Below are 72,089 nucleotides of genomic sequence, written 5' to 3' on the forward strand. Positions count from 1 at the left end.
AGAAACTACCGAGAAGATCATCCAAATTCAACAACGGTTGAAAACCGCCCAAAGTCGACAAAAGAGCTACGCTGACATTAAAAGAAAAGATATAGAATTTGAAATTGGAGAGATGGTCATGCTTAAAGTTTCACCTTGGAAAGGTGTTGTTCGATTTGGTAAACGAGGGAAATTAAATCCAAGGTATATTGGGCCATTCAAGATTATTGATCGTGTCGGACCAGTAGCTTACCGACTTGAGTTACCTCAACAACTCGCGACTGTACATAACACTTTCCACGTATCGAATTTGAAGAAATGTTTTGCTAAAGAAGATCTCACTATTCCGTTAGATGAAATCCAAATCAACGAAAAACTCCAATTCATCGAAGAACCCGTCGAAATAATGGATCGTGAGGTTAAAAGACTTAAGCAAAACAAGATACCAATTGTTAAGGTTCGATGGAATGCTCGTAGAGGACCCGAGTTCACCTGGGAGCGTGAAGATCAGATGAAGAAGAAATACCCGCATCTATTTCCAGAAGATTCGTCAACACCTTCAACAGCTTAAAATTTCGGGACGAAATTTATTTAACGGGTAGGTACTGTAGTGACCCGAACTTTTCCATGTTTATATATATTAATTGAGATTGATATTTACATGATTAAATGTTTCCAACATGTTAAGCAATCAAACTTGTTAAGACTTGATTAATTGAAATAGGTTTCATATAGACAATTGACCACCCAAGTTGACCGGTGATTCACGAACGTTAAAACTTGTAAAAAAAACTATATGATGACATATATATGGTTATATATATAGTTAACATGGTATTATGATAAGTAAACATATCATTAATTATATTAACAATGAACTACATATGTAAAAACAAGACTACTAACTTAATGATTTTGAAACGAGACATATATGTAACGTTTATCGTTGTAACGACATTTAATGTATATATATCATATTAAGAGATATTCGTACATCATAATATCATGATAATATAATAATTTAAAATCTATTTTGATATTATAAACATTGGGTTAACAACATTTAACAAGATCGTTAACCTAAAGGTTTCAAAACAACACTTACATGTAACGACTAACGATGACTTAACGACTCAGTTAAAATGTATATACATGTAGTGTTTTAATATGTATTTATACACTTTTGAAAGACTTCAATACACTTATCAAAATACTTCTAATTAACAAAAATGCTTACAATTACATTCTCGTTCAGTTTCATCAACAATTCTACTCGTATGCACCCGTATTCGTACTCGTACAATACACAGCTTTTAGATGTATGTACTATTGGTATATACACTCCAATGATCAGCTCTTAGCAGCCCATGTGAGTCACCTAACACATGTGGGAACCATCATTTGGCAACTAGCATGAAATATCTCATAAGATTACAAAAATATGAGTAATCATTCATGACTTATTTACATGAAAACAAAATTACATATCCTTTATATCTAATCCATACACCAACGACCAAAAACACCTACAAACACTTTCATTCTTCAATTTTCTTCATCTAATTGAACTCTCTCAAGTTCTATCTTCAAGTTCTAAGTGTTCTTCATAAATTCCAAAAGTTATAGTTTCATAAAATCAAGAATACTTTCAAGTTTGCTAGCTCACTTCCAATCTTGTAAAGTGATCATCCAACCTCAAGAAATCTTTGTTTCTTACAGTAGGTTATCATTCTAATACAAGGTAATAATCATATTCAAACTTTGGTTCAATTTCTATAACTATAACAATCTTATTTCAAGTGATGATCTTACTTGAACTTGTTTTCGTGTCATGATTTTGCTTCAAGAACTTTGAGCCATCCAAGGATCCATTGAAGCTAGATCCATTTTTCTCTTTTCCAGTAGGTTCATCCAAGGAACTTAAGGTAGTAATGATGTTCATAACATCATTCGATTCATACATATAAAGCTATCTTATTCGAAGGTTTAAACTTGTAATCACTAGAACATAGTTTAGTTAATTCTAAACTTGTTCGCAAACAAAAGTTAATCCTTCTAACTTGACTTTTAAAATCAACTAAACACATGTTCTATATCTATATGATATGCTAACTTAATGATTTAAAACCTGGAAACACGAAAAACACCGTAAAACCGGATTTACGCCGTCGTAGTAACACCGCGGGCTGTTTTGGGTTAGTTAATTAAAAACTATGATAAACTTTGATTTAAAAGTTGTTATTCTGAGAAAATGATTTTTATTATGAACATGAAACTATATCCAAAAATTATGGTTAAACTCAAAGTGGAAGTATGTTTTCTAAAATGGTCATCTAGACGTCGTTCTTTCGACTGAAATGACTACCTTTACAAAAACGACTTGTAACTTATTTTTCCGACTAGAAACCTATACTTTTTTGGTTTAGATTCATAAAATAGAGTTCAATATGAAACCATAGCAATTTGATTCACTCAAAACGGATTTAAAATGAAGAAGTTATGGGTAAAACAAGATTGGATAATTTTTCTCATTTTAGCTACGTGAAAATTGGTAACAAATCTATTCCAACCATAACTTAATCAACTTGTATTATATATTATGTAATCTTGAGATACCATAGACACGTATACAATGTTTCGACCTATCATGTCGACACATCTATATATATTTCGGAACAACCATAGACACTCTATATGTGAATGTTGGAGTTAGCTATACAGGGTTGAGGTTGATTCCAAAATATATATAGTTTGAGTTGTGATCAATACTGAGATACGTATACACTGGGTCGTGGATTGATTCAAGATAATATTTATCGATTTATTTCTGTACATCTAACTGTGGACAACTAGTTGTAGGTTACTAACGAGGACAGCTGACTTAATAAACTTAAAACATCAAAATATATTAAAAGTGTTGTAAATATATTTTGAACATACTTTGATATATATGTATATATTGTTATAGGTTCGTGAATCAACCAGTGGCCAAGTCTTACTTCCCGACGAAGTAAAAATCTGTGAAAGTGAGTTATAGTCCCACTTTTAAAATCTAATATTTTTGGGATGAGAATACATGCAGGTTTTATAAATGATTTACAAAATAGACACAAGTACGTGAAACTACATTCTATGGTTGAATTATCGAAATCGAATATGCCCCTTTTTATTAAGTCTGGTAATCTAAGAATTAGGGAACAGACACCCTAATTGACGCGAATCCTAAAGATAGATCTATTGGGCCTAACAAACCCCATCCAAAGTACCGGATGCTTTAGTACTTCGAAATTTATATCATATCCGAAGGGTGTCCCGGAATGATGGGGATATTCTTATATATGCATCTTGTTATTGTCGGTTACCAGGTGTTCACCATATGAATGATTTTTATCTCTATGTATGGGATGTGTATTGAAATATGAAATCTTGTGGTCTATTGTTACGATTTGATATATATAGGTTAAACCTATAACTCACCAACATTTTTGTTGACGTTTTAAGCATGTTTATTCTCAGGTGATTATTAAGAGCTTCCGCTGTCGCATACTTAAATAAGGACAAGATTTGGAGTCCATGCTTGTATGATATTGTGTAAAAACTGCATTCAAGAAACTTATTTTGTTGTAACATATTTGTATTGTAAACCATTATGTAATGGTCGTGTGTAAACAGGATATTTTAGATTATCATTATTTGATAATCTACGTAAAGCTTTTTAAACCTTTATTGATGAAATAAAGGTTATGGTTTGTTTAAAAATGAATGCAGTCTTTGAAAAACGTCTCATATAGAGGTCAAAACCTCGCAACGAAATCAATTAATATGGAACGTTTTTAATCAATAAGAACGGGACATTTCAAGGTCCCCCTAATCTGGCCTCTGAAGCTAGATGAACCGATAGATGAATCATGATGTCAAAAAATGATGGTGGAAAAATCCTTTTTAAATCACAAAGTCTTTTTCCAATATCTTTTTCCATCTTAAATAAATTAGTAGGTTTAAGAACTTTTGAGAATAATTGTCTGTAGTACCGACATAACTTCATGATAACAGAACGCACATGCTTAGGTAAAATATTTCTTATGGCCACGAGAAGCAACCGCTGCATCAAAATATGATTATCGTGACTTTTTAGGCCTGTAATTTTTAGAGGTTTTCCCTGAATGCACCTAGAAATATTAGCTGCATAACCATCTGGCATTTTCACACCTTTAAGCACATCACAAAATGTTTATTTCTGTTTTTTATCCAATAAGAAACATACAGGTGGCAAATACACTTTGCCATTTGATAAAGGTTGTGGATGAAGTTCATGTCTAATACCCATTTCTTCCAAATCACGACGTCCTTTTAAATGATCCTTGGTCTTTCCATCTATATTCATTAACATTCCAATGAGACTGTCACATACATTCTTTTCAGTATGCATTACGTCTATATTATGACGTATTAAGTTATTTTTCCAGTATGGTAACTAAAAAAAAAAAAAATACTTCTCTTCTTCCAGTTATATGGTAAGGATGGGTTATCCTTCACAAGTTTTCTAAATTTTATTTCAAAACCTTTTAGCTCCGCAAGCACTTGTTCCCCTGTTAAGCAACGCGGTGGCCCTTCATGTTCTTCCGTGCCATCAAAAGAATCTTTATCCATACGGAAAGAATGCAACAATTCCAACCAGCGACGATGTGCCATGAAGACATCTTTGTGGGAGTTTGAACCGTATTGATCTGGTTACCTAATGGCATGAAGGACAAGCTAATTTACCTTTAGTGCTCCAACCCGATAAATTCGCATAAGCAGGAAAGTCACTTATCGTCCATATCAAACCAGCACGCAGTGTGAAATTACTCTTAGTTGATGCGTCATAAGTATTAACTCCAGTATCCCACAACTCTTTCAACTCTCAACTAGAGGTTGCATATAGATGTCTATATTATTATTACCTGGAGCAGATGGACCAGGTATAAGTAAAGTTAGAAATAAAAAAGGTTTTTTCATGCACAACCATGGAGGTAGATTATATGGTATCAAAACAACAGGCCATGTACTATGTGAAACACTAATGTTTCCAAAAGGGTTAAACCCATCACTCGCCAAACCAAGCCTCACATTACGAGGTTCTTTAGTAAATTCACTATTCTGATAATCGAATGCTTTCTAGGCTAGTGAATCTGCGGGATATATTAATATACCATCTTTCGTACGTCTCTCTTCATGCCATCTCATCGACTCGGCCGTTTTAGGCGACATAAAAAATCTTTGCAAGTGTGGTATGAGTGGAAAATAACGCAACACTTTTTCTCCAACCTTCTTACCTTCATAATCACCATCATTATCAGCTTCTGTGGTTGACTCGTTTTCAGAATCATTATTAATTTGTTTATATCTTGAGGTCTGACATGCATCACACTTAATTTTGTCCTTGTTTTCTTTCCAGTACAACATACAATCATTTGGACAAGCATCAATTTTCGCATAACCAAGATCCAAATCTCTTATTACCTTCCTTAATTATTACAATGAATTCGGTATGGAAGCATGAGAGAAGGCTTCCCTAATTGTGTCAAGAATCATACTGAATCCTTTTTTATTACATTTTCCAACACACTTTGAATGGAAGAGTCTAACAATGAATGAAAGAACAGAGAACCTACAGCCGGGATGTAATTCTTTCTTTGCATCTTCCAATACTTTATAAAACTTTTCGGCATTTAAGTTTGGTACAGTCTGATTTTCAGTTTGTCCAATATCATCATCTTCATCTTCATCTTCAAACATATGGAAGACGGATTGGGCCAATCCTTGCATATCATCTTCAGCATCCCATATTGGCGTATCATCTGGTTCAAAAAACACAGTTGGAATTTTATAACCTTCGAAAAACCCGTCACATAGCAAATGTGTTTTAGCCTGGACCCGATCAACCCGTTTGTGATTACCGCAATGTATGCACGGACAATATATATGACCATCTTTTCCCTTTTTAGAGAAAATACGTTCTATAAATTTGTCAAGTACTTTTTCGTATGCAGGGGAAGATCTACATAAGGACATCTAAGTCGAGTCCATCATAGACCTGTATTCTACAAACACAATTAATTGGACATAAATTAATGTGGTTCAAAATCAAAGATTGTAAGAATTAAGGGGTATGGACAAAGCGTATGAAACAAAAGAAATTAACCTGGTTCAAAATCAAAGATTCAAAATTAAGGGGTATGTACAAAGCGTATGAAACAAGCTGAACCAATTTTTTGATGATTGCAACTTATATCTTCAATTACGTATTAACTGATTAATAATCGATGATTAAAATTAACTTATATCTGCAAACACATCTTCAATAACTGATGATGATTACAATTAGATACGTACGATGTTATTATAAATTGTTAATAGTAATAATAATAATAATACTGAAATATGATGATTTTGATACATCTAATAAGATCTAATACGAGTATAAGTTTAAGATAAGAATTCAAATAATTAATAAAATATAAAATAATATAAATAATTTAGGTTAAGGTTGTCCAAATAGATCGATATTATGAATTAAATGTGTAATATTATACGATCGAGCAACTTGGACAAGCTTTCGTTGACCACCTAAATATATAACGGAAGATCTTAAGAGTGTCGTCGTATAATCGATCATCATAAGATCGACTTGGACGGATAAGCTTAAGCTAGACGACTAATGATTCAGGGTTTAGGGTAATTATATATGGTTTATGCATGGTTAGGATTTAAGGTACATGGTTTAGGCTTTAGGGTTTAGGGTTTAGGGTTTAGTGTTTAATGTTTAGGGTTCATGCATATGGTATAATGTTCAGGGTATATGGTTTATGGTTTAGGGTTTTGGGTATAGGAGAGGGTTACGTTTATGGTATAGGGTAGGGTTTTCGGGTTGGTATAGGGTTTATGGTTTAGGGTTTATGGTTTAATGTATAGGGTTTGGTTTTTGGTGGTGTGCCTAAAAGTTGGTGGTGTACGGATCATCACCCTTATAGTTTAGGGTATAGGGTTAGGGTATGGGGTTTAGGGTACATAGTTTAGTGTTTATGGTATAGGATTTTGGGTATAGGGTTTAGATTTTTTAGTTTAGGGTTAGGGTTTAGGGTTTATGATTTAATGTTTGGGGTTCAGGGTTTAGGGTTTTGGGTTTAGGGTTTAGGGTTTAGGGTTTACCGTTTAGGGTTTAGGGTTCAGGGTTAAGTGTTTATGATTTAATGTTTATGGTTAAGGGTGCAGGGTTTAGGGTTTTGGGTTTAGGGTATAGGGTTTAGTGTTTAGGGTTTAGGGTTTATCGTTTAGGGTTTAGGGTTTAGTATTAAGTGTTTATGATTTAATATTTAGGGTTCAGGGTTTAGGTTTTAGGGTTTATGGTTTAGGGTTAAGTGTTTATGATTTAATGTTTAGGGTTTATCATTTAGGGTAAAGTGTTAAGGGTTTAGGATTTAGGGTTTAGGGTTTAATGTTTAGGGTCCATACATATGGTATAATGTTCAGGGTATATGGTATACGGTTTAGGGTTTTGGGTATAGGAGAGGGTTACGTTTATGGTATAGGGTAGGGTATAGGGTATAGGGTTAGGGTTTAGGGTACATGGTTTAGTGTTTATGGTATATGATTCAGGGTATAAGGTTTAGAGTTTTTGGTTTATGGTTAGGGTTTAGGGTTTATGATTTAATGTTTGGGGTTCAGGGTTTGGGGTTTGGGGTTTTAGGGTATAGGGTTTAGGGTTAGGGTTTACCGTTTAGGGTTTTGGGTTCAGGGTTAAGTGTTTATGATTTAATGTTTTGAGTTTAGGGTGTAGCGTTTAGGGTTTTGGGTTTAGGATATAAGGTTTAGTGTTTAAGGTTTATCGTTTAGGGTTTAGTGTAATATATGATTGGTGAATTATTTATATAGTATAGGTTTTGAATATACATCATTAATAGTTACCTCGGTTTTACTCATTGTAGGTGAGTTTGGGAAGAGAAACAACTAGGGTGGATATGTTTAAGGAATGCTATTCAAATGGAAGTGGTGAAGGTGAAGCTGCTCGTGCCTTTGTAAGTAATTTAACAAAAGTAGATCAAATATATCCTACACATGATATCAGTAGTTGTATATTTATATGTTAATCACCATAAACCACTTGTGAGGTTTTTATTTCATTTGAAGTATACTTTTAGGTCAGAGATAAAATAAAATATCTATTAACCATATCTTTAATTTAATTAGTTGCAGTTGACACTTATGGTAAACATTGCATATAATGTGATTGGGCTATAGCATTTCATATATCGAATATCAGAGTAGAATTATAAGTCAACACAATCCTAACTAACCAAATCATCTATTTATTGGATATATTTGATTGTATAACTGTGTATTATTATGTGATAGTTATCCTTTGTATAGCTCACAAATTAGTTGGCAATTTTCCATGTATATCGATGCCATCTCCTGTATATATACAAATCATATTATTGAATAAAATATCAACGATTTACAATCTCTTTTATGCAGGAAAAATGAAAAAACTTACGGAGAAACTCGGTGATGGTGCAACTGATGCACCTGGACCAGATGATGTTTTTGCCACAATAATGGGTACAGCTAAAAATGGTACTGCAGAAATGTATGGACTTGGTGTTCGCACCAATCATTTGTGGGGTGCAGGACCTAGTCGATTAGCTGTTAACAAAGAAAATGCTCAGTTGATGTCTAAAAGTGCAAAACTTCAAGATGAAAATGCAAGGTTAAAAGCCCTAGTGGAGAAGAATAATGGTCCGGGTGTTCAGAATGATGGTTCGCGTGTTCATGATAATGGTTCTGGTGTTCAACGTTTAAGGGTATGTTTCTATTTAATAGCTTACTGTTTTTTCTACCCTTTTAGCGTTCATAAATGTTTTTTTGACAACTTAATTTTAGCTCAGAAAGGAAATTTATATAAAAAGCCTTAACTTCGAGAACGTAGCAAGAGGATGGTTGAAGAGCATGGATCCAAGTGCAGTTGTTTTGGGGACAGAAATTGGACATGCACTACAAGAAAACTGCGTTCTTAGGACCCCTCGTCTGGGACCCCTACGAAAAAGCGTCCTAAGCGACTAAAAATTGGGACGGGGTAATTCTTGGAGTCCTATAATATCGTAAGCTAATAAAGTGGGGTCCTAAGAATAGGACATATAATTTTTGGGTCATATTATTGATACGCTTATAAATCTTTGTCCTAAAAAGATATTTGATATGACACACAATTTTGGGTCCTATTATTTTTTAGGACACCTAATTTTTAGGTCATATTATTGATACGCTTATAAATCTTTGTCCTAAAAAGATGTTTGATATGACACACAATTTTGGGGTCCTATTATTTTTTAGGACACCTAATTTTTGGGTCAAATTGTTGATACGCTTATAAATCTTTGTCCTAAAAAGATGTTTGATATGACACACAATTTTGGGGTCCTATTATTTTTTAGGACACCTAATTTTTGGGTCATATTGTTGATACGCTTATAAATCTTTGTCCTAAAAAGGTGTTTAATATGACACACAATTTTGGAGTCCTATTATTTTTTAGGATGCTTTTATAATAAGGTCACAACAATAGGACGCTTGGGTATTTGAAGTCCTAACTCTTAAGACCCTTAAATTCGTAGTTGTATAAAAATGTACTTAATTGGACACTATCTTGTTGGTGTCTCATAATGATCAACCAACAAGATAATACAGTCACAACAATAGGACGCTTGGGTATCTGAGGTCCTAACTCTTAGGACCCTTAAATTTGTAGTTGCATAAAAATGTACTTAATAGGACACTATGTTGTTGATGTCTCATAATAAGGTCAGAAAAATAGGACGCTTGGGTATTTAAGGTCCTAACTATCATATGACTATATTAGGACCCTTACTAAAGTCGTATTATTGCACTTTTGTTACAAAAATGACTAAAGTATTATATAAGTTAACTTCCATTAAACATTCAAAAGTATTGATGGCGTAGTGGCTTGTGTGTTATTATTTCAAGTGATTGACCTGGGTTCAAATCCATTTTATGTCTCTTTTGTTTTAAAAATTAAAAAAATATTGTTCGGGCCAGATTTAAGCTGGGAATTGTAGTTGGGCCAGATTTAATGGATTCATTTTTTATTTTTGAAATTTCAGCTGGGAATTGTAGTTGGGCCAGATTTAATGGATTCATTTTTTATTTTCTAACGGCACATTTGTGGGGCCCACATTTTTTTTTTCTTTCCTTTTTCCCAACGGCTACTGATCAGCCTTTTTTTTACCCTACCCATTTCAAATATACATACACCATTTCACTCTCAAATTTTTACACTTTCAAACCCATTTCACTCTCAATTTTTATTTTTCAAACCCATTTCACTCTCAATCTTTTATACTCAAAAATGGCTTTCAGAAACATTGTTACGTCCGAGATTCATGGCGACGGTTTGTTTTCCGATGACATGGACCGCTACGATGGTGGGGGGTCGATTATGCAGATGTGCTGGTCAATGAGCTTCGAGTTGATGAAATGTTTGATTATTTAAGGCGAAATGCGCACTGCGATGAGTTTTCCCAGTTTGCATATTGGAATCCAGAGAACAAGGTGTTCGAGTGGCTTCAGGATAACGATAAATGGGCGTGGCTACTCGGAACCGCAATAATCAAATCTACAAATGTCGTGTTGTATACCAAACACATTTGGGACGATCTTCCGCACGAAACCGATGGTAGTGCGGATGGTTATTATACCGATTAATCGGTATCTAGTTTATGTACTAGTCTCTTTTTTTTTATGTAATTGTGAGTTTTTTTTGTACTCGTTTTTTTTATATGTAATCGTGTGTTTTACAATCCATTGAGCCTACACATTTTACAACTTATAATTCACATTTCTCAACAACATTTCTATCCATTACTCCTTTCATATCGATGCCGATTTTCCATCGGTACACCCTTAACAATTCATTGAATAAACATGGTTGTCGATCAATAGTTAAAACATAGCCCAAAAAACATGATTGTTTCTTTTGCAGGATAAACAAACGTGTAAAGTTTTTATGTTTCTTAATGAGCTCCCAAACCAACATTAATGCAGAAATAGGTTATGTTTCTCAATGCGTATTCAGTGTATATATATTCAGTTTACATGATTGCAAAGTAACTCACCCAAACAATATATAGTTAATGATGTAATTAATGATGTTAGTTAATGATCTAATTAATGATGCGAATTGAACACGAACCCTAGCCTTTTCACATTTACTTGGGATAGAATTATTAGCATTGAATTCTGCAGTTAAGAAAATAAAAGAATATGAGTAGTTGAATTCAATTCTGGACTCAATTGAATTATGCAGTAGAGATAAAACATAAAAGAAACAAAACAAATGGAATCCTTCCTTTTTAAGGTATATTAGTTGAACTTTTGATCAGAAAGGGACTAATGGTCGGTGACAGTTTTAAGCAACAAGTCAACAGCAAATTGCATTATACAAGTAAAAGGGCAGAGCTAGTCAACAACAAACATTAAAAAGGAATCACCTTTTTGGGTGTTCTTTGTTTCTATTAGCATAAAGAACATAAATTCGTGCAGCCCCATTGATTGGTTCATGTTAAAATGTATTAATTAAAAACTATGTTGTGATGATAAACCCTAAGCAAAATGGAAGCAATCCAGATAATACGAAGGAAAAATGGAAGCAAATAAACTGATCAGCATATAATTAATAGAAATTACTATTAATATTTACATTAAATTAAAGGAGTATAATTTGTACAAAATCTAAAAGATACAAACATAAATCTAGATATATGCAAATCGGTTTACAAAAACACCCAACTCATTGGCCCAAAAACACGACATGCATTCCGGTATCGTGAGTTCAAACCCATGAATGTGTGGAAAATAACCACGGTGGTCAGAGATAGGGCACGGCGTTGCCACGTCAGCAAAATGACGGCGGTTAAATAATCATAAACATCGCAGCAAATCAAAAACCCTTGTTCTCACCGCAACCACCATCTTCGGCTCTGGTGGGAATATTTCATTCAAAATTTGTAAACCGACATGCTTTTCCTCAATTTTGCAAGAGGCAAACATAATTAAACCATAAACATAAACAGCCTCTTTAAGTTGGCTGTTCGAAGCTTGCTTGAGACATTCAAGCCCATAATCGATATGTCTACCGTCAAAATAACCTATCAAACCCAGTGAAATATAGCATTAGGGTTTCCAAAAATCGTACAACGAAATAAAAAAACAAAGAATCTAGGGTTTCCCCAAGGTAATAGAGGCCACCGGTCTAGGGAAAGCCTTTTTAATACTAAAGGATCTTTGGAAAGCTTCGAAAAGCTTTTGCAAACCGGCTTACACATGAACAACTGGTCGGATGAGTAACTTCCAACTCGAGATAAAATTTTCACAAGCATATCTTGTGGAAGATTTCCGATCGTCTTCGGTTGAGTAACTTCCATTTTTTTTAAATAAAAATACGAAAAAAATGATGAACTTGATGTACTTGAGAGAAATGTGTACAGGAAGATGATGGAAAGTATAACAGAGAAAAGACTTGAGAAGAAAATATACAACTTGCTTTCTAGCATTAAAAGTTGATTTTTGGTGAAAGTGAATCGACAAGATACCACGTGTGCACTTAATGATGATTTTATTTAAGTATAAAATATACTTCTAATTTTATTTCAATTAGTATCTATAACAAAGTCAATATATATTACTAGAAAATAATATTAAGTAAAGGATACATGGCAAATAATAACCATTAGATTATTATGAGGACCATTACATCAAACTCAATGATATATTTTCCAATTTATGATATAATTCTAACTTAGTACAAAAATATGAAAGACAATCTATATCTATATCTATAATTGTTAAAAGCACATAGTACAATACCTTAAAGCACCTCATTACATCACCCTCAACTCCCTTTTTAAAGATAAGAATATAGAAGCTAATTTTTTGAATTTAAATTTCATGATATAATATCTAATAATCTTTAAGTAATTTGGATTGACTTCAATATCTTCCAATCTTTAACTAAATATCAATAAATAAATTGACTAATTAATTAGAGTTTTTAACTTCATATACCCTTCTTAACTTTTAAAATAACATATACATACCCACTTACATAAATTAATAGTATCATATATGCCCATTACTAACATTTGAAAAAGCATATTTACCCATATAAACAAATAATATCATATGCAATTTGAGAGGTTTCTTTTACAAGAAGATTTTTGGTGATACAAGTTTTCTATTTTACCCTTAAATTGCTATTAGGTCAATATACCATTTATGGGTAAGATAGATAATTTACAAAAAATAATCAAAACTAAATAAAAAGGTGGGACCGATTAATTACCCACATAATAATTACCTACATAATCGGGATGCATTTACCTTACCCATAAAGTTTGTTACAAGTTACAACCATTTTTTTCTTGTTCCCTTATATTTTCACGAATTGTGAAAATATTTTTAATATTAATCAAGTTTTTTGCCAAAAAAAAAAAGTTACAACCATTTTGTACTATGGTATTTTTTTTTTATCTGTTGAATATAGAAATTACAACACAAATAAAAACTAAAATCCGTCATAATCTATAAAAACTTGATCTCTTTGTGTTTTCATCTTCACTTGGACTGCCTTGACCACAAATAGTTCTACAAAACACAATTAAAATAATAATAATAAATAATAAATGGATCTTAATTAATAAATGGAATGATGATTCTTAATAAAAATCACTCAAAATGGCACTCACTCTCGTCCCAATTTATGTTTACTACAATGGTGAGTATTCGGATGATTGGAAATGGTATACACTTGGCGAAAGAAAAACGTTCGAAAAAGTGGAGTACAAACAAACGGACTTGGTATGATTTAATTTCGACTGAGGTGGTCGCCTAGATCTCTTTGTGTTTTCACCTTCACTTGGACTGCCTCAGTCGAAAACACAAAGAGATTAGGTGACCATTTTGAGTGATTTTTATTGTAGTGATGATTGTTTGATTTTGGAGTAATTTGATAATTTATATGGTGTTGAGGTATGGAAGAATGGACATGGTTTAGGCTATTGTAACATGTGCCTCACACAATTGTAAAATGCTATTGATGATGTAATAATTAAAACTATTTAAATTTAAATTAAATATGTATATTCTATAACTAAATGATCAAAATATTGATTTCTCAACTTTATACGCAACTCAATTTCCAATGTACATCCACCAGAGTATTCCCTTTCTCAACTTTAAATAGTAGTTTACCCTTTTCAAAATCAACATACATTTTATTCCAATTTACACTACAACTTTTAAGTGTCCATTATTTATCCACCATTTTCAACACCCAAATACAAAAGATACCAAATCTAGGATCATGAAAACTTGTCTTCCGGATCATTGACCCTCATGGTGTTTGCAATGCATTGAGTCACGGTTCCATAATCAGATCAGAGAGATCATAGTTATTCGATCTGATTGTGGAACGTGCCTCAATCCGTTGCTAACACTAAACATTATGAAAAAAGATCATGAAAACCCGTCTTCCGGATCATTGACTCTCATGGTGTTAGCAATGCATTGAGTCACAATTAGTAGTGAGGCATACCCAATTTAGATGAAAATTGTAGTGACCAATTTAGATGTAAATTGGGTCATGCATCAATACCATATGGGAACCAATGAAGCTCCATCTTTGTGTTTTGTTTAAAAAATAAAATAGACGAAAATTTTCTAGTTTTGTGTTTTAAAGAAGGTGTATGTGTACTTGAGAGGTTTATTTTACTAGAAGATATATGATATATATGATGGGAAAAATACAACCGAAGAGAGAGAAATAGGTTGCTTTTACAAGAAGATTTTTGGTGATACTAGCTTCCTATTTTACCCTTAAATTACTATTAGGTCAATATACCATTTAAGGGTAAGATAGACAATTTATCCTATAATAACTAACTATACAAAAAATACAAAAAATAAATCAAAACTAAATAAAAAGGTGGGACCTACAAGTCCATCACATCACACAGTCCATTAATTACCTTACTACTGTTACCGATAAAGTAAATTACAAGTTACAAGTTACAACCATTGTGTACTATGGTATTTTTTTATCTGTTTTTTTTTTTGAAAAGCAATAATATTATATACGAAATATATACATGTACAATCGAGCTTCACAAAGCCTATCGCGATCTATACAAGTGTAATTTGGGTTGTCTACTCACAGTTTCTAAACTACAATCACGTTTGAGAGTCTAGTTCAACTTGCTTGCCCAAATTTGTTTTTTATCTGTTGGATATAGAAATTACAACACAATTAAATTAAGTACAAGTTACACTCGTACAACACTAACCATTCTCTATATTTGAAATTTGAGATTATATATGTATCATAAGAAACATAAATTCCGTCATCATCTATAAAAACTATAGTTTTGGGATATTTTTGATAAATACAAAAGAACTAAATGACACACACTCATTTGCTTAAATACTAGCATTAGTCATAACAATATTTTTCATAAGTACTACGAGTATATATTGTCAGATTATAGGCCCCTTTGAATTATGAGCCTTGTTCTAGCACACATGTTGAACACTCACAAATCTGCCCCTGGTCATGATCAATTTGATTTTTATCTGTAGCAGCAACTAAAGTATCATCGTTAACAATGTCCCAATCCAAATCGCCTCTAACCATATCAATAGTCTCATTTTCTACAAGTTGAGGACCCATCAGTGTGTCACTCTGCAAATGTGTTTCTACATCATCGATACAAATTTGTTCATCCATGTCAAAATTATCTCTAGGTGTTGTCTTGATCACAACTTTCCAATCTTTATGAACAGGATCTGCAACATAGAATACTTGTTGTGAAAGGACCCTTCCTAATCCATCTGGACGAATACATTACATTTGGTTACATCGCGAGGTTCTGACCTCTATATGATACATTTTACAAACATTGTATTCGTTTTTAAAAGACAAACTTTCATCACATCGAAAGTTGACAGGCATGCATTCCATTTCAGAATATATCCACCTATAATTGACTTAATAATAATCTTGATGAACTCAATGACTCGAATGCAACGTCTTTTGAAATGTGTCATGAATGACTCCAAGTAGTATCTCTAAAATGAGCAAATGCACATTGGAAGATTCCTTTAATACCTGAGAATAAACATGCTTTCAAGTGTCAACCAAAAGGTTGGTGAGTTCATTAGTTTATCATAAATATTCATTTCCATCATTTTTAATAGACCACAAGATTTTTATTTTCATTTCTCATAAATATACGTCCCATGCATAGAGATAAAAATCATTCATATGGTGAACACCTGGTAACCGACATTAACAAGATGCATATAAGAATATCCCCTATCATTCCGGGAAATCCTTCGGACATGATAAAAATGAATTCGAAGTACTAAAGCATCCGGTACTTTGAATGGGGTTCGTTATTCCCAATAGATCTATCTTTAGGATTCGCATCAATTAGTAGATCGGTTTACTAATTCTTAGGCTACCAAGCAAAAGGGGCATATTCGGCTTCGATCATTTACCTATATAATGTAGTTTCAATTACTTGTGTCTATTTCGTAAAACAGTTATAAAAGCGCATGTATTCTCAGTCCCAAAAATATATATTGCAAAAGCATTTAAAAAGTGAATAAATGAAATTCACAATACTGTATTTTGTAGTAAAAATACATATGACGACATTGAACAACTGAACAATGCAGGGTTGGCCTCAGATTCACGAACCTATATCATTTATATATTTATTAAAACATGTAATCGTAATCGAGCAAATTTATATATATTATTATTAATAATATACTTGTTATATTATATGTTATATAGATTTAGATAGTTTAATATATTTAATTTATATACCTTATATAATTATTATTTATCATTCTTTTATATGTTAATAATAAAAATCTATATTAGGGTTTATATATGATAACAATATATATTGATACATTTTATACATGCATATATATATATATATATATATATATATATATATATATATATATATATATATATATATATATATATATATATATCATTTTAATAATAAAAATATAGTGATATGTAATATTAATATTATTGCAGTGTATCTTTATATAAAAATATTTACTTGTAATAATACTAAAAATGGTAAGAGTGATAGTCATAATATTGATAGTAATATTACTGATAATAATATTAATTTTAATGATGTTTATCTTAATAAAGATATTAACTTTAATAATAACGTTAATTTTAGTAAGAATAATAGTTTTTATAAAAGTGATAAATTCCCTTAAGAATATAATGATAATAATAATAATAATAACAGTGTTAATAATAATAATAATCAGATTTATCCTAAACTTCATGTTTAGTTTCTAAACCTATCTCTATAGTTCCTATAACTTAATGTTATAACCTCATTCATAATTTTTTCCCTGTCAACTTTTATTATAAATTTTATAATATAAATGTTATTAATATGTTCATAATCCTGTTAATAATAATAACAATAATAATACTAGTAATGATAATGTTAGTAATGATAATACTAATAGTTTTTAAATGATAATAATAGTACCAATGATAATACTAATAATAATGATAATAATCTTATTAATCACATTACTACGAATTATACTATATTAATATTAATAATAATAATAATAATAATAATAATAATAATAATAATAATAATAATAATAATAATAATAATAATAATAATAATAATAATAATAATAATAATAATATTTATAATACTTATAACTGTGATACTAATAATAATTATTGTAACACTAATAATAACAATAATAACAATAACAATAATAATCATAATAATAACAATAGTAATAATAATAAACGTAATAATAACTAATAATATTAATGATAGGAATAAAAATTAAGTGTATACCCTTAAAAGCTTTGGGTAAAAAGAAATGCTCCAGACAAGACTCGAACCTGAGACCTCTCGCTAACCTGAAAACCTATCTAACCATTCGTCCAGTCTGTTTCATTCAGAAATAACCCACACAGAAAAATATATAGCACGTATTATGTCCTGACTTCTTCTTCTCCCCATACTCATTCGACCAGAGGGCAATCAGGAATCACAAAATTGAGTTCATTAATTAATTTAAAACTTGATATCTAATAAATACACACTCACTTGTGATTAATAGCTTTAAAAAAAACAAAAAAAAACGCATTTGTTGCTGCTCGTCGCTGCTATACTTTTTAAAAAAAATTGATTTTGATTTTCGATAACGTTTTAGATCAAACTCATAACATAAAATAGATTGTAATCCACTCCATGAAATTACTGATATCGTTAATCTCAGTCAATTCGCAACAACAAACTCGAATTTCTTTAAGAACGATTTGGTTGACTTTTATTTCAAAAACCTTTGACTTCGAAATTCGACTTCAATTTAAGGAATTAGAACAAGAGATTTTTCAGATAATTTAAACTATAGATTCTGATGTCAAAGCTAAGGTATACGAAATAGTTTATATTTTACTAGGAAAAACTATTAAATACGATACAATTTTATACAAGATATTTATTTATTTATAGAATGGATATACTTAAACCTTGCTACAACACTTATAGGCAGTGTACCTAATCGTACAGTAGTGTAGTTTTTAGTAAGTCCGGTTCGTTTCACAGGGAATCTTTTTTTTAAACAAAGCTCAACGCTATATTAGTTTACTTTTATAAAAATACATATATATATATATAAGTAATATTATTATTATAAAGGGGGGTTTTTACCGTTTAATGACCGGTTTGTCGATTTTAAAACTTTAGTCGCAGTTAAAACCAAATGTAAAATATTAAAAATAAATACAAGACTTAAATTAAAGCATGAAGTAAATAACGATAAATGAAATTACGAATAATAAAAGTGCAATAAAATAAACTTGCGATAATTAAAAAGTACGATAATTAAAAGTGCAATTAAATATAATAACAATAAAAATGCGATAATTAGAATTGCAATTAAATATAAAATAAAGGAAATTAAATATGAAATAAAAGAATTATGCTTATTTAAACTTCCGTAAACATGATGTTTGACGTGTTGATTTTAGTTTTATGCCTATGGGTTAATTGTCCTTTGTCCTGGATTATTTAATATGTCCGTCTGGTTTTTGTCCATAACAGTCCATCAGTCATAAATATAAAGTGCGAGTGTCCTCGTCAAATTATCCTTATACCCGAAGTTAAATATTCCAACTAATTGGGGATTCGAATTGTAACAAGGTTTTAATACTTTGTTTAATGAATACACCAGGTTATCAACTGCGTGTAAACCAAGGTTTTACTACTTTGTTAGCAATTACACCAATTACCCTTGAATGTAATTTCACCCCTGTTTTAATTATTCTAGTGGCTATTAATCCATTCCCGTGTCCGGTTAAATGAACGATTATTCGTACATATAAATACCCCGCCCATCGTGTCCGATCGAGTGTATATGGTAATTTATAGGGACGCCCAATTGTAAATCTTTATATTAACATTAACAAACTTTCATTTAGTTAAACAAATATAAAGCCAATTAATAGCCCATAGTCTAATTTCCACAAGTGTCGTTCTTTTGTCCAAACCCCAATTATGGTACAAAGCCCAATTACCCAATTTTAGTAATTAGCCCAACATCATGATTACTTCGTTTTAAATAAGCATAATAATAACTTAGCTACGAGACATTAATATAAAAAGGTTGAACATAACTTACAATGATTAAAAATAGCGTAGCGTTACACGGATAGAATTTCGACTTACACCCTTACAATATTCGCTAACATACCCTTATTATTAGAATTATAATTAAAATTAAAATATAAATTATAAATATATATATATAATTTACGTATGATAAGAAGAAGAAAAAGATGGATATTTTGGTTCACCAAACTGCGAATTTATAGGAGATGTGGCCTGACTTTTCATGCCATGCGATCGCATGGACTTTCTTCTTCCAGGCCATGCGATCGCATGGCCAGCTGGGAGAGCTCACATGTTGCTTGTTTCCTTGTGCCGACGTTTTATAAATAATATAATATATTAAATAATTATAAGAATTATTTAAATATTATATTATATTTATGTGCATAGTTGACTTGTAATTTTTAGTCCATTGCGTCGAGCATTGAGAGTTGACTCCGGTCCCGGTTCCGGATTTTCGAACGTCCTTGCGTACAATTTTATATTTTGTACTTTGCGTTTTGAATCTTGTACTCTTGTAATTTCGAGACGTTTCTTATCAATAATTGGAACCTCTTTGATTGTCTTTTGTACTTTTGAGCTTTTTGGTCGTTTGCGTCTTCAATTCGTCGAATCTGTCTTTTGTCTTCACCTTTTATTATTTAAACGAATATCACTTGTAAATAGAACAGTTGCAATTAAAAGCTTGTCTTTCTTGAGGAATAATGCTATGAAATATATGTTCGTTTATAGCATTATCAAATATTCCTACACTTGAGCGTTGCTTGTCCTCAAGCAATATCGTCTTGAAATACTAGAATCACTTCTTTATTCTTCACACTTTGTACATCAGTGATTTCTATACGGTGATATAAACAATGGTAGTAACGATATGGTTTACAGTCCCACATGACTATAAAAATTTAGATCCATTAAGGAAATTGGATCTTTATGAAAACATTTGATCTTTTGAAAATTAAATCTAGTTTTTACCCTAGATAAGTTTTCCGGAATAACCCTTTACCGGTGTTTGCAAAATATTTTTGTGGGTTTGGTGGGTTTCAGATTTGAAAATTTTAGCTCAAAACTTGCGGTTTTGTGTCACCCACTTGCTAACCTTGTATTTGGAAAGCAACACGTCCAGTTTACTTGTCCAGTATATTACCTTTCGGTAAACTACCGTCCGGTTGTAAAGGAAAGCGTTGAACAAGCAACTGTTAAGGCAATGTCCCCTGACATGCTTTTAATTATGGTCTATAACGTGTCGGACGCAATTACTATCCTTGGTAGGAGCAATAGTAAAGCTCACCCTTATGATTTTTCGGTATGGCACAAGGTCCTGTCTTTGACCACTATGCAACCACCGTTCTTACGGTTGACACCCGATTTGGTTCAGGTGACCTAATGAATTCCAGGTGAATTCCTAGGATTTCACGTTCAATGGTAATGAACGCATTAAAAATAGGATTTTCAGAAAACAAATCGGTTTGTAATTTTGATCAAAATATTTTCTCGTTCAAGCTCGAGTTTAGATATCATTGAATTCCATGAGTTTGTAATTCTCAATCTTTAAGGTCAATCTCTAGGATTGAGTAATATCAGTCTTAAAAGCTGATTTTTAATCTTTAAGGAGATTATCCTTTCTGGGGATCTGATTCATTAGTCTTATCCAGCTAATTTGCATGGTGCCCCCCCATTTTACAAGATAAATCCTTCTCATGGTTAGGATAAATCTGACCACATGGCGACCCTGTTTGATGCTGAGGTCCGTGGATTTCCTGCTGATTTTAGAGATGACTTTTCTAGATTTTTCGTCAACCTACAGTTGGTCTGAACGACAACTTCATGACCTAAATCAAGAAGCGCGTTTCTTTTTCGGAAGACTTTACTTCCTTTTAATGATGAAATTGATTCATCGTGTAGATCCATCTTTTCTTTTCTTTCATTGGGTAAAACAGTTTAGTTTAGTCCAAAGCAAAAGTATTTTCAGTTATTTGTTACAGATATATGTGACATATGTTTAAGATAACTTGGTAAATTTTCCCACACTTGGCTTTTATTTTCCTTTTTTATCGTCCTCTATTCCATTTTAAATGAATTTCAACATTTTGGTTTGTTTCTCAATTTATGTCCTTTCCGAGGTAACAATAATTTCGTGTTAACACCTAGTTCTATCGTTCATAAATATGTATAAACATGATTTTGAGTTCATTTAATTGAAAATTTTTACTAGAATTGGGTAGTCAGTATATAAGACTAGGGCTGTTCTTTATTATCAGAGAGCACTAGATTCTAATACAACTACTACGTTACTAGTATTTTTAATGGTTACCAAGTGTATAAAGTAAAAATTTTTAAAATCCGAAAGAATTTAACCCCTTCCCACACTTAAGATCTTGCAATGCCCTCATTTGCAAGAAATCAGTAACAATTTAAATTATTGAGGGTGATTTGTGTGAAAATGATTAAATTTTACCAAAGTTTCCAAATATATTGGCGTTTGTTTGCTGAATGATAAATGGTGCACATCATTTGTTCATTCCGTCTGTTGTGACATCACATTTATTTGTCATCTTGTCTTCAAAATTAGTAGCTTTTGCTGAACTTAATGCCAGTCTTTGAAAATGCGCTGTTTTACCCTGTTTTGAACAATCGACAATATACATACATACAAGTATAATCATGCATGGCAATTTGAAATGGGACTTAATATCCCACTTTCAAATTCTAAATATGAAATATTAGTACACAATAATAATAAAATAATAAAAATTACACAAATTTATCCAATAACATAAGTTTAAACATGAAAAAGTCAAAAGATAAAAACATAAAAATCATAAAAATAACCAATTGGAACTAAATCAGTCTGGATAGGGGTTCCAGTTCATCTCATCGGGTGGGTTCCATTGTTGGTTATAGGTGTTCTGATAGGCTTGGTCATAGTCATACCGGTTAAAGGGTGGTCGGATATCGGGGCTATGTGGCGGAAAATGAGCAGGTCGAGTAGGTACATAGTTATTTGGTACCTGATATGATAGCTGGCTCATGATTTGGTGCTGATGAACTAACCAGCTATCGTGTTGGCGTCGCCTATAATCCTCGTATACTCGCTCGGAGTTCCACTGCTCATACATACTATGTCTTGCCGCGTTCGTCATTGCTTCCTCATCTATACGAACGTGGACGTCAAGAATAGCATCTCGAAAGACATCCCTAATGTCTTCCGCCTCCTCCATTTCCTTGTCTGAGCCTCTCTCTACCTGAGGATGAGATCCCTCATAGGGTACTGCCTGGTTACGTCTACTTTTCAATACCTTAGCACCCACATAAACTTTCAATCCTAAGGGCTCAACCTGTTCGCTACAAATCTGTAATTGACCCCCTTGGTTCCTATCAACACCTAAATACTCTCCAATGAGAGTAACAAAAATACCTCCTCCTATTATACTCCCGTCCTGCATTCCCTCTACCATTTTAGATAAATAAAAAGCAACACAGTAAGGGATATTGACAAAGCTTCTAGGATCCCGAATACACTTTAGGTAGAATAAATCATATAAGGTAATTTTTTCTTTATTATGACCTCTTTGTGTAATCGAGTTGGCCAAAAATATATGAATAATACGAAGCTCGGCTCTGTCAATATGTGTATAGGAGTGTCCTCCTGCTCGTGTAAAAACATCAAAATGTGACATACGCCTCCAAATGGCGTCAGCGTCAAAGTTACTATCTACCCGTTCACCATAATGAATCAAGTTTGTACAATCGGGTAATAGCAACTCACCAGGAGTATATATCTGTAAGGCCCTGGCCATGTCCAGCATGGACATTCTGTACATCCTACCGCCAAGGATAAACCTAAGAAATCTTCTATCATCTATTCTAACTATATTTGTATCAAGTGATACAGTACTCATCAACTCAACACACCATTCCTTATATACAGGTCTACGAATGGTGAAAAGACGTTCCCAATCTGTAAAAGAAGAACTGCCATACCTTTGAACTAAAAGCTGTCTAACACGGTCAGCTAGATGGACCGTTTCCAAAGGGGCCCAATCAATTACCCTTGGCACCTCTACATTTTTTGTTACCAATTTGAATTTGTTCCTTTGATATGTCTCGTAATCTCTCCATCTTCTATCAAATCTCAGATTAGGATGTAGAGTGTGCTCAGGAATCGTTGGGAATTCTACTGGCGGCCTCATTGGGAATACTATGAATTCATCAACAAATTGTACCGGATCATAATAAGGTATGTGCTGATCAGGCTGTTGTTGTTCCTGTTGTGGTTCTTGTTCGTGTTGCATTTCTGGCTGTGGTTCTTGTGCTGGTCGTCTAGATGATGATGCTCCTGAACCTCCAGTATCGGCTCTCTGTAAAACACATTAAACACAAAAAATGTGCATCCAAATATGCATTAGTGTTAGCAAAATAACAACTTAAAACAATCACTATAACATGTTAAATCAAAATTAAACTTATACACATTTTCACAATTTTTCACAATTCTACACTTTTCAAATAAGCACATATGAAAATGTATACAAAATTCATAAGCATTTAAGTCAAATAACATGTCAAAATATTCATTATTAATAATTAAACAAGTCTCAAATGGCAAATATATCAAATTAATCAAGTTCATGAATTTTGGACTTAAAAAGTCCACTTTAATCTCCAAAAATCATGTTTAGGATCATTGTTTGGATCATTTAACTATCTAAACATGTTACACTACTCAATTTAGCAATAATTCATGACAAAAATCGGCCATAACCTGTTTATATCAAAAAGCCCCAAATTGCTCAAGAACACAAACCCTAGATTTCTAAAAATTTTGAAGTTTTTGGCTTCAAATCATGTTAAATAGCATCAATCTAGGTTATACATGCATAAAATACTAACAATTTATCACTAATTACACTAGAAATTAATAAAATTGCATTAGGTAAAAAATTGGTAATTATCACAAAAACTAGGAATTTATAGAGTTTAGGGGTGTAATTTTTACCAATTTGCTGAGAAATGAGAATCTAGGCATGATTAGAGCAAGAAAAATGACGAATTACGGTGGAAAAATGGCGAAAATTGGTGAATTTTTGGGTGAGTTTCGTGAATGTGTGTGTGTTGTGGTGAGGAAGGCAGAACAGGCTGCTGTATGTATCAGGTCTGGACTTCAGCTCCATGCGATCGCATGGAGTTGAAGTGTAAAACCCATGCGATCGCATGGGGGTCCGGGTACAGTGTTTTCAGGTTTTTTTTTTTTTTTTTTTTTTTTTTTAAAAACTTATACTTTATAAAACTTATAATTATTTAAATTTTAAAAATTTGGTTTCCTTTAGGAGCGAGGGCGTTTCGGATCGTTGTCCTAGTCTGTCCCTCGACAAAATTTTAAAATTTGTCAAATCAAAGCGCTGTTTTTAAAAGTAAAGATTTTTGGGTTTTTTTTAATGTTTTTGGCATACTTTAATTCAATAAGATTAAAAATAATGATAATAAAAGTTCTCGTCCCTCCCTCGGGTAAAGCAATTTCGGTTTAAAGACCCAGTCTTCAACTTACGACGAATTTTAAAAATCATATTTTTAACTTAATGAGATAAAGTAAATTTTTGTTTTTAAATTCACACAACTTAAATATAAAATTCAAAATTAATATTAAAAATTCACACCAAACTTAAAATTTGAAATGCATAAAATTAAAAATTCATATTTTAAAAGTTAAAAATTCACACCAAACTTAATTTAAAAATTCAAATATTTACAATTTTAAAAATATTGTTTTTACAAAGTTTACAATATTAATTTAAGATTTAAATATTAATTTTAAAAACATGGTAAAAATAAAATTAAAAATCTTTTTGGCTTTTTATCCCACTTTAATCAATCAAATATTATCAAAAATATGCGCCCCTCTTTTCGGTAAAGTAATTTCGGTTCCAAGACCTAATTTAACTCATGACGAATTTTTGAAATATTTTGGGTTGATTGATTAAAGATATTTATACCTTAAGAATAAACGTTAAATTTTGCAGTGATGTAATAAATTTTTGAATGATATCAATAATTTCGGTCGCCAAACCTAATTTTATTCAATACCAATTTAATACTTTTTAGCGAACAAATTAGCGTTTATTATCAAAAGGTTAAAAATAAAAATAAAAATAAAAACTGTACATACATACCTGTGAAATAGATTTCTTAGTTATATGATCTATCCCATTCATAAGATAGTCGGTTTAATTGGTTTTCCATGGCTACATAGGCGTAACCTCGAGCATTCAGTGTCTTTTCTTCTAAACATATGAACGGTCCGTCTCTGCATAAAGTAACAAATTTGGTATTTGAATAGGTTTGATTATTTGAACATTTACCTCCATGTGACCATTTTCTGCATTTGTGACATCTTTCTAGGTGTCGTGCTCTTCTTTTCGCTGCGGAATTTGATTTTCCTTTACCAAATTGTAACTTATTATCTTCACATCTGGATTCTTTTCTAACTCCGTCCATTCTTTCTCTGATTACTGATACTAATTCACTCGGGAGTATGTCATTATTACGTTTAGTGATCAAAGCGTGTAGCATTAGACCATGGTTTAGTTCACAGGCAGTCTTCATTTTGTAAAAACCTAAAAAAAATAAAAATTCAGAATGGGGGGAGAAGACTAGTTCTTTAGGGTCTGCTAGGGAAAGACCATTCGGGTTCCATTTTCGAGAACTACACGAAAACAGACAATCTAACTCTAACAGAAATACATATTATCCTTTAAAGACTTGATTCTCCCCACACTTAGTTAGCTGTGGTGTCGAAATTGTGATTAACTTCGTTGTCGACTTCCATCGGACCATGTATGTAATGTTTAACTCTGTGACCATTAACTTTAAATTCAATCCCATGTGAATTTATTAATTCTATCGTTCCGTATGGGAAAACTCTTTTGACTATGAATGGTCCAGACCATCTTGATTTCAATTTTCCAGGAAATAGCTTGAATCGTGAATTGAAAAGAAGAACTCTGTCTCCTTCTTTAAATTCTTTTGAACTTCTGATTCTTTTATCATGCCATTTCTTCGTTCTTTCCTTATAGATTAACGAATTTTTGTATGCTTCATGTCTTAATTCTTCTAATTCGTTTAGTTGACTTAATCGTAGACGTCCGGCTTCATGTAAATAAAGATTACATGTTTTCAAAGCCCAAAATGCTTTGTGTTCAATTTCTACTGGAAGATGACATGCTTTTCCATAAACAAGTCTAAAAGGTGTGGTTCCAATTGGAGTTTTGTAGGCTGTTCTAAAAGCCCAGAGTGCATCCTCCAATTTAATGGACCATTCCTTCGGATTTGATCCTACGGTTTTCTCTAGAATACGTTTTAAAGCTCGGTTGGTATTTTCAACTTGTCCACTTGTTTGTGGATGATATGCGGTGGAGATTTTATGAGTTACTCCATATCTTTTAAGAACTTTCTCAAGTTGATTATTACAGAAATGAGTACCCCGATCACTTATTAAAGCTTTCGGTGTTCCAAACCTTGCAAAAAGACGTTTTAAAAAGTTGACTACAACTCGTGCATCGTTAGTTGGGAGAGCTTGTGCTTCCGCCCATTTAGATACATAATCAATGGCTACGAGTATATATAGATTATTATGAGATTTTGGAAATGGACCCATAAAGTCAATACCCCAAATGTCAAATACTTCACATACTTGGATGACATTTTGTGGCATTTCATCATGTTGACTTATTTTTCCGGCCCTTTTACAAGCATCACAGGATTTGCAAAGAAGGTGTGCGTCTTTGTAAATTGTAGGCCAATAGAATCCAGCATCATAAACTTTTCTTGCTGTTAGTTGAGGCCCATAATGCCCTCCTGTTGGTCCTGTGTGACAATGGTTTAAAATTTTACTAGCTTCATCTCCAAATACACATCGGCGTATTATTCCATCGGGACAACTTTTAAACAGATGTGGATCTTCCCAGAAATAGTGTTTTATATCACTGAAGAATTTCTTTCGTCTTTGGTACGATAATCCTTTTTCAAGGAATCCACAAACTAAGTAGTTTGCATAATCTGCAAACCATGGGATTTCTTTATAATCTATCTTCAATAGATATTCATCAGGAAAGTTGTCTTGTATGGCCGATTCATTCAGAACTTCTAATTCGGGATTTTCAAGACGAGAAAGATGATCAGCGGCGAGATTTTCTGCTCCTCTTTTATCTCGGATTTCAATATCAAACTCTTGTAAGAGTAAGATCCAACGGATTAATCTTGGTTTAGCATCTTGTTTCGAAAATAGGTATCTAAGAGCAGAATGGTCGGTATAGACCACCGTTTTTGATAGAACGAGATATGATCGAAATTTGTCAAAAGCAAAGACAATAGCAAGGAGTTCTTTTTCAGTAGTTGTATAGTTCGTTTGTGCTCCTTGTAACGTCTTACTAGCATAATATATAGGTTGAAATCGTTTTTCAATCCTTTGTCCTAAAACGGCTCCCATTGCAAAATCACTTGCATCGCACATTAGTTCAAATGGTAGATTCCAATTTGGTGTTATCATGATCGGTGCATTAGTGAGTTTCTCTTTAAGAATATTAAAAGATTTGATACACTCATCTGAAAAGATGAATGGAGCATCCTTTTCTAGGAGTTTATTCATAGGAGTGGCAATTTTAGAAAAATCTTTTATGAAACGTCGGTAAAAACCGGCATGCCCTAGAAAACTCCTAACTCCTCTAACATTGGTGGGATGTGGAAGTTTAGCAATTACATCTACTTTAGCTCTATCCACTTCAATTCCTTCTTTTGAAATTTTATGTCCAAGAACGATGCCTTCTTTAACCATGAAATGGCATTTCTCCCAATTAAGTACTAGATTTGATTGTTCGCATCTAAGAAGCATTCGTTCCAGATTAACTAGACATGATTCAAATGTATCACCGAAGACTGAAAAGTCATCCATGAAAACTTCCATGCATTCTTCTATCATGTCATGAAAAATTGCCATCATACACCTTTGAAAGGTTGCAGGGGCGTTACAAAGTCCAAATGGCATGCGTTTGTAAGCAAAAGTACCATAAGGGCACGTGAATGTGGTTTTCTCTTGGTCCTCGGGTGCTATTGGAATTTGAAAATATCCGGAAAATCCATCTAGAAAACAATAGTAACTATTTCCGGCTAATCTTTCCAACATTTGATCTATGAAAGGTAAGGGAAAGTGATCTTTTCTGGTGGCGTCATTTAATTTTCTATAATCAATACACACACGCCATCCTGTTACAGTCCTAGTAGGAATAAGCTCATTTTTCTCATTTGTAATGACAGTCATGCCACCCTTCTTAGGCACGCATTGAACTGGGCTTACCCATGGACTATCAGAGATTGGATAAATTAAACCTGCATCTAGCAGTTTAATAATCTCTTTCTTAACTACATCTTGCATATTAGGATTTAGTCTTCGTTGGCGTTGCACATACGTTTTATGACCTTCTTCCATAAGGATTTTATGTGTGCAATACGAAGGACTTATTCCTTTAATATCATGAATCTTCCATGCAATGGCTGGTTTATGAGCTTTCAACACAGAAATGAGTTGTGATTTCTCATTTTCAGTAAGAGAAGATGATATTATTACAGGTAATTCAGATTCACCATGTAAATAAGCGTATTCCAAATGGTTTGGAAGTGGCTTTAACTCTAATTTCGGAGGTTCTTCTATCGATGATTTGTATCGATATCTGTCTTCTTCTTTTAGCATTTGAATTTCTTCTGTTGTTGGTTCATATCCATTAGCTATAAGTGTAGCTAACATTTCAGCTTCATCAATTGGTTCATTACCTTCTCCTAAAGAACATTCTCCTGTTCCTTGTAATTCTGGAAATTCTTCTAATAATTCTGCATGTGCATCTATAGTTTGAATATAATAACATGTATCATCTGCAGATTGTGGTTGTTGCATTGCTCTATCAACTGAAAAGGTAACACTCTCATCCTCTATACTTAGGGTCAGTTTCTTACCGAACACGTCTATCATTGCTTTAGCCGTGTTTAAGAATGGTCTTCCTAATATGAGAGGAACTTGAGAATCTTCTTCCATGTCCAGAACAACAAAATCTACTGGAAATACTAAAGTACCAACTTTAACTAGCATGTTCTCCATTATCCCTCTAGGATATTTTATTGATCTATCGGCTAGTTGTATGCTTATTCTGGTTGGTTTCAATTCTCCAAGGTCTAGTTTAGTGTATAGTGAATACGGCATTAGATTTATACTAGCACCTAAGTCTGCCAATGCTTCTATTGAACTAAGACTACCCAGAAAACATGGAATTGTGAAACTTCCTGGATCAGATAGTTTTTCTGGTATCTTATTCAACAGCACTGCTGAACAATTAGCATTCATAGTAACAGCCGAGAGTTCTTCCATTTTCTTTCTATTTGAGATTAGATCTTTCAAGAATTTAGCATATCTAGGCATTCCTAAAATCACATCAATGAAAGGAAGATTTACATTTATCTGTTTAAACATATCCAAGAATTTGGATTGCTCGGCTTCAAGTTTTTCTTTCTTCATTTTACTTGGGTAAGGAAGTGGTGGTTGGTATGGTTTAACATAAGGTTTATCCTTAACTATGTTATCTTCATTAACCTTCTCAACTACCGGTTCTTTTTCCTTATCTTGATCAGGTTGTGGTTCTTGTGGAGTAGGAATAGCTTTATCAGAAGTTACAGGTATTTCAGGTGGTTTAAGTGTTGTACCACTTCTTGTGGTAATGGCTTTAGCTGTTTCATTCCGGGGGTTAGCATTTGTATCACTAGGTAGACTTCCCGGTTTTCTTTCACCTATTAACCTTGCTAGGTTACTTACTTCTTGTTCCAGATTTTGAATAGAAGCTTGTTGATTTCTAAATGCTTGAGCATTTTGTTCATTGGTTTGTTTCTGAGATGTGAAAAATTGCGTTTGAGTTTCAACTAGCTTTGTCATCATATCTTCTAAATTCGGCTTTTTATCATTGGTTTGTTGTGGTGGTTTGTTTTGAAAATTAGGTCTTTGCTGATTGTAATTGTTATTAGATACTTGTTGATTGGTAGGACCTTGTTGGTTGTTGTATGGAATATTTCGGTTATAATTCTGGTTTTGATTGTAAATCGGTCTTGGCGGTTGATAATTATTCTGATAATTATTTCCAGGCCTTTGGTTTATGTATGAAATATTCTCTCTTTGTTCCATTGTTAATTCAATACTGAGATAATCTTTTGTCAAATGTGGTCCTCCACACTGCTCACAACTAATTCGTATTGAGTGAATATCTTTAGTCATCTTTTCCATTCGTCTCTCCACAGCATCTATCTTTGCGGAAATGGAATCTAAGTCATGGCTAGAATCGGCTCTAGCTGCTTTAGATGATCTAACGATGTCTTTTTCTTGGTGCCACTCATGTGAGTGGGAAGCAGTGTTATCAATAATTTTGTAAGCATCAGTTTCGGTTTTCTTCATAATAGAACCACCAGCTGCTATATCTATGTCTTTCCTTGTAGTGATGTCGTATCCTTGGTAGAATATTTGTACTATTTGACAGGTGTCTAAACCATGTTGCGGACATCCTCTTAACAACTTTCCATATCTTGTCCACGCCTCATATAGAGTTTCATTTGGTTTCTGTGTAAACGTAACAATTTCTGCTTGAAGTCTTACGGCTTTAGATGCAGGAAAGAATTGTTTAAGAAATTTGTCAACTAAAACATCCCATGTATCGATCGCCCCTTCAGGTAACGATTCCAACCAATCTTTGGCTTCTCCCTTTAAAGTCCAGGGAAATAACATGAGATATATCTGTTCATCCTCTACTTCTCGGATTTTAAATAGTGTGCAGATCCTATTAAAGGTACGTAGATGTTCATTTGGATCTTCCTTCGGTGCACCACTAAATTGGCATTGATTAGTCACCATGTGTAGAATTTGTCCTTTGATTTCATAATCTGGCGCATTAATGTCTGGATGAGTAATTGCGTGACCTTGGCCAGTGCGTTTAGCTCTCATTCGGTCTTCCATACTTAAAGGTTCCAGATTCTCCATAATTGAATTTGTTGAATCGGAATCACTAGAGGATTCTGATTTAATGGTTCGTTCCTCAACAATCTCTGTTTGAATAATTGGTGGCTCCGGAGGAAAGTTTAATGGTTCAGGATCTATGAACCGTTCCTGAATATTCTCCGGATTCTCAATTGTGAGGTTGGGTTCAAAAAATGGATTATCGGAAATTTGAACTGAAGTACTTGGTCTACTGGATGACGATTCTAAAGAAAAATCAACGGCGGTTATATTTGCTAAATGTCTTGATCTAGTTACAGGTGGTGAACGTACAAAAGGTGGTGAACGTCTTGCTCGGTGCATTCACTGAATATCCTATTAGTTGTAAAAAGGAAAGAAAAATTATATTAAGTTATCCAATTAATAGACTTTTCGGATTTTGCCCACGTTTCGAATAGCCAAAAGATGCAGCAGAGGGGCAGGATTCGTTTGGTCTCAATATAATTGAGGACTGTTTGGCTCCAATAACCCGGTCCACGTACAAATCCAACTATTACTACGAACCAGAAAATTTTGATGTCTATCAATATAACCACTTAAAATAAATTTTCGTAATTTTAAGAAATTTAGATAAGAAGTAGAATAAAAATCTATGTCCTAAAACTAGAATAGCGAGAAATAAGAAAGAAAAAGAGTTCGTCGAAAAAAAAAGTTGAAAAATAAAAAGTGACGGAAAAATAAAAGAAACTTATAAAAACTTAAAAGTACTTTGACTAACCTAACCTTATTACTGCAACTAACTTAAAATTATAATCGCAAATTGAAATTACTAATTGGAATGATAATTGATACATAGTAAAAGGTGTCTAAAAATATTAAAGCTTACAGGAAAAACTGAATCCCAAATGGAAATAACTTAAAAAGAAACTAAAACTTAAAAAGGCGTCGCAAAATTCTAGAGTACCTAAATCTTAGTCTAAAGAAAAAGTACTTAAGGGATTTTACGGCAAAGCCTAAAAATCTAGAAGTAAAAATAATTATGGCAAAAACTATGAATTAAAACTAAATATGAGCTAAAAATACAAAAGTTACGTAAAACGATTAAAAAGGGACAAAATATAAAAATATATAAAAAGTTGTAAAAAGTACAATTTTTATAAAAATATTATTTTTATATTATTTATTTTATAAAACTATTAATTTTATAATTTAATGAAAACTAAAATAAAACTAAATATAACAAATTAATAATAATAAAAACTAAACTAATAATAAAAAAATAATACCCTAATTAGGGTTTTAATTATATAATAATAATAATAATAATTTCGTAATTATTGCAGCATGAAGTCAAATCTGGCGTGTCAGATGGGCTCATGCGATCGCATGAGTCCTCAGTTGCCCAGCCATGCGATCGCATGGGTTAGGGTTTCGGGCCATAGAGTGGGCTGCTACAGTACAGGCCGAATTAATTATTATTATTATTTTTTTTTGCTGTAAAATATAAAATATATTTATTAATTAATTAAAACTTATATTTTTACAAACTAAAAAAAAATGGAAATAAAGAAACTTTATAAAATTTAAATATTTATCAAACTCCTAAAAATATTTATATTTTTGTTTTTCTTTTTATATTTTTGAATATTTAAAACGTATTTTTATAAAAACGAATTTTAATAAAAGTAAACTAAAAATCTTTTTTTTTTTTTTTTTATATATATAGCGTTGCGCTTCCGGTTTTTAAGACGATCCCCGGCAGCGGCGCCAAAAATACTTGATGTCAAAGCTAAGGTATACGAAATAGTTTATATTTTACTAGGAAAAACTATTAAATACGATACAATTTTACACAAGATATTTATTTATTTATAGAATGGATATACTTAAACCTTGCTACAACACTTATAGGCAGTGTACCTAATCGTACAGTAGTGTAGTTTTTAGTAAGTCCGGTTCGTTCCACATGAAATCTTTTTTTTAAACAAAGCTCAACGCTATATTAGTTTACTTTTATAAAAATACAAATATATATATATAAGTAATATTATTATTATAAAGGGGGGTTTTTACCGTTTAATGACCGGTTTGTCGATTTTAAAACTTTAGTCGCAGTTAAAACCAAATGTAAAATATTAAAAATAAATACAAGACTTAAATTAAAGCATGAAGTAAATAACGATAAATGAAATTACGAATAATAAAAGTGCAATAAAATAAACTTGCGATAATTAAAAAGTACGATAATTAAAAGTGCAATTAAATATAATAACAATAAAAATGCGATAATTAGAAGTGCAATTAAATATAAAATAAAGGAAATTAAATATGAAATAAAAGAATTATGCTTATTTAAACTTCCGTAATCATGATGTTTGACGTGTTGATTTTAGTTTTATGCCTATGGGTTAATTGTCCTTTGTCCTGGATTATTTAATATGTCCGTCTGGTTTTTGTCCATAACAGTCCATCAGTCATAAATATAAAGTGCGAGTGTCCTCGTCAAATTATCCTTATACCCGAAGTTAAATATTCCAACTAATTGGGGATTCGAATTGTAACAAGGTTTTAATACTTTGTTTAATGAATACACCAGGTTATCAACTGCGTGTAAACCAAGGTTTTACTACTTTGTTAGCAATTACACCAATTACCCTTGAATGTAATTTCACCCCTGTTTTAATTATTCTAGTGGCTATTAATCCATTCCCGTGTCCGGTTAAATGAACGATTATTCGTACATATAAATACCCCACCCATCGTGTCCGATCGAGTGTATATGGTAATTTATAGGGACGTCCAATTGTAAATCTTTATATTAACATTAACAAACTTTCATTTAGTTAAACAAATATAAAGCCCATTAATAGCCCATAGTCTAATTTCCACAAGTGTCGTTCTTTTGTCCAAACCCCAATTATGGTACAAAGCCCAATTACCCAATTTTAGTAATTAGCCCAACATCATGATTACTTCGTTTTAAATAAGCATAATAATAACTTAGCTACGAGACATTAATATAAAAAGGTTGAACATAACTTACAATGATTAAAAATAGCGTAGCGTTACACGGACAGAATTTCGACTTACACCCTTACAATATTCGCTAACATACCCTTATTATTAGAATTATAATTAAAATTAAAATATAAACTATAAATATATATATATAATTTACGTATGATAAGAAGAAGAAAAAGATGGATATTTTGGTTCACCAAACTGCGAATTTATAGGAGATGTGGCCTGACTTTTCATGCCATGCGATCGCATGGACTTTCTTCTTCCTGGCCATGCGATCGCATGGCCAGCTGGGAGAGCTCACATGTTGCTTGTTTCCTTGTGCCGACGTTTTATAAATAATATAATATATTAAATAATTATAAGAATTATTTAAATATTATATTATATTTATGTGCATAGTTGACTTGTAATTTTTAGTCCGTTGCGTCGAGCATTGAGAGTTGACTCCGGTCCCGGTTCCGGATTTTCGAACGTCCTTGCGTACAATTTTATATTTTGTACTTTGCATTTTGAATCTTGTACTCTTGTAATTTCAAGACGTTTCTTATCAATAATTGGAACCTCTTTGATTGTCTTTTGTACTTTTGAGCTTTTTGGTCGTTTGCGTCTTCAATTCGTCGAATCTGTCTTTTGTCTTCACCTTTTATTATTTAAACGAATATCACTTGTAAATAGAACAGTTGCAATTAAAAGCTTGTCTTTCTTGAGGAATAATGCTATGAAATATATGTTCGTTTTTAGCATTATCAGATTCCTAACAACACTGCATTTCCAGATTTTGAAGTAGGATTCAAATTCGATTTATGAGCAAAAGTGGTACGTACAGAGGTTATCGAAAGAGAAAAGAAAAAAAAAATATTGATTAAAGTATCAATTTGATTCTGAAAAAGAATAGATGTAACTGATATAGAGAGGGACGATAACGATTAATTGTTGTTTGTATTGATGATTGAGTCGACCAATGCTCACGAACAGATAGGAAAAAGAAACAGAAAATAAAGATAATATAGATATCACGTATGTATATATATCTGCATTATATTATATATTTATGTATTTATATATATAGATTATGATTAATCTTTTAATAAATATAATAATAATAATAATATCCTTAATATTTTATCTAGTAGTAATACAAGTATAATATTAATAATAAAATTAATACTAATAATAATAATAATTTATAATAATTCTTAATGAAAATAGTAATAATGATATTTAATAATATTACTAATATTACTCACATGACTAAAATTACACTTTACTACTAGTGACAATAATAATATTAACAAATCAATTATAACAATTTCAGTATTATAATTTTAATGTTATTGATATTACTATTAATAATAATAATGAATGTAGTAATAATCATATAATAATTATAATTAAACTGGTAATTACATTTAATATTTTTATATTACAATTTATATCCTGTACTATATGACTACATCTATTGAATATTTATTGTTTATATATTTTATAAATATTTCAATATAGAGATCTTTTATATCTATAACTATATATAACTATATATATATATATATATATATATATATATATATATATATATATATATATATATATATATATATATATTTATATATAGTTATGTTGTAAATAATAATTATTATAATATTCTATTTTTATTTTATTTTACATAATTCGTTTTAATATCAACAACATATAATGTTTCGAATTATATTTCTAATTATTATATATATATATATATATATATATATATATATATATATATATATATATATATATATATATATATATATATATATATATATTCACACATAAGTATTTACAAATAGTGGTTCGTGAATCGTCAGGAGTGGTCAAAGGTTAACTGAATCCATGTAAATAAATTCAGAAATTTTAAGACTCGGTTTAACAGACTTTGCTTATCGTGTCGAAATCATATAATGATCAAGTTTAAATTTGGTCGAAAATTTCCGGGTCGTCACAGTACCTACCCGTTAAAAAAATTTCGTCCCGAAATTTGAGTGGAGTTGTCATATTTAACTATAAGCAAGTTTTTATGACAAATATGAGTTGATAACTAGAGTTTTATCATTATTGGGTAATATAGATAAAAACAATTCAATTATGTGATGCGTACAAGTGAAGTTGTCACAAAAGAGTGAAATGAGTAAATGCAGATTCGTTTTAACCGATGACGTGGTCACGATTGATTTCTAGAATTTAAGGAATTTAAAAGAAAATCTTTGGAAATCTATAAGATCTGATTCTTCGGCGAATAAGGAAATCAGGATCTCTCTAATTAAATGCGGAGATCTGCCTTGATTACTCTGTCCGATATTTCCATTATAAATTAAACTCTTCCGTTCCATTATTCTCATCATTCTTATACTTTCTTTCTTAGTTCATACACCCAAAAGATTGTGAAAATGCTTAATCCAATTCTAATCCTTGATATTTTCCTAATTATCATTTCCGTCATTCTTCCTTTCAATCTTTCACCAGAAAAATCTGTTTACTTTCACTATTACCTTGGGGTGATACTATTCTTAATTCTACCGTGTCTTTATATTGCTATTCGTATTAATATCCACGATTTGTAACCTCCGTGTTATTATTGGTCTTTATATTTTCTCTTATATTTTAGAGCTCTTTGCCTTTTTAATATCTTCTCGACCTCTAGTAAAGCGGGTAATGGTCCAGAATTCGTAAATATGGAGTTTCGAATGAATATAATGTTCTAAGCAAGAAAGAACATATTAGCACAATTTGATTTATCAAATTACCAGAATCACTGAGAATAGAACTATCAAGAATATATTTTCTGGTTATGTTCAGAATTTATCAGAATGAAAGAGTTATGTAACATGGCACGTGATCACGGTATGATCTGTGAATCATCACGTTCCATTAGAAACTCAGCATGACTTACTAATCACGTTGATCAAGTGTCATTATATTTTACTAACTCATGCATCAATTTCCAACACTACTTCAAAATCATTCATAATTCAAACTTGAATTTTAAAGAAATTTCGAAACTAAGGTAGTTTCCTTTATGATGTAATATAGATAGCACGAAGAGATAAGTAATTTTGGACGAGAATATTTATGAAAATATCTTCAGAAATATCGAAGATATATATGATGATATTTTGGAATTTCTAAGTTTGATGGTTGATGAAGAAAGATTTTCCGCAAGATTTTAACATGAGTAGGGAGCAAGATATTCGTTAATGAATTCAGCAGGTACTGAATCATTTGGATTCTTTGGGGCAGGTTTAGTCTTTGTGATTTGTCCACAGCCTCCTTCATGGTTTGCTTAATCCACTTTTCGGTACTAAATTTTCTATTGAGCGTTTCTAACACTCTATTCTTTATCATCAAACTTCTGACGGTTAAGGTCGTTTACAGTTGTCTACGGTTCCTGCTGCTTCAATCAGCTTTTTCAAAATTTAGAGTATTTATTCGTAGACTGGGTGCTTTTCAGAACTTCAGAATGGAAGGTCATAATTCTAAGAGATAAAGGTTATATGTATACATATAACTGTTGATGTGGAAATGCTACGAGATTCAAATACTGATTGCTAATTCCCGGTAATTGATGTGGAAATTCTCGTTATAAGATGTGGATGAGTATATGAATAGGTTTTAACGAACAAATATAATGGTTCTTTGGAGAGACTTAAGTCAATGAGTAATGAAGTTGCTGGTAAGTTTACTGCTAATATGGTGGAATATAAACGGTTCTCCTGTAACGATGACGAAATAACAATGTATATATCGAGGTTATAATAAGGCTAATCCGAATGAAAGTCGAAGTTGATTTGTTGGAGCTGTGACAAAATTGACTAATTTGAAGAGGTAATACAAAGTTATTTTCGGTAATAACAACGCCAGAGGAGCTAACACAGATACATGTTAAACGTTTACTCAGGTTCTGATTGTTTTCAGGTGCATAACTATATGCATCAATCTTTTCTTCCGTAGATAAATTGTGGTTGGTTCATCCTCTAGATTGAGGTGTTTTCAAGAATTTATGAAAGATTTGAACGCATATTGTAATCATCAAGATACAAATGAGGTTTAAGATGAAATCAAGTGGCAAACTTGAAGAAATGTTTAGTTTCATATGTTATAATCAATATTTTAATTCATTTTAATTGTCCTATGTCATTAGTCCATAGTTAGGAGTCCACAATTTGTAGTTCAACAATTTATATATAGTTTAATATATAATACTCGAATTATTTAATACGTATCGTGACCCGTGTATATATCTCAGACTCGATCACAACTCAAAGTATATATATTATTGTAGAATCAACCTCAACCCTGTATAGCTAACTCCAGCATTACTGCATATAGAGTGCCTATGGTTATTCCAAATAATATATATATATATGCATCGATATGATATGTCAAAACCTTGTATACGTGTCCCGATATTTAAAGTGCGTAAAATAAATAACCAAAATTAAATGACGATAAATAAAGTGCGTAAAGTAAATAACAGAAATTAAATGATGATAAATAAATTTGCGATAATTAAATTGCTATAAATAAACTACAATAAATAAAATGTAATCAGTTACCTAGGAACAGTTAGCTGGAAACAGTTAGCGTGGATTCTTACCAAAATTTTTCATAGTTAATTTGTTTGTTTCTATCAATTTTTATTTCGTCAAATGTGTTTCTTCATTTTGTCACTTGTTGGATTCTGATAAATCAAAATCCAAATATGAAATTGAATGAAAATGGTTATTCTGTGGTGAACGGATTCTTATATCGGTAGATGTAAGTAGGATAGTAAATGACTGTTGAATCAGCTTGGAAGAATGTACAGTGTAACTTATTAATGTGAAATTTAAATATTTCTAGGGTATTACCTACCCGTTAAAATATTTTCACCGTTAACAGTTTGTACAAAAGAATTTTTAATTACAATCTTTATAAAAACATATATACATATATATTTTCTTTATATGTAATCATGGATTTAATAAGTCAATATGATATTAAACTCATTTGATTTATCATTAGAACAAAAATTTATAATCTCTAAAACATTAGAGATTACATAATCATCATGAAGAACGAAGATAACTGATGTAGAACAAGATGTAGAACGAAGATTATGCTCGAGGTATAGATTGCGATGTTGAGGCATGGATTGTTGATGGTACTGGTGCTGTTACTGATGGTACTGTTGGTGCAGGTGATGTTGCTGAAGCTGGTAAATTTTGCATCATATTCTCCAAATTAATTACTCGAGTGCGAAGTTCGTTGACTTCTTCTATTATTCCAGAATGATTTGTCGGTCGGAACGAGCGAATGAATAAGGTTTATAATTTTAGATAGAATAAAATCGTCGCGAGATACTCTGTAAATGAGTGTGTAAATGGTGTTACGAACAAGTTTACCGGTAAGTGCTTCAGATTCATTGCCTAGAGGTGAATTCGGTTGGTGGAAAGGATCGCCTTCTTCGCGTCTCCATTGATTAAATAGACTACAAACCCATCAGATGAATTAGGGATGGCTAATTGGTTGATTCATTCTGGTGACGCTGCTTCCGGAGCTTAGGTGAACATCCATGTCGGAATAGCTGTCGGGTTCCAAAGGACTTGAACTAGTGACGAGTTCTATTTCGTACGATTGTGTAAAGGATTTTTCGATATGAAATGATATTTCGGCTATCGGGTGGTATTCTAATTACATAGAATATCTATATTTAGAGCAAAAGATTTCGTAGATTACGGAGGAATTTACGAAATACGTCAGGCAAAGTTTACAGTAACAGATATGCTAAGATATGAATTTTGTCTATACACTATTCATGCAATTAATGCAGTAAGACGTGTCTAGACTAAGAGTGATAAACAGGTAATTTCCTAAGGATGATAAGCAGGTAATTTTCGAAACGAAATGATAAGCAAAACTTTTGACATGCAGACTCGGTCGAAGTCCAGACCCACTAATGTATCTAAACAACTATCAGTTAGACACACTAATGCAAGACCTGGTTCGCTAAGACCACCGCTCTGATACCACCTGAAATCTTCAGTTGGGGACACCACACGTCCCACCCAGTGCCTTCCCAGCTAACCGCCTGGTGACCACTGAGTGTACCTCAGATACTGATTTTAGGGCCTGCCTCTCGGCAATTGCCAACCCTCGTAAGGGATCGCAAGGAGTAAGAGCCAATGCTTCACCACAGGTCATACAGTGAGAACCTCCTTTACGACTAACCCGCACCAACGGCATTAAACCAGCTCTGATACCAACTGAAAGGACCCGTTCTAATCCATCTGGATGAATACATTACATTTGGTTACATCGCGAGGTTCTGACCTCTATATGATACATTTTACAAACATTGCTTTCGTTTTAAAAAGACAAACTTTCATCACATCGAAAGTTGACAGGCATGCATACCATTTCAGAATATATCCAACTATAATTGACTTAATAATAATCTTGATGAACACAACGACTCGAATGCAACGTCTTTTGAAATGTGTCATGAATGACTCCAAGTAATATCTCTAAAATGAGCAAATGCACAGCGGAAGATTCCTTTAATACCTGAGAATAAACATGCTTTCAAGTGTCAACCAAAAGGTTGGTGAGTTCATTAGTTTATCATAAATATTCATTTCCATCATTTTTAATAGACCACAAGATTTTTATTTTCATTTCTCATAAATATACATCCCATGCATAGAGACAAAAATCATTCATATGGTGAACACCTGGTAACCGACATTAATAAGATGCATATAAGAATATCCCCTATCATTTCAGGAAATCCTTCGGACATGATAAAAACGAATTTAAAGTACTAAAGCATCTGGTACTTTGGATGGGGTTCGTTAGGCCCAATAGATCTATCTTTAGGATTCGCGTCAATTAGTAGATCGGTTTACTAATTCTTAGGCTACCAAGCAAAAGGGGCATATTCGGCTTCGATCATTCACCCATATAATGTAGTTTCAATTACTTATGTCTATTTCGTAAAACAGTTATAAAAGCACATTTATTCTCAGTCCCAAAAATATATATTGCAAAAGCATTTAAAAAGGGAACAAATGAAACTCACAATACTATATTTTGTAGTAAAAATACATATGACGACATTGAACAACTGAACAATGCAGGGTTGGCCTCGGATTCACGAAACTATATCATTTATATATTTATTAAAACATGTAATCGTAATCGAGCAAATTTATATATATTATTATTAATAATATACTTGTTATATAATATGTTATATAGATTTAGATAGTTTAATATATTTAATTTATATACCTTATATAATTATTATTTATCATTTTTTTATACGCTCATAATAAAAATCTATATTAGGGTATATATATATATATATTGTTTAGTTAATATCATTTTAATAATAAAAATATAGTGATATGTAATATTAATATTATTGCAGTGTATCTTTATATAAAAATATTTACTTGTAATAATACTAAAAATGGTAAGAGTGATAGTCATAATATTGATAGTAATATTACTGATAATAATATTAATTTTAATGATGTTTATCTTAATAAAGATATTAACTTTAATAATAACGTTAATTTTAGTAAGAATAATAGTTTTTATAAAAGTGATAAATTCGCTTAATAATATAATGATAATAATAATAATAACAGTGTTAATAATAATAATAATAATAATCAGATTTATCCTAAACTTCATGTTTAGTTTCTAAACCTATCTCTATAGTTCCTATAACTTAATGTTATAACCTCATTCATAATTTTTGCCCTGTCAACTTTTATTATAAATTTTATAATATAAATGTTATTAATATGTTCATAATCCTGTTAATAATAATAACAATAATAATACTAGTAATGATAATATTAGTAATGATAATACTAATAGTTTTTAAATGATAATAATAGTACCAATGATAATACTAATAATAATGATAATAATCTTATTAATCACATTACTACGAATTATACTATATTAATAATAATAATAATAATAATAATATTTATAATACTTATAACTATGATACTAATAATAATAATTGTAACACTAATAATAACAATAATAAAAATAACAATAATAATCATAATAATAACAATAGTAATAATAATAAACATAATAATAACTAATAATAATTAATAATAATAATGATAGGAATAAAAATTAAGTGTATACCCTTAAAAGCTATGGGTAAAAAGAAATGCTCCAGACAAGACTCGAACCTGAGACCTCTCACTAACCTGACAACCCATCTAACCATTCGTCCAGTCTGTTTTATTCAGAAATAACCCACACAGAAAAATATATAGCACGTATTATGTCCTGACTTCTTCTTCTCCCCATACTTGTTCGACCAGAGGGCATTCAGGAATCACAAAATTGAGTTCATTGATTAATTTAAAACTTGATATTCAATAAATACACACTCACTTGTGATTAATAGCTTTAAAAAAAAAAGAAAAAAAAGAACCCCATTTGTTGCTGCTCGTCACTGCTATACTTTAAAAAAAATTGATTTTGATTTTCGATAACGTTTTAGATCAAACTCATAACATAAAATAGATTATAATCCACTCCATGAAACTATTGATATCGTTAATCACAGTCAATTCGCAACAACAAACTCGAATTTCTTCAAGAATGATTTGGTTGACTTTTATTTCAAAAACCTTTGACTTCGAAATTCGACTTCAATTTAAGGAATTAGAACAAGAGATTTTTCAGATAGTTTAAACTATAGATTCCTAACAACACTGCATTTCCAGATTTTGAAGTAGGATTCAAATTCGATTTATGAGCAAAAGTGGTACGTACAGAGGTTATCGAAAGAGAAAAGAAAAAAAAATATTGATTAAAGTATCAATTTGATTCTGAAAAAGAATAGATGTAACTAATATAGAAAGGGACGCTAACGATTGATTGTTGTTTGTATTGATGATTGAGTCGACCAATGCTCACGAGCAGATAGGAAAAAGAAACAAAAAATAAAGATAATATAGATATCACGTATGTATATATATCTGCATTATATTATATATTTATGTATTTATATATATAGATTATGATTAATCTTTTAAATATAATAATAATAATAATATCCTTAATATTTTATCTAGTAGTAATACAAGTATAATATTAATAATAACATTAATACTAATAATAATAATAATAATAATAATAATAATAATTTATAATAATAATAATTCTTAATGAAAATAGTAATAATAATATTTAATAATATTACTAATATTACTCATATAACTAAAATTACACTTTACTACTAGTGACAATAATAATATTAACAAATCAATTATAACAATTTCAATATTATAATTTTAATGTTATTGATATTAATATTAATAATAATAATGAATGTAGTAATAATCATATAATAATTATAATTAAACTGGTAATTACATTTAATATCTTTATATTACAATTTTTATCCTATACTATATGACTACATCTATTGAATATTTATTGTTTATATATTTTATAAATATTTCAATATAGAGATCTTATATATATATATATATATATATATATATATATATATATATATATATATATATATATATATATATATATATATATATATATATATATATATATATATATATATATATATATATATATATATATATATTTATTTATTTATTTTAATAACAACTTAATTATTTTATTTATTTTTACTATACTTTATTTATATATAGTTATGTTGTAAATAATAATTATTATAATATTCTATTTTTATTTTATTTTTCATAATTCGTTTTAATGACAACAAGATATATATATATATACATATATATATATATATATACATATATATATATATACATATATACATATATATATATATACATATATACATATATATATATATATATATATATATATATATATATATATATATATATATATATATATATATATATATATATATTCACACATAAGTATTTACAAATAGTGGTTCGTGAATCGTCGGGAGTGGTCAAAGGTTAACTAAATCCATGTAAACAAATTCAGAAATTTTAAGACTCGGTTTAACAGACTTTGCTTATCGTGTCGAAATCATATAATGATCAAGTTTAAATTTGGTCGAAAATTTCCGGGTCGTCACATGTTGTGCTTGCGAAGCTAGGATATAAGGCTCTTTAGTTTGCTTCAGACCTCGAAAATCGAGTGTCGTAAACCCATTCTCATCAACTTTTATCCTGGAACCACTTGATATCCAATCACAATGGAACAAAACAACTTTCTTCTCATCACCATACTGCAACTCGATTATATCTTTTAAAACACCGTAGTAAGTGACATCTCCCATAATAGGATCGTTATCTCTAGCACTCGAGAAGCTACTTGTTAGTGCCTGAAGTATGACTCCGCTATTTTGTGTTGTCCTATTCTTCTCTACATCTTTAATGTGAAATCGGAAACAATTTATGATATATCCCTTATATTTCTTTACAACCTCATTTGGACCGTTTGCCAATGTCTCTATATCACTTGTGATTCTGTTATCCCGACTAGTCATGTCCTCATCAACCTGATTTGAGGCAATTTGTTTATACAGTAATAAGTTTGGCTTAGTTATATCATCACTACATTATTGTAATAAAACTAGCAAAAATAACTTACGTAATCATACAGCCACTCCTCAAACTCCTGACTATGTAAATGTTGAATGTCATGCTTACGTTTTTTCGGATTTTGATGACTAAGAATATTCAGATGCTCTCTGCAATCAAAGTAACAAAAAGAGAATAATGTACATTATCGTCAAAATTACACAATGTCATATAAAAAAATAATCTCATAACATAGTAAATTTAAATAACTTACGTTCGTAAGAAATCTATTTCACTACAATTGAACAGCACATGTGAGTGTGCAATAGCCAAAGTGTCATAGCCGATTTTTACTACGTTTGTTGCACCAATTGGTCGACCAGGCATACATAATATTGGTAAGACAGAATCACCACCACCATCATCATGATTTCAGCTAGTCTTATTATGTATGGTCTCGACATCACTAGCTAAATACAAAGAACAAAATGACAAACACTCTTCCACTAAATAACCTTCTGCAATTGAACCCTCGGGTTTACTCTTTTTTCGCACATAAGATTTTAATGTACCTAAATACCTGAGTGGTCAAAAAAAGTTTATATCAGATTCAAAAAAAAAAACAGTTCTATTCAAACGAGTATAATTTACTACAGCATAAATGGTCACCTCTCGATTGGATACATCCAATGGTAATGAATAGGTCCCCCTAATCTGGCCTCTGAAGCTAGATGAACCGATAGATGAATCATGACGTCAAAAAATGATGGTGGAAAAATCCTTTCTATATCACAAAGTATTTTTCCAATATCTTTTTCCATGTTAAATAAATCATTAGGATTAAGAATATTTGAGCATAATTGTCTGTAGTACCGACATAACTTCATGATAACAGAACGCACATGCTTCGGTAAATTATTTCTTATTGCCACGGGAAGCAACTGCTGCATCAAAATATGATTATCATGACTTTTTAGGCCTAACATTTTTTGGAGTAGGTTTTACCTGAATGCATCTAGAAATATTAGCAGCATAACCATCTGGCACTTTCACCTCTTTTAGCATATTACAAAATTTTTCTTTTTCTTTTTTGTCCACTTCGAAACATGCAGGAGGCAAATACACTTTGCCATTTGATAAAGGTTCTGGATGAAGTTCATGTCTAATACCCATTTCTTCCAAATCACGATGTCCTTTTAAATGATCCTTGGTCTTTCCATCTATATTCATTAACGTTCCAATGAGACTATCACATACATTCTTTTCAGTATGCATTACGTCTATATTATGACGTATTAAGTTATTTTTCCAGTTTCGTAACTGAAAAATAATACTTCTCTTCTTCCAATTATATGGTAAGGATGGGTTATCCTTCACAAGTTTTCCAAATTTTATTTCAAAACCTTTCAGCTCCGCAAGCACTTGTTCCACTGTTAAGCTACGCGGTGGCCCTTCACGTTCTTCCATGCCATCAAAAGAATCTTTATCCATATGGAAAGGATGCAACGATTCCAACCAGTGACAATGTGCCATGAAGATTCTTTGTGGGAGTTTGATAACCGTGTTGATCTGGTTTCCTTATGGCATGAAAGACAAGCTAATTTACCTTTAGTGCTCCAACCCGATAAATTCGCATACGCAGGAAAGTCACTTACCGTCAATAATAAAGAAGCACGTAGTGTGAAGTAACTCTTAGGTGATGCGTCATAAGTATTAACTCCAATATCCCACAACTCTTTCAATTCATCAACTAGAGGTTGCATATAGACATCTATATTATTACCTGGAGCAGATGGACCAGGTATAAGTAAACTTAGGAATAGAAAAGGTTTTTTCATGCATAACCATGGAGGTAGATTATATGGCATCAAAACAACAGGCCATGTACTATGTGAAACACTCATGTTTCCAAAAGGGTTAAACCCATCACTCGCTAAACCAAGCCTTACATTACGAGGTTCTTTAGCAAATTCCTTATTCTCATAATCGAATGTTTTCCGGGCTGGTTAATCTGCGGGATATCTTAATCTACCATCTTTCATACGACTCTCTTCATGCCATCTCATCGACCCGGCTGTTTTAGGCGACATAAACAATCTTTGCAAGCGTGGTATGAGTGGAATATAATGCAACACTTTTGCTCCAACCTTCTTAGCTTTGTAATCACCATCATTATCAGCTTCTGTGGTTGACTCATTTTCAAAATCATTATTAATTTGTTTATATCTTGAGGTCTGACATACGTCACACTTAATTTTGTCCTTGTTTTCTTTCCAGTACAACATACAATCATTTGGACAAGCATCAATTTTCTCATAACCTAGACCCAAATCTCTTATTATCTTCCTTAATTCATACAATGACTTCGGTATGGCAGCATGAGGGAAGACTTCCCTCATTGTGTCAAGAATCATGCTGAATCCTTTTTCATTACATTTTCCAACACATTTTGAATGGAAGAGTCTAACAATGAACGAAAGAACAGTGAACTTACAGCCAGGATATAATTCTTTCTTTGCATCTTCTAATACTTTATTAAACTTTTCAGCATTTAAGTTTGGTACAGTCTGATTTTCAGTTTGTTGGGTATCATCTTCATCTTCATCTTCATCTACAAACACATTGAAGACGCATTGGGCCAATGCTTGCATATCATCTTCATCAGCATCTTCAAACGTTGGTGTATCATTGGGTCAAAATACACATTTAGAATTTTATAACCTTCGAAAAACCCGTCACATAGCAAATGTGTTTTTGCCTGGACCCGATCAACCCATTTGTGATTACTGCAATATTTGCACGGACAATATATATGACCATCTTTTCCCTTTTTAGAGAAAATACGTTCTATAAATTTGTCAAGTCCTTTTTCGTATGCAGGGGAAGATCTACACAAGGACATCTAAGTCGAGTCCATCATATATAAACATGTATTCTACAAACACATTTAATCGGACATATATTAACATGGTTCAAAATCAAAGATTGTACTGTAAGAATTAAGGGGTATGGACATGAAACAAAAGAAATTAACCTGGTTCAAAATCAAAGATTCAAAATTAAGGGGTATGGACAAAGCGTATGTGACGACCCGGAAATTTCTGACCAAATTTAAACTTAATCTTTATATAATTTAATGTTTTCGACACGATAAGCAAAGTTTGAAATGTTGATGTTTCAAAAACTTTGAACTATGTTCATGTAATCAATTACCCTTCGACTATTCCCGACGATTCACGAATCATTACGTGTAATATATATACATATAAATATATATACATATATATATATATATACATATATATATATATATATATATATATATATATATATTAATTATTATAAATTAAAATATTATATGAGTTAATTAATAATGTAAATAAAATAATATATGATATTAAAATAAATCTATATATATATATATATATATATATATATATATATATATATATATATATATATATATATATATATATATATATATATATATATATAAGGTATATTGAATGTATAATTATATGGTTTTGAATTTATTTAGTAAACAATAACAGCACTCGTTTGTCAGTCGATCGCTATTAAGCAAGTTAAATAAACTTATGTGATTTTAAAATAAACCGTGATCCGAAAATGAGTTATATAAATTATAGGCTTATTAAAAATGTATTCAGGAACTATTTGTTGAATTTTAAAAATTTTTATATTTTACTTGGGGTTGGGAGTAAATAATTAATGTAATTTTTATTTAATAGTTAATGATCGAATTTTATACCATAATGATCAAAATAAATAAATATCGTTAATTTAAAAATATGGGATTTTTCCGAAGACTTTTATCCGCCACTGATTAACAACGAAGTACGATTTAGCATAGTCCGTAAAAACTGTCGGTAGGATGTAGCCAAGAAAGATTCACACGATTTAATATTGAGGTTTACTATTGGATACTTTTTGCTTTTGTTTCAATTCATGCACCTGCATCTTATCGTTATTATATATATAGTTATATAGAGAATAGATATGGATACATATGAAAATCAATTTATACACACACTCAACCTTCTAATTTCTTCCTCCTGTAACCTCCACGTCCACCACCACTGTAAGCATCACCGGCCACCAATCACCACCATACTCCATCGTGAATTACCATCATGACAAGTGAAACCCTCGCTGTCTCTCTCTCTTCCTCTCTTCTTCTTTCACAAACATCACCGAAACTCTTAAATCACCATCATCATACATGTTTTCTGTTTTGAGATTTCCATCTATCAACAAACCACACCTTTACTACCAACCTTGTCTTCTTCAGTTACCAATCAACCGAACCATTTGTTCCTCACTTGCTCAATTTGTAATTTATCATTATCACCATCACCGATTACCACCATCCTCCAACCTCACCTTGAAACACCACGGTCACCATGAAACCACCAAGAACACTATCATACTGCTGCACTTACTCTTTCTATTTCTATAAATCGAACATCACACCTTCCACTATAACCTTTAAACCCACTTGCTAATGCCAAAACTGTTATTCTGTTCAAGCTCAATCCAAAACAACACGGCTTACAGCCGATGCACCTGCTCGTTCTTTCCCTTTTCTAACCAGGATCACCCTTAAACCATCAACGGAACCACCACCAATTAACCTTCATTAAACTGATACTTACCATTTCCGTTTACAGTAATCCTCAAAACTCTCAACTGCAACTTCTACAATTCGTTTACTCCTGTTTTTTAGCCTCGAGTCACTGTTGCTTGCTTGTTATTTTTCAATTCCATCACACGACTGCTGCTGTAAATATACACATCACCACCAACCGGATGCAGTTGTTCTTTTTCTTTTTATAATCGACACAACCATTAAAACCTGCAGCACACACACCCTCATTTATACGTTATGTGTTATAACCCCAAACACCTTTTAATTCGTTACTGTTGCTATAGTGATCGACTAGGACATCTGCAACTTGATTATTTTCTGTTTCGAGAAGGCTACTGGCCGACAACAATTATATGGGGGACCTGGAACTGTTGCTGTATCGGGTTGTAGAAAACAGATGAAATCGATCTATTTCATATACTAATGGTGGGCTGGTTGAACAAATCTATTGGGCCATGTTTCCTTTTCTCCTTTTTTTATATATTTGGGCCGTAACCTTTTTCTGTTGGGATGCCATGTGTTCTAGTTGGGCCTTTTGAGAATTATGATTATGATGCTTGGCGATGAAAACTGTAAACGATGATGACTCAATGTTAATGATGATAGGAGGCGATGAAACCTGATGAAGAAAGATAATTACGAATAATGATGTATGTTTGGACCAAGTTTAGTTGAGAAAATTGCTAATTGGGTTTAATAGGATTAGGCAGGAAAAATATACAAATACATTTGGTGTACTAGTTATTTCAGAAAGTATTAGACAGCTCAATGGTTAGGGGAATTGTCGGGTGAGCGAGAGGTCGCGGGTTCAAACCTTGTCTGGGGCATTTATTTTGGAAAAGCTTTTAAAGGGTATTATTATTATTATTATTATTATTATTATTATTATTATTATTATTATTATTATTATTATTATTATTATTATTATTATTATTATTATTATTATTATCATTATTATTATTATCATTATCATTATTATTTATTATTGTTATAATTGTTAAGTTAACTATTAGGATTACTATCAATAATATCGTTTATTATTATTATCAGTATTATTATTATTATTATTATTATCATTATTGGTATTATTAGAATTATCATGATTTTTAGTATAATTAGTATTATTTTTATCATTATTATTATTATTAGTATTTTTAATATATCAAATAAAGATTATTATAAAAAAATATTAATGACATAAAACATGACTATATTTTTGTAATAAATATTAATTATCTAGTTAAGGTATATAAATATAAATATATCTAATTAAGTTATTAATGAAACATTAAAATAACAACTATATCACTAATAATATGTAAATTTGTTCGATTACAATTATATGTGTTAATATATATATATATATATATATATATATATATATATATATAACTGATATAGGTTCGTGAATCCGGGGTCAACTCTGCATTGTTCAGTTCCGTCGTATGCATATTTTTACTACAAAATATCGTATTGTGAGTTTCATTACTCCCTTTTTATATATATTTTTGGGACTGAGAATACATGCGCTGATTTTACTAATGTTTTATGAAATAGACACAAGTGATCAAAAACTACATTCTATGGCTGGATTATGAATATTGAATATCACCTCTTTTTAGCTTGGTAACCTAATAACTAGGAAACGGGTATGACCCCTAATTGACGCGAATCCTAAAGATAGATCTATGGACCTCGACAAGTCCCATCCGGGGTACGGATGCTTTAGTACTTTGAGATTATTATTATTATACAAATGAGAGGTTCTGTTTGGGGATATTCTATGCATTAAAGTTAAGTCGGTTATCAAGCGTTCACCATATGAATGATTTTTAATTCGCGGGTTACGCGTGTTATTTTGTACTCGGGTTACGTGTACAATTAAATATATGAAATCTTGTGGTCTATTAAAATGATGGAAATGAATGTTTATGATAAACTAATGAACTCACCAACCTTTTGGTTGACACTTGAAAGCATGTTTATTCTCAGGTTTGAAAGAAATCTTCCGCTGTGCTCATTTAGAGATATTACTTGGAGTCATTCATGACATATTTCAAAAGACGTTGCATTCGAGTCGTTGAGTTCAACAAGATTACTATTAAGTCATTTATAGTTTGGATATATTATGAAAGGGTATGCATGCCTGTCAACTTTCATTGTAATGAAAGTTTGTCATTTAAAAACGAAGGCAATGTTTGTAAAATGTATCATTTAGAGGTCAAGTACCTCGCAATGTAACCAAATGTAATGTATTCGTCCTGATGGATTAGGACGGGTCATGAAAGTTGATATCAGAGCGGTGGTCTTAGCGAACCAGGTCTGTATTAGTGTGTCTAACTGAAAAGTCATTAGGATGCATTAGTGAGTCTGGACTTCGACCGTGTCTGCATGTCAAAAGTTTTGCTTATCATTTTGTGTCGAAAATTACCTACTTATCATCCTTAGGAAATTACATGCTTATCATTCTTAGTCTAGACACGTCTTGCTGCATTGATTGCATGAATAGTGTATAGACAAAATTCATACCTTAGCATATCTGCTAAATCATATCTTATCATATCTAGTACTGTAAACTTCGCTTGACATATTTCGTAAATTCCTCTGTAAACTACGAAATCTTTTGTTCTATATATGTAGATATTCTATGTAAGTAGAATATCATCCGATAGCCAGAAATCACTTCATATCGAAAAATCCTTTACTCAATCGTACGAAATAGAATTCGTCATTAGTTCAAGTCCCTCGGATTCCGAAATGGAATCCCACTTAAGCTCCGAAAGCAATGTGACCGAAATGGATCAACCAATAAGTTATCATATATTCTGGATGAATTGGGGATGGATTCGTAGTCTACTTAATCATTGGAGGCAAGAAGAAGGTGATCCCTTCCATCCACCACATTGCCCTCTTGGCGAAGAACCTGAAGCACTTACCGGCGAACCTGTTCGAGACACCATTTTCTCTCTCATTTCCAGAGTATCTCGTCATGTTTATATACTACATCAAAATTTAGATTTTATTTATCCGCTCGTCCGAACCGACAATCACCCCGGTGATATAGAAGAAGTCAACGAGCTTCTCGCTCCGGTAATGACTTTGGAAAATATGGTGCAAAAGTTACAAACACCAACAGCAGCACCAGCAACATAAACAGTACCACCAACAACCCAAGTTTCAACATTACATGCCTCAACATCTTATTCTGTACCTCGAGTATAATCATCGTTCTACATGACGATTATATAATTTCTAATGTTTTAGAGATTATGTATTCTGGTTCTAACGATAAATCAAATGAGATTAATATCATATTAACTCATTAAATCCATGATTACATCTGAAGAAAATATATATGGAAGTATATTTTCATAAAGATTGTAATTAAAAAATTCTTTCATACAAACTGTTAATGATGAAAATATTTTAACGGGTAGGTAATACCCGAGGAATATCTAGATTTCACATTAATAAGTTACACTGTACATTCTTCGAATCTGATTCAACAGTCATTTACTATCCTACTTACATCCACAGATATACGTATCCGTTCACCACAGGATAACCATTTTCATTCAAATTTCATATTTGAATTTTGACCTATCAGAATCCAACAAGTGGCATAACGAAGAGAAACATTGGACAAAATAAAATTTGTTAGAAACAAACAAATTAACTATGAGAAATTTTGTTAAGAATCCACGCTAACAAAATCCTAGCTAACTGTTCCTAGCTAATTGTAATTCCTTATTACATTTATTTATCGCAATTTATATTCTCGTAATTTTATTTATCGTCATTTAATTTCTGTTATTTATTTTACGCACTTTAAATATCGGGACACATATATAAGGTTTTGACATATCATATCGATGCATCTATATATATTATTTGGAATAACCATAGACACTCTATATGCAGTAATGCTTGAGTTAGCTATACAGGGTTGAGGTTGATTCTATAATAATATATATACTTTGAGTTGTGATCGAGTCTGAGACATGTACACAATGGGTCACGAATACGTATTAATTAATTCGAAATTATATATTAAACTATATATGAATTGTTGAATTACTAACTGTGGACTACCAACTGTGAACTACCAACATTGGATAATTAAAATGAATTAAAATATTGATTATAAAATATGAAACTAAACATCTCTTCAAGTTTGCCACTTGATTTCATCTTAAACCTCATTTGTATCTTGACGATTACAATCTGCGTTCACACCTTTCATAAATCTTGAAAACACCTTAATCGAGAGGATGAACCAACCGTACTTCATCTACGGAAGAAAAGATTGATACATATAGTTATGCACCTGAAAACACTCGGAACCTGAGTAAACGTTTAACACGTATCTGTGCTAATTCCTTTAGTGTTATTATTACCCAAAATAACTTGGTAATCCTTTCAAAGTAGCAAATTTTATCACAGCTCCAGCAAGTCAACTTCGACTTTTCATTCGAAACAACCTTATTAACACCTTGCTATATATGTGTGCTATTTTATTGTTACCGGGGAACCTTTTATATTCCACCATATTACCATCAACGTTTAATCATCTAAAAACACAATTCTCTTGAAACCACCTCAGATTGCTAACCGATGATTCAGGTATGGTAGCATTAAATGGGGAAAAAAAATAATAAAAAAATTGTAGATAGTCTAAACGGGCAAAAGTTTGATGATAAAGAAGGGAGTGTTAGGAACGCTCGATAGAAAATTTGGTACTGAAAAACAGATTGAGCAAACTATAAAGGACACCAAGGCCAAATACAAGGACCATACCATATATTCAAAGAATCCAGGTAATTATGGATCCGATGAAACTTTCAACGAATATCGTGCTCCGTACTCATGTTAAAATCTTGCGGAAAATCTTTCTTCATCAACCATCGAACATAGAAATTCCAAAATATCATCATAAATATCTTCGATATTTCTGAAGATATTTTCATAAATATTCTCGTCCGAAATTATTTATCTCTTCGTGCTATCTATATTACATCATAAAGGAAACTACTTTAGTTTCTAAATTTTTAAAAAAATTCAAGTTTGAATTATGAATGATTTTAAGTAGTGTCGGAAATTGATGCATGAGTTAGTATAATATAATGACACTTGATCAATGTAATTATATTAAAGTAAGTCATGCTGAGTTTCTAATGAAACGTGATGATTCACAGTACCATCATCATGTGCCATGTTACACAACTCTTACATTCTATCTAATCTATAAACATATCAAGAACATATTTTCTTGATAGTTCTATCTTTTCTCGCGACTTCTGATAATTTGACAAGTCAAACCAAGTTGTGGAAATAAAGAAACGAAGAGGGTGGATTTATAGTGAAATATCAGACAAAGAAATCAAGACAGATCATCGCATTTAATCAAAGAGGATCATAATTTCCTTAATTATCGAAGAATTAAATCTTATCACGAAGATTTTTTCCAAATCCCTTGAACTCCGGAAATCAACCATATCTACGTCAAAGGATATGACGAAACATTATTTTCTTATTTCACACTTTTGTGATAGTTTCACTTATACTCTTCGCGTAATCGAATTGTTTTATCTATATTATTCAATGATGATAAAATTCTAAATTCTAGCTCATATGCGTCTTAAAAACATACTTATTGTCAGCCATGACCATCCCAATCAAATTTCGGGTCGAAATTTCTTTAACGGGTAGGTACTGTGATGACCCGGAAATTTCCGACCAAATTTAAACTTAATCTTTATATGATTTAATGTTTTCGACACGATAAGCAAAGTCTGTAATGTTGATGTTTCAAAAACTTTGAACTGTGTTCATGTAATCAATTACCCTTCGACTATTCATGACGATTCACGAATCATTATGTGTAATATATATATATATATATATATATATATATATATATATATATATATATATATATATATATATATATATATATATATATATATATATATATATATATATATATATATATATTAATTATTATAAATTAAAATATTATATGAGTTAATTAATAATGTAAATAAAATAATATATGATATTAAAATAAATCTATATATATATATATATATATATATATATATATATATATATATATATATATATATATATATATATATATATATATATATATTGAATGTATAATTATATGGTTTTGAATTTATTTAGTAAACAATAACAGCACTCGTTTGTCAGTCGATCACTATTAAGCAAGTTAAATACAAACTTATTTGATTTAAAAATAAAAGGTGATCCGAAAATGGGTTATATAAATTATAGGCTTATTAAAAATGTATTCAGGAACTATTTGTTGAATTTTAAAACTTTTTATATTTTACTTGGGGTTGGGAGTAAATAATTAATGTAATTTTTATTTAATAGTTAATGATCGAATTTTATACCATAATGACCAAAATAAATAAATATAGTTAATTTAAAAATATGGGATTTTTCTGAAGACTTTTATCCGCACTGATTAACAACGGAGTACGATTTAGCACTGTCCGTAAAATCTGTCGGTAGGATGTAGCCAAGAAAGATTCACGAGATTTAATATTGAGGTTTACTATTGGATACTTTTTACTTTTGTTTCAATTCATGCACCTGCATCTTATTGTTATTATATATATAGTTATATAGAGAATAGATATAGATACATATGAAAATCAATATATACACACACTCAACCTTCTTATTTCTTCCTCCTGTAACCTCCACATCCACCACCATTGTAAGCATCACCGGCCACCAATCACCACCATACTCCATCGTGAATTACCATCATGACAACCGAAACCCTCGCTGTCTCTCTCTCTTCCTCTCTTTTTCTTTCACAAACACCACCGAAACTCTTAAATCACCATCATCATACTTGTTTTCTGTTTTGAGATTTCCATCGATCAATAAACCACACCTTTACTACCAACCTTGTCTTCTTCAATTACCAATCAACCGAACCATTTGTTCCTCACTTGCTCAATTTTTAATTTATCATTATCACCATCACCGATTACCACCATCCTCCAACCTCACCTTGAAACACCACGGTCACCATGAAACCACCAAGAACACTATCCTACTACTGCACTTACTCTTTCTATTTCTATAAATCGAACATCACACCTTCCACTATAACCTTTAAACCCACTTGCTAATGCCAAAACTGTTATTCTGTTCAAGCTCAATCCAAAACAACTCGGCTTACAGCCGATGCACCTGCTCGTTCTTTCACTGTTCTAACCAGGATCACCCTTAAACCATCAACGGAACCACCACCAATTAACCTTCATTAAACTGATACTTACCGTTTCCGTTTACAGTAATCCTCAAAACTCTCGACTGCAACTTCTACAATTTGTTTATTCCTGTTTTTCAGCCTTGAGTCACTGTTGCATGCTTGTTATTTTTCAATTCCATCACACGACTGCTGCTGTAAATATACACATCACCACCAACCGGATGCAGTTGTTCTTTTTCTTTTTATAATCGACACAACCATCAAAACCTGCAGCACACACACCCTCATCTATACGTTATGTGTTGTAACCCTAAACACCTTTTAATTCGTTACTGTTGCTATAGTGATCGACTAGGACATCTGCAACTTGATTATTTTCTGTTTCGAGAAGGCTACTTGCTGACAACAATTATATGGAGGACCTGGAACTGTTGCTGTATCGGGTTATTGAAAACAGATGAAACCGATCTATTTCATATACTAATGGTGGGCTAGTTGAATAAATCTATTGGGCTGTGTTTCCTTTTCTCCTTCTTTATATATATTTGGGTCGTAACCTTTTTCTGTTGGGCTACCATGTGTACTAGTTGGGCCTTTTGAGATTTATGATTATGATACTTAGCGATGATAACTGTAAACGATGATGACTCAATGTTAATGATGATAGGAGGCGATGAAACCTGATGAAGAAAGATAATTACGAGTAATGATGTATGTTTGGACCAAGTTTAGTTGCAAAAATTGCTAATTGGGTTTAATAGGATTAGGCAGGAAAAATACGAGATAAATACATTTGGTGTACTAGTTATTTCACAAAGTATTAGACAGCTCAATGGTTAGGGGAATTGTCGGGTGAGCGAGAGGTCGCGGGTTCAAACTTTGTCTGGGGCATTTATATTGGAAAAGCTTTTAAAGGGTATTATTATTATTATTATTATTATTATTATTATTATTATTATTATTATTATTATTATTATTATTATTATTATTATTATTATTATTATTATTATTATTATTATTATTATTATTATTTATTATTGTTATAATTGTTAAGTTAACTATTAGGATTACTATCAATAATATCGTTTATTATTATTATCATTATTATTATTATTATTATTATCATTATTGGTATTATTAGAATTATCATGATTTATAGTATAATTAGTATTATATTTATCATTATTATTATTATTATTATTATTTGTATTATTAATATATCAAATAAAGATATATATATATATATATATATATATATATATATATATATATATATATATATATATATATATATATATATATATATATATATATATATATATATGACATAAAACATGACTATATTTTTGTAATAAATATTAATTATCTAGTTAAGGTATATAAAGATAAATATATCTAATTAAGTTATTAATGAAACATTAAAATAACAACTATATCACTAATAATATGTAAATTTTTTCGATTACAATTATATGTGTTAATATATATATAACTGATATAGGTTTAAATCCGAGGTCAAACCTGCATTGTTCAGTTCCGTTGTATGCAAATTTTTACTACAAAATATCATATTGTGAGTTTCATTACTCCTTTTTTATATATATTTTTGGGACTGAGAATACATGCGCTGATTTTACTAATGTTTTACGAAATAGACACATGTGATCAAAAACTACATTCTATGGCTGGATTATGAATATTGAATATCACCCCTTTTTAGCTTGATAACCTAATAATTAGGAAACGGGTATGGCCCCTAATTGACTATAATCCTAAAGATAGATCTATGGACCTCGACAAGTCCCATCTGGGGTACGATGGCTTTAGTACTTCGAGATTATTATTATTATACAGACGAGAGGTTCTGTTTCGGGAATTCTATGCATTAAAGTTAAGTCGGTTATCAAGCGTTCACCATATGAATGATTTTTAACTCATGAGTTACGCGTGTTATTTTGTACTCGGGTTACCTGTACAATTAAATATATGAAATCTTGTGGTCTATTAAAATGATGGAAATGAATGTATATGATAAACTAATGAACTCACCAACCTTTTGGTTGACACTTGAAAGCATGTTTATTCTCAGGTTTGAAAGAAATCTTTCGCTGTGCATTTGCTCATTTAGAGATATTACTTGGAGTCATTCATGACATATTTCAAAAGACGTTGCATTCTAGTCGTTGAGTTCAACAAGATTACTATTAAGTCATTTTTAGTTTGGATATGTTATGAAAGGGTATGCATGCCTGTCAACTTTCATTGTAACGAAAGTTTGTCTTTTAAAAACGAATGCAATGTTTGTAAAATGTATCATATAGAGGTCAAATACCTCGCAATGTAACCAAATGTAATGTATTCGTCCTGATGGATTAGGACGGGTCATGAAAGCGTATGAAACAAGCTGATCCAATTTTTTGATGATTGCAACTTATATCTTCAATTACGTATTAACTGATTAATAATCGATGATTGAAATTAACTTAGATCTGCAAACACATCTTCAAAAACTGATGATGATTACAATTGCAATTAAATACGTACGATGTTATTATAAATTGTTAATAGTAATAGTAGTAATAATAATAATAATAATAATAATAATAATAATAATAATAATAATAATAATAATAATAATAATAATAATAATAATAATTATTATTATTATTATTATTATTATATGATGATTTTGATACATCTAATAAGATCTAATACTATAAGTTTAAGATAAAGATTCAAATAATTAATAAAATATAAAATAATATACATAATGTAGGTTAAAAGTTGGTCGGTGGTGTACGGATCATCACCCTTATGGTTTAGGCCATGTATAGGGTTATGGTACATGGTTTAATGTTTATGGTATATAGGATATATAGGATTTAGGGTATCAGGTTTAGGATTAAGTGTTTATGATTTAATGTGTACGTTTACGGTATAGGGTTTAGGGTTTAGGGTTTAGGGTTAAGTGTCTATGATTTAATGATTAGGGTTTAGGGTTTAGGGTTTAGGGTTTATAAACCCTAAACCCTGAACCCCAAACATCAAATCATAAACCTTAAACCCTAACCCTAAACCAAAAACTCTAAACCCTATACCCTAAATCTTATACCATAAACACTAAACCATGTACCCTAAACCCTATACCCTAAACCATAAGGGTGATGATCCGTATAGGTATAGGGTTAGGGTACATGGCTTAATGTTTATGGTATATAGGATATAGGATTTAGGGTATCGGGTTTAGGATTAAGTGTTTATGATTTAATGTGTACGTTACGGTATATGGTATAGGGTTTAGGGTTTAGGGTTAAGTGTCTATGATTTACGGTTTAGGGTTTAGGGTTTAAGGTTTAGGGTCAAGGGTTTAGGGTTTATAAACCCTAAACCCTAAACCCTGAACCTCAAACATTAAATCATAAACCCTAAACCCTAACCCTAAACCAAAAACTCTAAACCCTATACCCTAAATCTTATACCATAAACACTAAACCATGTACCCTAAACCCTATACCCTAAACCATAAGGGTGATGATCCATACAGGTATAGGGTTCGGGTACATGGTTTAATGTTTATGGTATATATAGGATATAGGATTTAGGGTATCGGGTTTAGGATTAAGTGTTTATGATTTAATGTGTAGGTTTATGGTATATGGTATAGGGTTTAGGGTTTAGGATTTAGGGTTAAGTGTCTATGATTTAATGTTTAGGGTTTAGGGTTTATAAACCCTAAACCCTGATTCCCACACATTAAATCATAAACACTTAACCCTAAACCCTAAACCCTAACCCTAAACTAAAAACTCTAAACCCTATACCCTAAATCTTATACCATAAACACTAAACCATGTACCCTAAACCCTATACCCTAAACCATAAGGGTGATGATCCGTACAGGTATAGGGTTAGGGTACATGGTTTAATGTTTATGGTATATATAGGATATCGGATTTAGGTTATCGGGTTTAGGATTAAGTGTTTATGATTTAATGTGTACGTTTACGGTATATGGTATAGGGTTTAGGGTTTAGGGTTTAGGATTTAGGGTTAAGTGTCTATGATTAATGTTTAGGGTTTAGGGTTTAGGGTTTATAAACCCTAAACCCTGAACCCCAAACATTAAATCATAGACACTTAACCCTAAACCCTAAACCCTAAACCAAAAACTCTAAACCCTATACCCTAAATCTTATACCATAAACACTAAACCTTGTACCCTAAACCCTATACCCTAAACCATAAGGGTGATGATCCGTACAGGTATAGGGTTAGGGTACATGGTTTAATGTTTATGGTATATATAGGATATAGGATTTAGGGTATCGGGTTTTGAATTAAGTATTTATGATTTAATGTGTACGTTTATGGTATATGGTATAGGGTTTAGGGTTTAGGGTTTAGGTTTAGGGTTTAGGGTTTAGGGTTTAGGATTTAGGGTTAAGTGTCTATGATTTAATGTTTAGGATTTAAGGTTTAGGGTTTATAAACCCTAAACCCTGAACCCCAAACATTAAGTCATAGACACTTAACCCTAAACCCTAAACCAAAAACTCTAAACCCTATACCCTAAATCTTATACCATAAACAATAAACCATGTACCCTAAACCCTATACCATAAACCATAAGGGTGATGATCCGTACAGGTATAGGGTTAGGGTACATGGTTTAATGTTTATGGTATATAGGATATAGGATTTAGGGTATCAGGTTTAGGATTAAGTGTTTATGATTTAATGTGTACATTTACGGTATATGGTATAGGGTTTAGGGTTTATAAACTCTAAACCCTAAACCCTGAACCCCAAACGTTAAATCATAAACCCTAAATCCTAACCCTAAACCAAAAACTCTAAACCCTATACCCTAAATCTTATACCATAAACACTAAACCATGTACCCTAAACCCTATACCCTAAACCATAAGGGTGATGATCCGTACACCACCAACTTTTAGGCACACACCAAAAACCAAACCCTACACATTGAACCACAAACCCTAAACCATAAACCCTATACCAACCCTAAACCCTACCTATACCTAAAACCCTAAACCATAAACCATATACCCTGAACATTATACCATATGCATGAACCCTAAACATTAAACCCTAAACCCTAAAGCCTAAACCATGCACCTTCCAAATTTGGGTAAATTCAAATTTCGCCTCCAAACCCTAAAATAATACAATGTTAAATTAAGATAAACGATGTTAAATTACGATAAATTATGATATATTTAAAAAAAATATACATTTTATGAATAATTAAATTAATTTCGTGTACATTTATTCTATAAAGTTTATAAATTAATTACCAGTAATAGCTAGATAATAGAGAAGTTATATGGCCTCAATTAATTTTTACCAAAACTTACCCTCTCAAAAGAAACCGCCAAATATCACGGATTTCGAACCCAAATTTTGAACCTGATCGTAAATTCAAACATCACCTCCCAAATTTGGGTAAATTCAAATTTCACCTCCAAAATTTGGGAGGTGATCTTTCCACACTAGCATTTGATCCATCCACTCTAAAATAATACAAACTTCACATTTTACCCTTAAACTACTAGTAAGTCAATGTACTATTTACAAGGGTAAAATAGGTAATTTAGATTGTTTTGGTGTGGATGGATCAAAACTAGTATGTGCGCCAAATCAATTTGGGGTTAGCTAGTTAAAAGGTTTTTGAACAACTCACTTATCTCTTTTTTCACCAATTCAAAGAACAGTTAAAAGAACACAGGTATCTTTTTTCATAAGATCGAACACAGGTATCTTTTTTCACAAGAACTGTATATATATTTTTTCACCAAACTGTATATCTTTTTTCACGAAAATGGATTAACGATTCTGTAATTTTAATTGTTCCTAACTACTCTGTATATAAAATTGTTTATAACTCTGTTGCCTTAATTGATATAATTGCTCATTATTGTTCTTTACATTCTTGTAGATTATGGCAATTGAAGGAATAAAAAAGTCTTCACTTAGATCCTCTCAACAGGTTGAGGCTAATACCATGAGAAAACGCCAGTTTGTAGCACCCAATACCATCAGAAAATGAGTTAGTGCACCTCATGTCTCTAAAGAATCATCCTCAAAATCCAAGTCTCAAAAGGGCCATGTAAGTGATAAAAGGCCGAGGTTAAGTAAAAGTAAAGTTCAACGTGTCAGCCAAGAAGAAGGTAGAGTTCTGGGTCGTCTTCAACTGCAAGATGAAGATACAGAGCCCGAGGATGATGCACAATGACAAAATGAAGAATACTATAATTACACAAGCTATGATGAAGATTTTGAAGAGCATCGTCAACAAGGTGAACTACAACAAACTGAAGTACAACAAACTAAAGTACAACAAATTGAAGTACAACTAACTGAAGTATTACATGAACAACCTGAAGAAGGTTCACGTGTGAATGAAGAAACTGAACCAAGTTATTTTTTATTTTTCTAATTTGGTTTGTTTATTCGATTTATATTGTTTCTTGTTTAGTGTATCAGTTGTAAATCAAGTGCACATATGTTGTAGATAATCAGCCGAGAGGACCGACTCTTATGCGGAAGATTTATATGCAAAAGCCACTTGTTCGACTTCCTATTACTGTTAATGAACATGGCCAGCCAATTGGTGCAAATAGTAGTCAATTTACCCATTTTCTTGGTCACTTATCGTGGAGTTACCAGTATTGTCCAATTTATAGACTGTGGAACAAAGTTAAACCCGAGAAGAAGGATAAGTTACTGAAGTTCTTAAGGGTACATATTTTAAAATCTGTGTGATAATATTTTTTTTTTTGTTCTCATGCATGTGATTTATATGTTTTTTTTTATAATTTGTAGACAAAGTTTGATTTTTCACCAACTGCTAAAGCGTGGATACTCCAATCATATGGGCGCAAGACGAAAAATTGGAGGTCGAGAGTTAAGGAATGTTACTTTGACCCGTCTAAACCAATGGAGGAGCTATTAAAGTCACCACCTCTACAACTAACCAAAAGACACTGGAGAAGACTTCTTGAATATTGAACCAGAGATGATGTGATGGTATGATATATTGTTACACTTTCATGCAGATAGACTAACCATCGTGATTTGATCTCCTCGAATACTGACCACTCTTTTCTTGTTCAGAAGATGACCGGAAAAAACAAAGACAATAGGGCTAAAAAGAAGTTGTCACAAATGACGGGGGAAAAGTTTTGCAAGAATTCGTGAAGAACTGAAGTTAATATATCATGGGGGAATTATTTATATAGTACGTATAGCTTTTGAATATACATCATTAATAGTTACCTCGGTTTTACTCATTGTAGGTGAAGTTGGGAAGAGAGCCAACTAGGGTGGATATGTTTAAGGAATGTTACAAAATCGGTGAAGGTGAAGCTGCTCGTGTCTTTGTAAGTAATTTTACAAAAGTAGATCAAATATATCCTACACATGATATCAGTAGATGTATATTTATATATATGTTAATCACCATAAACCACTTGTGAGGTTTTTATTTCATTTGAAGTATACTTTTAGGTCGAAGATAAAAGAAAATAACTATTAACCATATCTTTAATTTAATTAGTTACAAGGGTAAGCATTGCATATACTGTGATTGGGCTATACTGTGATTGGGCATTTCATATATCGAATATCAGAGTAGAATTATAATATGATAGTTATCCTTTGTATAGCTCACAAATTAGTTGGCAATTTTCCATGTATATCGATGCCATCTCCTGTATATATACTGGTCATATTATTGAATCAAATATCAACGATTTACTGTCTCTTTTATGCAGGAAAAAATGAAAGACCTAACCGAGAAACTCGGTGATGGTGCAACTGATGCACCTGGACCAGATGATGTTTTTGCCACGGTAATGGGTAAAGCTAAAAATGGTACTGCAGAAATGTACGGACTTGGTGTTCGCGCCAATCATTTGTGGGGTGCAGGACCTAGTCGATTAGCTGTTAGCAAAGCAAATGCTCAGCTGATGTCTAGAAATGCACAACTTGAAGAAGAAAATGCAAGGTTAAAAGCCGAGAAGAAAAATGGTCCGGGTGCTCAGAATGATGGTTCGCGTGTTCATGCTAATGGTTCGGGTGATCACCGTGTATGGATATGTTTCAATTTAATAGCTTACTATTTTTTCTACCCTTTTAGCGTTCATAAATGTTTTTTTTTTTTTTGACAACTAAATTTTAGGTCGATAAGGAAGTTTATGTAAAAAGCATTAACTTCGAGAAGGTAGCAATAGGAAGGTTGAGGAGCGTTGATCCAAATACGGTTCTTAATGGAACAGAACTTGGACATGGTTGGTGTGAGGTCCATGTTCAGGTGGCCATTAAAAAAGATGAAGCTTTGTTTAGGCCATATGATTATTTGAAATGCATTCATGACGTCACTGGTACGTCTATTGCTTGGCCTGCTCAGTTAATCGAGGTATGTCCTTGTTAAATTTGTAATAATTAAGATTAATTTTTATAATGTGCACCTTTATGCTTATACATGGATGATTTAATGTGTAGTTGGTATGTGAGGATTGATCAAGATTGGATGGTGAAGGGTTGAAGAGTTTTTGTGTTTGTTAATGTGAGCCGGTTTATTAATGAATGTTTGTGTTTGAAACAATTTGTTGATACGATGTATGTGTTGGTGTGTTTGAAACAATGATTTGTCCTGTCGTGATTTTATTATTATTGAAACAATATAACTTACTGTAAATGTAATCATGTGGTGATCAATATTATAATTTATATTTAATATTTGTTTTGTAATTTAAAAATTTAAAATTATTGTAATTGCAATGAATAATAAATTGATGCAATCAAAAGAAAACTGGATCCGAACAGGGCCCAAAAGGCCTAAATAGCTGAAGCAGGCCCGAAAGGCCCAGTAAGCTTAAACGTGGCGACATGCCCAATTAGCATAACCGGGCACAAAAGGCCTAATTATCTGAACTGGCTTGCAAAGGCCAAATTACCATAACCTGGCCCAAAAAGCCTAATTATCTGAACTGGCCTGAAAAGGCCCAATTAACATAACCTGGCCCAAAAGGGCCAAATATCTGAACTGGCCTAGAAAGGCCCAATTATCTGAACTGGCCTGAAAAGGCCCAATTACTATAACCTAGCCCAAAATCCGAAATGGACCCGAATACTCGAATCGGATATTCGAAACTCATATGACTTGTTAGGACGCTTTTTTGTGGTACTAAGTTAACATATCGTTATATTAGGACCTTTTTTTGTGGTAATAAACTACTATATTTTTATAATAGGACTCTTTTTTGGGTACTTACATAATTTTTATATATATTAGGACCCCTTTTTTGTAGTACTAAACTACTAAATGTATATTAGGACCCTTTTTTTGTGGTACTAAACTACTATATTTTTAATAGGACCCTTTTTGGGTACTTACATAATTTACAATTATTTTAGGACGCTTTTATTGGTAGTAACATAGTTTCTCATTATATTACTACATTTTTTTGGGGTCCTAATATGATCTAACATACAAATTTAGGCGTCATAGGACCCTTTTGTGCGTCACAAAGTATTATAAAGTGTCCTAAAAGGCCCATTCTTAGGACCCTTTCGATGTTGTTTATAGGACTCAAATAAAAGGTGCTATAAGCGTTAGGACCCCTTTTCGGTTAATACGACCGCTGTTGTTACGTCGTGCGTTTTGGGGGTCGTATCAGGCAAAGGGTCCTAAGAATGGGCCTTTTAGGACCCTTATGGGGGTCCTAAGAACGCAGTTTTCTTGTAGTGATGATTGGTGTGAGGTTGAGGTTCAAGTTGCCATAAAAAAAGTTGAAGCTTTATTTAGGCCATTTGATCCTTTGATATACATTCAGGACGTCACTGGTATGTCTATTGCTTGGCCTGCTAAGTTAATCGAGGTATGTCCTTGTTATAATTGTAATAATTAAGATTAATTTTTATAATGTGCACCTTTATGCTTATACATGGATGGTTTAATTTGTAGTTGGTACGTGGTGATTGGTCAAGATGATGGTGGCGGCTTGAAGACTTTTTGTGTTTGTTAATGATGGCCGGTTTATTAATGAATGTTTGTGTGTTTGAGACAATTTGTTGATGTATGTGTCGGTGTGTTTGAGACAATGATCCGTTGATGTTAAACAGTTTCCTCTGGTGATTTTATTTTGATTAAAACAATATAATTGTAACTGTAATGTGGTGATCAAAATTATATTTTATATTTAATATTTGTTTTGTAATTTAAAAATTTTAAATTATTGTAATTGTAATGAATAATAAATTAATGCAATCAAAAGAAAACTGGGTCCGAATAGGGCCCAAAGGCCCAAATAGCTGAAGCAGGCCCGAAAGGCCGAGTAAGCTTAAACGTGACGACATACCTAATTAGCATAACCGGACCCAAAAGGCCCAATTATTTGAACTGGCTTGGAAATGCCCAATTACCATAACATGGCCCAAAAGGCCCAATTATCTGAACTGGCCCAATTACCATAAACTGGCCCAAAAAGCCCAATTATCTTAACTGGCCTAGAAAGGCACAATTACCATAACCTGGCCCAAAATCTGAAATGGACCCGAATACCCGAACCGGATATTCGAAACTCCTATGACTTGTTAGGACGGTTTTTTGTGGTACTAAGTTAACATATAGTTATATTAGAACCCTTTTTTGTGGTATTGAATATATATTAGGACCCTTATATATTGGTACTAATGATATTAGTACCCTTATATTGGTACTAATGTAAGTTATCTTCATATTAGGACCTTTTTATAATACGACCCTTTTTTGGGTGCTTACATAATTTATAATTATTTTAGGACACTTTTATTGGTACTGACATAGTTTCTCATTATATTAGTACACTTTTTTAGGGTCCTAATATGATCTAACATACAAATTTAGGCGTCATATGACCCTTTTGTGCGTCTCAAAGTATTATAAAGTGTCCTAATATGTTACCTGATAGGACCCTTTCGATGTTGTTCATAGGACTCAAACAAAGGTCCTATAAGCGTTACGACCCTTTTCGGTTAATAGGACGGCCGTTGATAGGTCGTGCGATTTGGGCGTCCTATCAGGCAAAGGGTCCTAAAGGGCCTTTTAGGACACTTATGCGGGTCCTATAAAGTCAGTTTTCTTGTAGTGATTTGACTTATGTCAAACTCACCCATAATCACTAATGACTAGTGATTATGTCTCAAAAACACCAATTAACACATAAATCAAGTCTTTACATACTTGATTCAACAAAGCTTGACTCAAACTTTGTTTTGACAACAATTCAAGGTCAACACCCACTTTGACGAATAACTTGTTCTTAAGAACATCAACATCACCAACACACTTCCAAACTAGTGATTAACACCCAAAATCATGATAAACATAGCCAATTTCATCATCTAACCCTAAACCCATAATATCAGGGTTCCTTTACCCAAATCATACACCAAAACCCCCAATTTCATAAGAAATGGGGTTTATAACCCATCAAAAACACAAACCCTAGCTAAAAATAGAAATTAAACAACAAAATTTGGATTAGGTTTTACCTCAAGCATCAATGAGAAGTCTAGAGGCTAGACACACCAAGATGGACTCCAATTTGGGTAGAAATCACTACCATCTTCATCAATTCAAGCTTTCCCTCACTAAACCCTCCCCCTCTTTCTCTAAGATGTTTGTTTCCCTCACTAAACCCTCCCCCTCTTTCTCTAAGATGTTTGGTAGGTGAGAAATGAAGATAATATTGAAATCCAGATCTGGTTTGGGGTATAAAACCGTCCATAAGTGAAAAGACGAAAGTGCCCCTTTTAAGTCCAAAACTGGTCGGCACATTTTGCGTGGTGCGCAAAAATTTGCGCGGTCTATTGTATAATGTAACCCTACATTTTGTGTGGTGTGCAAAAGTTTGCGGTATAAGGTATTTTCAGAACAGAATGTTACAGAATATGAAGTCATTTCGGGCTATCCAAATTGCCAACAAGGGAAATATTATAATATGCCGCCATGACATAGGATGTATGACATTTAATGCTAAAACATTTTCATCTCAATAACTACTCCATTACGACCGTGAGTTAAGTTCCAACCACCTCCGTCATTTGATAACATTGCCATCTTAATGCTAAAAAGATTCTATCAACGGTAATTTTCAAAAACTTTTTCTCCAACCGCGGGGTAGTGTCGTGCCATTATTTTACTTAGAAATAACACCGCAAATCTCAAAATACTTCACAATGAGCGAACGAGCGTTGTGAGAGTTTTCTTAGAAAGCTCCTAAAAAATATGGTAATGTATGATGTGGATTATTAATTTTTTTTTTTCAAATAGTTATTTTTGGGAGCAGATTTACAAACTAGTTTTTTTAAAAATATATAAATCTGGTATAACTGGCTTTTCCAAGGCCGGTTTCACACTTGTCACACGATAACAGCTTTCACAAGGTCGGATTTTACATCTTTTGGAATCCAGTCAGCATTTTCAGGATTCTAGAGTTTCAGTTAACAAAATAGGCCTTCTCAAGGCCGATTTATTCAATTGGCAAACCTTACTTTCTTCTATATTGACACACGTTCGTTCAATTGGCAAACACACATCCAAACCTAAATTATATATCATTTCAACTCACAACATACACACATTAACTCATGACACCCATTCTTGTTCCGATCGATGTATATTACAAGTTCGATTTTTGCCTAAAAAGCAGTGGTATGCTATGGGTGAAATGAAATCGTTCGAAAACGTTGATGTTGGTCAGATGGATTTTTCGATGCTGTTTGCATTTTGTAAACAAAATGCACCGTTCAAACACTCTGGCAGCGATGTATTTTGAAGAAAGTAAGCAAAAGTTCGAGTTTCTTAACAAGGAAGGGGAATGGGATGGAATAAAAAGTAGAGCGATAACCAGACGTGAACACATACACTTGCATCTTGTTTAATTGTGTGTTATATTTAGCTTATCTAACGTTTTGAGTGTTTGTAAACGTTAATGATGTATTTTATTAAATGTAATCGTATTTATGTTTATCAATAAAAGTGTTGTTTAATTTAAATAATAATAATAATGATAATAATAATAATAATAATAATAATAATAATAATAATAATAATAATAATAATAATAATAATAATAATAATAATAATAATAATAATAATGGTCCATACCTCTTTGTTAGAGACTGGGAGTTCGATTCCGTAGGGTGACAATATTGCACACAAGGATATTTCCTTGATATTGAAATCCACCAAAGGTCGTCTTTCGCACATGTGGGCAACGAGAAGGGGGGTTTCCCGGTCATGCCCTCGGTCGCTCCGCGTTTCTTACAGGGCAGCAGTTGAATGTGGGTTATGCAACTACGAGAGATGATCACGTGGGTGGTTTAATCCCCATGGGTGATCCCAAATTGTTATTCAATAATAGTAGTAGTAGTAGTAGTGGTAGTAGTGGTAGTAGTAGTAGTGGTAGTGGTAGTGGTAGTGGTAGTGGTAGTGGTAGTGGTAGTTGAAATGTCCCGTTCTTATTGATTAAAAACGTTCCATATTAATTGATTTCGTTGCGAGGTTTTGACCTCTATATGAGACGTTTTTCAAAGACTGCATTCATTTTTAAAACAAACCATAACCTTTATTTCATAAATAAAGGTTTAAAAAGCTTTACGTAGATTATCAAATAATGATAATCTAAAATATCCTGTTTACACACGACCATTACATAATGGTTTACAATACAAATATGTTACATCGAAATCAGTTTCTTGAATGCAGTTTTTACACAATATCATACAAACATGGACTCCAAATCTTGTCCTTATTTTAGTATGCAACAGCGGAAGCTCTTAATATTCACTTGAGAATAAACATGCTTTAAACGTCAACAAAAATGTTGGTGAGTTATAGGTTTAACCTATATATATCAAATCATAATAATAGACCACAAGATTTCATATTTCAATACACATCCCATACATAGAGATAAAAATCATTCATATGGTGAACACCTGGTAACCGACATTAACAAGATGCATATATAAGAATATCCCCATCATTCCGGGACACCCTTCGGATATGATATAAATTTCGAAGTACTAAAGCATCCGGTACTTTGGATGGGGTTTGTTAGGCCCAATAGATCTATCTTTAGGATTCGCGTCAATTAGGGTGTCTGTTCCCTAATTCTTAGATTACCAGACTTAATAAAAAGGGGCATATTCGATTTCGATAATTCAACCATAGAATGTAGTTTCACGTACTTGTGTCTATTTTGTAAATCATTTATAAAACCTGCATGTATTCTCATCCCAAAAATATTAGATTTTAAAAGTGGGACTATAACTCACCTTCATAGATTTTTACTTCGTCGGGAAGTAAGACTTGGCCACTGGTTAATTCACGAACCTATAACAATATATACATATATATCAAAGTATGTTCAAAATATATTTACAACACTTTTAATATATTTTGATGTTTTAAGTTTATTAAGTCAGCTGTCCTCGTTAGTAACCTACAACTAGTTGTCCACAGTTAGATGTACAGAAATAAATCGATAAATATTATCTTGAATCAATCCACGACCCAGTGTATACGTATCTCAGTATTGATCACAACTCAAACTATATATATTTTGGAATCAACCTCAACCCTGTATAGCTAACTCCAACATTCACATATAGAGTGTCTATGGTTGTTCCGAAATATATATAGATGTGTCGACATTATAGGTCGAAACATTGTATACGTGTCTATGGTATCTCAAGATTACAT

The 72,089-nt window shown here is 31.8% G+C and overlaps 2 protein-coding genes across 2 annotated transcripts; both read right to left on the bottom strand.

Annotated features, from left to right (window-relative positions):
- Window positions 1-15,586: 15,586 nt before the first annotated feature.
- LOC139870460 (uncharacterized) lies at window positions 15,587-47,296 on the bottom strand. The gene is made up of 7 exons (XM_071858264.1): window positions 47,048-47,296; window positions 46,398-46,961; window positions 46,062-46,336; window positions 45,871-45,972; window positions 45,463-45,562; window positions 44,995-45,370; window positions 15,587-15,918 (listed from the first exon to the last, which is right to left on the bottom strand). The coding sequence occupies exons 1-7, from the start codon at window positions 47,294-47,296 to the stop codon at window positions 15,587-15,589; spliced, it is 1,998 nt and encodes a 665-aa protein (XP_071714365.1).
- Window positions 47,297-47,398: 102 nt separating this feature from the next.
- LOC139870461 (uncharacterized) lies at window positions 47,399-48,294 on the bottom strand. Its single transcript, XM_071858265.1, has 2 exons — window positions 48,114-48,294; window positions 47,399-48,060 (listed from the first exon to the last, which is right to left on the bottom strand). Exons 1-2 carry the CDS (start codon window positions 48,292-48,294, stop codon window positions 47,399-47,401), a joined length of 843 nt encoding a protein of 280 aa, XP_071714366.1.
- Window positions 48,295-72,089: the final 23,795 nt, after the last annotated feature.

Source organism: Rutidosis leptorrhynchoides, chromosome 10 (genome assembly GCF_046630445.1).
Source record: "Rutidosis leptorrhynchoides isolate AG116_Rl617_1_P2 chromosome 10, CSIRO_AGI_Rlap_v1, whole genome shotgun sequence".
Lineage (NCBI taxonomy): Eukaryota > Viridiplantae > Streptophyta > Magnoliopsida > Asterales > Asteraceae > Rutidosis > Rutidosis leptorrhynchoides.

Bases quoted from the DNA above. Each gene is read 5' to 3' on its own strand.
- LOC139870461 (XM_071858265.1), bottom strand. From the start codon at position 48,294: ATGTCCTTGTGTAGATCTTCCCCTGCATACGAAAAAGGACTTGACAAA. The intron at 48,061-48,113 runs GTTATAAAATTC...CAACGTTTGAAG, and splicing joins ATGTGACGGGTTTTTCGAAG to ATGCTGATGAAGATGATATG.
- LOC139870460 (XM_071858264.1), bottom strand. From the start codon at position 47,296: ATGAGTGTTTCACATAGTACATGGCCTGTTGTTTTGATGCCATATAAT. The intron at 46,962-47,047 runs GTAAGTGACTTT...TAAGGAAACCAG, and splicing joins GTGCTTCTTTATTATTGACG to ATCAACACGGTTATCAAACT. The intron at 45,973-46,061 runs GTGACCATTTAT...TTGACCACTCAG, and splicing joins TGGATGTATCCAATCGAGAG to GTATTTAGGTACATTAAAAT.